This window comes from Schistocerca cancellata, chromosome 3 (genome assembly GCF_023864275.1).
Source record: "Schistocerca cancellata isolate TAMUIC-IGC-003103 chromosome 3, iqSchCanc2.1, whole genome shotgun sequence".
Lineage (NCBI taxonomy): Eukaryota > Metazoa > Arthropoda > Insecta > Orthoptera > Acrididae > Schistocerca > Schistocerca cancellata.
In genome coordinates this window covers 76,891,745-76,959,360 of record NC_064628.1, presented here as the reverse complement: position 1 = coordinate 76,959,360, position 67,616 = coordinate 76,891,745, and the positions used below count along the sequence as shown (strand labels likewise).

General features: G+C 44.0%; 1 protein-coding gene across 1 annotated transcript; it reads left to right on the top strand.

Moving 5' to 3' along the window:
• Positions 1 to 45,821: 45,821 nt before the first annotated feature.
• Positions 45,822 to 59,683, top strand: LOC126176121 (fibroin heavy chain-like). Its single transcript, XM_049923259.1, has 3 exons — positions 45,822 to 45,880; positions 47,834 to 48,125; positions 58,535 to 59,683. Exons 1-3 carry the CDS (start codon positions 45,822 to 45,824, stop codon positions 59,516 to 59,518), a joined length of 1,335 nt encoding a protein of 444 aa, XP_049779216.1. The 3' UTR covers positions 59,519 to 59,683.
• The last annotated feature ends 7,933 nt before the right edge of the window (positions 59,684 to 67,616 follow it).

Genomic DNA, 67,616 nt, shown 5'->3' with positions numbered 1-67,616 from the left:
GTGAAACACAGCGTAGTAAGCAGACACCGTCAATAATAATCAGTTAAATAATATGCGAAAACACTTACTTTAGTTTAGTTCATGTATTAAATTCCTTCTCATACAGAATCTCATCAAGATGGCGACTAGCTCAACAATACATACATATACATCTTCGTTCTTTCACGTCTAATCGGCAAGATCTGAATCATTCTTTTCATAAGAGAAAACATAGATAGCAGAGAAGCTATCCCGTGGAGTAAATGCACGCTCCAAGGAATAATAGGGCTTGAAACTACTTTGCATTGATAATCATCGTATACTAAAGTTTAGGAATCGGTCAGATTAGAAGAGATATTTCCAGATATGTACTGAGTTCTATAACTTATAAAATTTCTGAAAATATCGCGGAGAGACCGCTGCAAGAGACATTACAAAACGATCGCAACGATAAAATAAGGGAAATCAGAGCTTGTACGGAAAGATATAGGTGTTCATTCTTTCCGCGCGCTATACGAGAATGGAATAATAGAGAATTGTGAAGGTGGTTCTATGAACCCTCTGCCAGGCACGTAAATGTGATTTGCAGAGTATCCATGTAGATCTAGATGCAGATGTAGAAGAAACAAGCCTCGATGGTTGTGGCCCTTATATGGATGTTCTCACTCATTCACATGGTTTTAGTGGTTTCATTCAATACAAGTAAACTGCCTGACACAAAAAGTCTCTGTCCAATGCGGCAATTATACAGATAGATGTTTTCACTGACACGTCTGGTATACGTGGTTTCATTCACTGTGAGATACACTGAAACAAGTATCTATCGGTTACATCAGTTGTATTAATGTTTTCCTTCTGTCTCTGGCTTTGAGTGATTTCACTCCCATACTTTTCCGTCGTTTTTCGTGGGGACCGACTGACGGTTGCGATGGTGGTGGAGCGTGGCGCCGCCGCCATAGCTTCCACCTGCTGCTGCCAGTGCTAGGAGTGCAGCCGGCGCGAGAAGGTAGAGCGTTGGCTGCCGCGAGCTATTACAGCGCTAGCGCTGACTGGCCACCTCCTCGGTCCGGCTGCTCCCCTGGCCCTGTCAGCAGTACGACGCTGACGTGGAGCGTGCTTGACGATTTTATATATACCACTCCGGTCAAATAGTAGACATACCTTGCAAAAGGTGGGGTAGAAAAGTTTATTTTTTCAACTCGTTCATATGGTTGGAAAGATTAGAAAACCGAGTTTTGCCAACAAAATTTCGCTTGGGAAAACTTTCTGCAGTCAAAAAACTTCGAAAATTTCGGACTTTTTTCAGTTTTTTCAAAATATCTCAGTTTCATTTGCTCCTATCGCTTTGACGTCTACTTTCTTTTTTAAAGAGCACAAAATTCTCTACAAATTTGATTCTTACCATTTTTTTATACTCCCAATATCTAAGGCGCTACAGTGCCTAAAAAATTCCAATTTTTCAAATTTTGAGCATTGTGGCAAGATACCTAATTTTTGAAGACTATTTTTTCAGTTTCTGTATGTATAGTATAAATACATTATACATCATGTTATAAGTTGGAATTTACCACCTCACTTTCACGTATTCAATTTCTCTGTATGCAACATGAGGATTGCTGGGCACCCAACTATTGTGATTCTTACATCACTAACTGAAGTTCACTATGGGCCACCTCAGCCCTGGTATTTGTAAAACTATAAATATAAAAATACATCATAAAGCGACATAAACACACACACACACATACAAAATAAATTGTCTCAGGAAACTGAACTATTATTAGCTGCAATAGGCAACCTAATTCGGTAGGTAATTATTCTTGTGTATAAAAGCTACACAGCTGACATTAAAAATAAGTAGCTTTATTACAATTAAAAAAAATGTATGGTTCAAATGGCTCTGAGCACTATGCGACTTAACTTCTGAGGTCATCAGTCGCCTAGAACGTAGAACTAATTAAACCTAACTAACCTAAGGACATCACACACATCCATGCCCGAGGCAGGATTCGAACCTGCGACCGTAGCGGTCACGCGGTTCCAGACTGAAGCGCCTTTAACCGCACGGCCACACCGGCCGGCTATTACAATTAAAATGCATTCTCAGTTACTAAAAAATGTTGACAGTTCTGGGTGTGTAATACTTGTAATATTGCACTTGAGCGCACTTGGGACCGATATGAACATCACTTCCTACGTTTTGATGGGCCAGGTTCCTCAGTGTCACCAGAAATACCTTGAGTTACGGATTCAGGGTCTGTAAATAGAGTTGATCCCAGATTGACCTCGTCTTTAAACAGCGAGTCAGCCTCAGCAAGTTCGTTGGTTTCGTCAGCGGTTTCCTCAACAACCTCCATAACATCTTCTTCACTGTCTTCACATAAAAATTTTGGCACGTTTCCACAATTGAGCCTAATACATTTCTTGCAAATTGAAGAACATTTCAAACCCACTTTTCTGCAGGAGCACGCTCCGCCACAGTTCAGCTTGCATGAGCATGAAACAATGTGAAGAAGTGCTTCAGGTGCTGGATCTTGGCTCATTATAACGGGTATTGGACCGTGGTCACTGTGATTCCAGCCCCATTTCTCAGGAGGTTCCCAGTTTCCCATCCAACTTTGGACTTGTTGGTAAGTCCGCAACGAATGATGCTGTGCAGCATCTTGTGTAGGTGGCAACCGTGCAAGATTCAGTTTGTTTTTTGTGGCAGACTTGGCGAATAGCTGGTACCGCAAATGTTCTAGGGTGTGGGAACTGCTGACACCTCCACTATACAATGCGATAGTAACCTGTTCTCCTGCAGTTATTGTTTCTTCACGGGTAGCATGTGGTTTATTGAACGTGCAAAGCGCTGAGGTTAGGTGTTCATTTTTCGCAACAATATTGCAGCACTTAATTTTTCCTTGACCAAAAAAAAAAAGCAGATGTTTTATCACGTCAGCTAAAGGCGTGAGTGAACAGAATATATTCACTGTCAAACTTGTAAGATGCAGTGGAAAACCACTTGTCTTCTGCATTTCCTCTTCCTGGCTTTAAGAAAAATAAGTTTTCAATGTCTTGCCACAAACCGGTCATGAGCACAAGCAGGTCAACATCTTCTCCTACAATGACAACGCTTCCAAAATCTTTGGTTCTTCAAATGGCAGATGCTACAATTATAACGTCAGCATCTTCTTGTGCTTGGTGCACTTCAATGCCATACTCCAGAAATTCCATTTTAAGAAGAGTGATCAAACGCATCTTGTTTCGTTCGTTGTACAAGAACTTGTCCTGAGGGACTTGGTTCACCATCTCTGATTCAACCACAACGTCAACCGAAGAATGTTGTTTGGACCTACGATTCCTCTCAACATTCTTTGTGTTACATTTGTCTCCCTCACATGGATACCCATCAAATACAAAAGCAAATTGAGATCCAAAATGACGTTGCAGGTAAGAAACATAGCTTTGGGCTATTGACTCGAAGCAAACATTTCGAGTCCAAGTCATTTTGTGGATAAGGGACCCTCCATCAATGACAAAAAATTTACTCGGTCCACCTGACTTCACATCTTCCACTGGAACGAAGGCATTGTAGAATGAAGATTTTGTTCCTCTTCGCATGCCTTTTTCTGAGAATAGGGACATTGGGTAAGGAGCAAGTTCATATTTCAGAAAGGCTTTTAACTCTTCTTCACTTTGTTTCATTAAACAAATCCTTTGGGAAAGAGTTAAAGGATCAACAGGAGTAATTTTAATGCTCCCAGCTTTTACAGAATTGAACGCAGAAAGGAGAGCCACAACTTTATCTTTTCTACGGAACTTTACATCGTGGAAATTGTCACCAACTATTCTTTGCTCGAAATTGGAAAAATTGCTATTTTTTTGACGCGCTGTAGCGCCTTAGATACTGGGAGTAGAAAAAAATGGTAAGAATCAAATTTGTAGAGAATTTTGTGCTTTTTAAAAACGAAACTAGACGTCAAAGCGATAGGAGGGAATGAAACTGAGATATTTTGAAAAAACTGAAAAAAGTCCGAAATTTTCGAAGTTTTTTGACTGCATAAAGTTTTCCCAAGAGAAATTTTGTTGGCAAAACTTGGTTTTCTAACCTTTCCAACAATATGAACGAGTTAAAAAAATAAAATCTTCTACCCCACCTTTTGCAAGGTACAGGCTTTTTTTCTGACAGTTTCACTGGACTATAACAGGAGTGGGTTGGTTTTAGTTGAAAAACTAAACTCCTCCTGAACAGGCCGTGAACGCCCAACGGTACTGACCGGCCGCCGTGTCATCCTTAGATCAGAGGCGTCACTGGATGCGGATATGGCCAGTCAGTACGCAGAACACTACAGGATTGTGTCGACTGTTACATTTGGTTGCTCCCACATACTGCTTTCACTCAAAAGAAATGAATATACAGGGTGTATCAAAAAGAAATCATCCGATTTGGCACGCCCATATTTCTGAAACTAATAAACATATATAATAACTTTGCGTTCTGCCTTACGTCAGGTCTAGTCATGGGGAGGAGGGGGGGGGGGGGGTGGGAGCCTCGTCAGAGATGTCCACCGCATGAGCGTCTTGGGATGTGATTCCAGTGGTGGTTTCCCGCTGCCTTCCACTAATGAGGAAAACACGACATCCAGTCCCTGAGCGGAGAAAAGCGACGACCTAGACGGGAATCGCGCTGACCATTCAGCTATCGGGGCGGACCATAAACCTATATAATGAATTTTGTTTCTTCATGAACAGGAAACGCAAAAAGGTTTTTTTTTCGTACCTTTTCATAGGTGTTCAATATGCCCCCTTGAGATGCACGGCATATGTCAGTGCGGTATTCAAATTGTTCCCACAGTGCAGTGAGCATGTCTTCAGTAACAGCTTCCACATCTGCTGTTATGCAATGTCTCAGTTCATCCATTGTTGTTGGTAACGGAGGCACATAAACAGAGTCTTTTATAAACCCACACAAGAAACAATCACACACAGTCACGTCCGATGACCATGGGGGCCAGTAATGGAAGGCTGAATCACTTGGTCCAGTGCGATCGATCGATCGCTCACTAATCCCTTGATTTAAAAATTCCCGCAGTTCCAGATGCCAGCCAGTGTGGCGGTGCCCCATCCTGTTGGTAAATGAAGTCGTTCGAATCAGTCTCCAACTGTGGGAAAAGGAAGTTAGCAAGCATATCGAGATATGTGCTTCCAGTAACAGTGTTCTCGGCAAAGAAAAGTGGACCATACTCCTTTTCCCGTGAAACCGCGCAAGATACGTTATATTTTGGGTAGTCCCTCTCATGTTGCGCAACTTCATGTGGTTGTTCCGAACCCCATACTCTCACATTATGACGATTCACCTTTCCATTTAAATGGAATGTTGCCCCGTCACTTAAACACCAAGCTTGGTAGAAAACCGTCAGCCCCCATCTTACCAAGAACGAAATTACAGAACACACGTTATTGTTTATCACCTTCGCGATGAGCTTTTTATATGGTACTGAATGTTTTATGGTTTCTTGTATAAACGTCGACGAAACACACGCCAGAGGAACATTGGGGGCATGTTAAGCCGTCGAGCTACACGGCGAACGGATTTCTGCGGACTGTCAAACTATGCCGGATGCGTTCTACGTCTGTGTCAGACACTCGGGGACGGCCCAGCGATTTGCCATTACACAAACAACCTGTTTCTCGGAATTGTTCATTATATTTTGTCTAATATTCTGCACTGCAGGAGAATATACACCATACTTAGGAAGAAAGTCACGCAGAACAGTTAACACTCAACGTAGAACACAAAACGCCTACCACAATCCCGACACTATTTTTACTAGAACTGAAGTGGGCGCACACTGCTGCTACCTAGCGGGAACCATGTAAAACTCTAGAGTTTCGTCTTTACAACAGTGCGTTGTTCAAGCACGTATCTCAAATTAAATAGTAGTTATTACTTTTGTAAAAATCGGATGAGTCTTTTTGATATACCCTGTATAATAATCCAAGTGATACATAAAGCTACCTCCCGGCTGATTAGTTTGTTTCCACTTGGTTAATCCCATAGACCTGTATCATTCAAAAGAACGAATGAATAATTCAACCAACACGTAAAGCTACACCTGAATGAGTCGATTGTTTTCTAACAACCTACTGAATCAATTGTTTTCATTCAATTGTTCCCAACACTAAATGAATGGGACTGGTCCGGCAGGCTCTTGTGACATATCTAACGCCTCCTTAGTGAACAGCATCTAGCGTCTTTAAATAAGAAGGCCTAGATGGTGCACACATTATGCTACCATAGTCAGGTCGCCTGCAGACGAGGTTCTATAGAATGTGTGCAGAATAGATCTATCTGCTCCCCAGTTCTTACCGCAAAGACATTTTAAGATGTTTAGTGCCTTTAGATATCGACATCTACATTTCAGATCATGGAGGTACAGAAGCCACTTAAACCTCTGGTGAAAGATGAGGCCCAAGAACCGCATCGAGGTCTTCAAACCCCGTAATGGTATCCCTAACCGGAGTTCTGGGAAGGTGAAGAATTGACGGGGAAATTTTTTTTCTCTACAGAATTTAAAAGTAACTGTATCAGTCTAATCCTCCACTCTCATAAGGTATTCGCTGTATCTCGTAACGAATTTGGAAAAAGAGCAAAATACCGCAAAGTCACCCACAAATAAAGAATATTTGATTGCTCTTCTTATTGTGGAAGAGATACTATTTATTGCTATGATGAAAAGGGTTAGCTCAGAAAGCAACGCTGAGGAACACAATTGGTTCAAATGGCTCTGAGCACTGTGGGACTTAACATCTATGGTCATCAGTCCCCTAGAACTTAGAACTACTTAAACCTAACTAACCTAAGGACAGCACACAACACCCAGTCATCAGGGGGCAGAGAAAATCCCTGACCCCGCCGGGAATCGAACCCGGGAACCCGGGCGTGGGAAGCGAGAACGCTACCGCACGACCACGAGCTGCGGACAGGAACACAATTCCGTTGAAGGAGTTGGTTGGAGTGCGTAGCATAATGGCTCCAATTTGTTGAAGAAGTTACTTCAGAGACGCCATATCCAGCTAAAATCACTTATATCTCTTGGACCTATGAAACTGAAGAGATGTTGATTGCTGTGTTTCACTCACTGAACAGTACACATAGAAGTGGCGTGGTAGGCGAATTTTAATGGTACAGTGAGGGAAGATAACAGAAAATCCGACATTGTCCCTTTGGTTAGATCCATCGGTAGGGTGATAAGCGGGCAAGTCGTGGTGTGATAGGCTGGCAGAGTGTACGTCTAACTAGTAATATTGGCGAGCAGCCCGGTGAGCACGACTATAATCGTCTTGCAAGTTGACAGTTTCCATAGTCTCTATTCATGCAGGTGTAAAAGAAATGGCAACACGTGATAAATAAGAACGTTGACGGTAATCGGGCTGTGGGTTCAAGTCATGCGTATGAGAAACATCTCTCAGCATCAATGAATCACCTCCGCACTGAACTACACCCCACACGCACTGCATGTTAAACGCCTTTTTCGGAAGTCGGTACACTCGATGCCTTCTATCATTTAAGAAGGGGTAAGTAACGAGTGGTTAGATCACTCCATACGCGTCCAGGCAGGTGCCGAACGATATGATGCAGTGGCTAGCACATTGGACTCGGATTCGGGATGACGTTGGTTCAAAAAAATTGGTTCAAATGGCTCTGAGCACTATGGGACTTAACATCTGTGGTCATCAGTCCCCTAGAGCTTAGAACTACTTAAATCTAACTAACCTAAGGACAGCACACACATCCATGCCCGAGGCAGGATTCGAACCTGCGACCGTAGCGGTCTCCCGGTTCCAGACTGTAGCGCCTAGAACCGCACGGCCACACCGGCCGGCCGTTGGTTCAAATACGCGTTCGGTCATCTTGATAAAGCTCTTTCGCGATTTTGCTAAATCGCTTAAGGCAAAAGCCAGGAAGGTCCCTTTGAAAGGCACAGACAATTTTCTTCTTCATTCTTCTTAATCCGAACTTACACTCCGCCATAATAACCTCGTTGTCGGCGGGACACTAAGCGGTAACCTTCCTTCCTTTTTCAAGTCAGCTACCGCGCCGTTTCCGTCTTGTTCGGTTGCCTGAATTGACGACGTGTAGCTTTATGTGCGGATATTAGCCATGGCGTTTCGCGAGATAGCCGATTCCAAATATCCACTGAACGCGGTTCCCTTCTTTTCACGGGCACTAGTCTTAACGCTATGTTACATGGATGTGACGGTACACCATATTATGTACAGAGATAGCACAGTCCGCGTTGATACATCGACAAATTTGCAAACTTCTTTCACGACGTGGTTGTGGGCACATTCAGATACGATAGTTATCTTCTCTCACTCTGTCAGGTCTCCACGTCAACCCATCTTACTGCAGTGGTTCCCAACAATCGGTTGGCACATCCACAGTACTTCACTGTCATGACGTACGTCATCGATGACGGATGAGGTGACACAGCTCGCTGCCAGTTCTGCTCCGCCTACACCGCTGCGAGAAATGTGCTCCTTTTAAGAGGTGTGACAGATACTTCGGTCGGTGAACTTATACAGAAATGCCATTCTTCTGATTTCCATTATGCGATGTTCCCTTGGTTCTAATGCAGATCTATTTTAAATATTACGGAATCAGCACATTATCGCTTACATTGTGTTGGAACATGGTTGAAAACAAAAGAGTTGTACAATATTTTTGCTTGCCTTCGTGGTGAGAACACGAAGAACTCAATAAATGAGTGTTAACTACTTTTGATTATATCTCCTGCAAGATATAACCGCATAAAAATGACGCAACGCATGGACTGGGTGCCAATTCTAAGCCTTGTCAAGCGTATTTTCTGTGTTGTTGCTGCAGATTTTTGCAGTTTATAAATATGAAGTTTACTCACAGTTGTGAATACAAACAACCATCAGCTGTATAATGGAGATGACAATGAAAGGCGACCGGGGTGGCCGAGCGGTTCTAGGCGCTACAATCTGGAACCGCGCGACCGTTTCGAATCCTGCCTCGGGCATGGATGTGTGTGATGTCCTTAGGTTAGTTAGGTTTAAGTAGTTCTAAGTTCTAGGGGACTGATGACCACAGAAGTTAAGTCCTATAGTGCTCAGAGCGATCTGAACCATTTTTTGACAATGAAAATTTTTTACCGGACAGGGAGTCTAGCTCAGCGTCCATGTCCGAACATAGTACTTCTTAACAGCGAAGGCGTTGTAATATCATATTTTAAATTTAGTTTTTGCCGAATGCTGACGGAGGTACCTCAAACAGGTATTACTCATTACTTCCTTTACGCGATACCTTTGTTAACGGAAACTGTCGGTTAGCTTCCGTTACAAACATAGCATATTTCTTATGTGTAATATTATCTACCCATTCGACAGAGTCTATTTAAAGTTTCAGCCACGCGGTCTAAGGCGCCTTGTCATGGTTCATGTGGCTCCCCCCGTCGGAATTTCGTGTCCTCCCTCGGGCATGGGCGAGTGTGTTGTCCATAGCGTAAGTTTAAGTAAAGTGTAGGCTTAGGGACCGATGACCTAAGAAGTTTGGTCCCATAAGACCTGACCACAAATTTCGAAATTTTAAAGTTTCGGTTTTAGGTTGTGTCTTAACTGGAATAGTAAAACGTGAAAAACAATCTGTAGTCCAACAGCGACTGACTGGCGCTGCTCTATTCCGGTAAAGGAGAGTACAATGAGGGACAGCACTCGAGAAGGCGCAAGCCAACAAAGGAAGTGCCTGTTGTTGTCTTTGACAACCTTAGAGAGTAAGTGAGAGCAAACCACTTAGCCACAGAATTGACACAGAGCGGGACATCACGTTCAAGAAACTGTAAAGAATGGCCTGAGGTTCCATTTTCCATATCAAAAATTTGTAGAACTGTTTTCTCTTCATCCATATTCCAACAGAGTGGGAGCGATAATGTAAAACAGATCGTCTTATAACCAAGGTATCATTGCACAATCAAAATCAGAACGTAGACATTTCTATATAATGCAACTACTTGCGTCTCAAACTTCTAGGCTGTATGTATGCACACTGAAGCAGTATCGAACGGAACTGGAGTTCCTGCCTGAAACTCAAGCATAGGAGCTAAAGTCAAATGAAATTATGTGGTTCTAGCGAGCTTTTCAAGTCTCAAACATCTATGATGTCTACTGATGAGCCAAAACATTATGGCCGCCTGCTTTGACCGTCTTTGGAACGAAATATATAACTGATTCTGCGTATAATGAATCCAACAGTTTGTTTCTAGATTTGTGGAGGTATGTGGCATTCCATACATTACAGGTTGCGTAAGAGGCGTAAACAGCCGGCCGCTGATTTGGGTACGCGGTGATGGCTCCTGATAGCGACCCAGATGGGTTCCACAGGATTTACATCAGGAGAATTTGGTCTCCAAGACATCGACGTGAGTTCAGGTTCGCAGCAACCAGCGTGTCTTCGATTATTACGACAGGTCCCATGCAAGCGCAGGAGGCTGACACCCGCAGCTTAATGCTGCTCCTACCAGGCTGCACCTGTGGCGCGCTGCCCTTCTCTGGCCGCCATTCACCTCGACAACGGCGTTTGTGGAGACGACCAGCGTCCTAGTGTAGCAAAAATGTGATTTACTCGAAATGCCGATCCGTTTACGTTGATCGACGGTCGAATACAACGGTCTCTCGCCAGTGCAGTCGTAACTGACAATGTCGTTGGGTCAACATGTGAACATGTAGGAGTTGTCTCCTGTGGAGCTACATGTTCAACAATGTACGATGAATAGTGTGCTCCGAAACACTTATGCATACACCAGCATTGTGCTCTTTCGGCAGAGATGCCAAGGTCACCATCTATCCTCTTTTACAGAGCAGACACGCCACCGAATCCCACGTTCTGTGAAGAATCGTGGACGTCCAACTCTTTGCGCCTAGTGGTAGTTTCACTGTCCTTCTACATCTTTTCCCACGACAGTAGCACGTGAGCATTCGACCAGCTTCGCCGTTTACGAAAGATTAGTTCACAGGCTCTGCGTAATAATAACGTCTCCTTTGTCAAAGTCCCTTATTTCAATGGATATCCCCATTTTCAGCCCATACCTTTGCGAGGGTGATTCCCCGTCCGTGTCTGCTCCGCTAACATAGTTCTTTTACCTTGTCACTTGCCAACAACGCCAGCAGGCGGCATCCAACATTGCGGTGGGCAGCGATCCTAATGTTTTGGCTTATCAGTACGTATATGAAGACTAAAATTTGCCAAGGTAGGTTTTTGAGTGAGGGTCTCCTGCACACTCTTTTGTAGAATGGTTATGGAACTCGTGCGGTAACCGAAAAACGAGGATCGGGGTCAGCGTGAGCAGGGATTGCAACCTTAGGCGTTGGCACTATGTCCCTTCCCAACCTCAGAACTAAGAAGGGTGGAGAGTATAGCATCCAAGAGGGTCAAAATGCATCAAGGAAAAGTAGAAAAGATATTTTTGTATCTCCACCGACGTGTTGCAAAAGTTTGTGCTATGATGTACCTCATAATACCTATGGGAAAGTAAATGAAATCCGTTCGTCATTGGGTGCCAAAGAGGAAAAAAAAAGAGAAGTCTCGTTACGACGTGAGGACGTTCCATGGTGCTACTCGCTGCGGAATTATCGATGTATGTCATCTTGCAGCAATGCGAGGGGCGTAGGTAGTTCAATCCTAACAAAAAGGTGTCGTGGTTCAACTTGTCCTACCATGGATAATCCAGCTGCGAGGTGGGTTGTGGAACGCGCTCCAGAGAAAATTTGAGAAATATTGACATCTTGGGTTGTCTGGTGTTCTGCAGGATATCAGCGTCGAACTTGCACGATATTTCGGTAATGTAGCTCGTGACCTTCATCAAGGTCGACCTGTGACTGCTCCTCGAGTGGGCCTGGTCCAGTATATTGTTGGTACTTGGGGTCCATACGATCGCATAGTGTTGTTCGTTTAAGTAGAGCCAACAATCGAGGGCTGTGTTCTCCACCGTCACCAAACAAGTAGCGGACGACGTGGCCGCGTATCCGTATCACTGAATTAGTTTTTGATTTCGGAAAATACCTTTATCCAAGAAGAGGAGCGATCATGCGGTTATCCCACGGGAGTCACGCGAGGTGAGGAAAGGCAACATCTGGAGCCAAACGTCCTTAGCCGATCCGCAGACTAAGCGTTGGTCATCCGTATCCATCTCATTAGACAAATGCGCTACCTGATACGCCACCTTGACACGGTGTCTTTGCACAACTGCACGGAATGTTTCCCTCTTCGTTCCAAATTTCTGTTTTAGTTCAGGGGACTACCACGTGTGCTGAGGAGTAAACGGGAATTTGCATTGAGGAGCGAGGCGTGCTAGAGTAGTCATGCAGTGGTTCAGAAGCGCTGTGCAGGGTGGCATAGTGGTTAGCACATCTGCCTATTGAGCTGGGAACCTTGGTTCGAATCCCAGCATTGGTGCAAAATTTCATTCGTCGCTTAAGTCTGCATGTATAGTTTTCTATCTAAGCTTGCCGAACAAACCACCAGGCTCTATTACAAGAGAACATGGTTCGTTTCGGAGCGCTGTAGGTGGTGCAGAACCGTTAGCGTGGTTGCCATACGAACTGTCATCACTGATGCATGTCATGAAAGTGAAGTGTCGTTTATGTGTCAATGGACTGTATAGAATGACTGTAAGAAGATGGGCCGACTTGGAGACATGACAGAATAATCTTTTGGCTGTGATTACTTTCAATTTTTGTGTCGTCTGAGTGAATGAAGGAGTAACTACAGCATTTATGTGAAGAATGAAGCGTTGACACTGATAATTACTAAGTATGAGTGATTGTCGGAATCAGATTCCAAACGTGAAGTGAGTCATATACGTAGGGAGATATGATAATGGTAAAGTAGCCAGTAGCGAAACATGGAATTAATTTGATTTTATTTGCTTTTCAGAATGTTTTAGTTTATGTTTTCGCGTAAACCGATTTCGGAACTGTGATTGGTCAAAGGAAGGTAATACCGGCTTGTGTGAATTCCATCTGGAACGTGATTCGCTGTTGTGTTAGCTGACCACTCAGAGATGAGATCGTACCGGAACTTTGTATCGGTAGAGGAATTTCGCATATGATTCTTAATGAGCCCGCGGCGAGGTCTCATATTATGAGGCCATATAGCTTGCGACCGAACCGCTGAATCTTTCCATCAGTAAATGGGGTATGTTCTCCCCTGACTCGGTTGTTTTAACCCCCTCCACTGACGGAATGACCCACTTCCCAATTCCGTATGTATAAAACCAATACGGACTTGTAGCTGTCACGCCTTTGCGCTTACTGCTACGTATTTTAACTGTAAATAGCTCAGTCCCAATGGTAAGAGGCAGTAGTGAATTCACGTAGTTAATATTTGAATCCAGCACAGCTGCCACAAGCTCAGCTCACTTTTACTCCACTCCTACCCTCGCCATTGCACCACATTAACTAGGTGCTACGTGGACCTTGCTAAATTCACTTGCGTATACATTTTTGACCGTTACTCGCCAGTATTTACCTAATGATTAGTACACTCCTAACCGGACTATTTCCCTAAGAGCTGTGATGATTGAACGGGTTCGATCCATGGCCTACAGTGCCCCACAGTTCACACGGTAACACTGCCTACCTGACCCACTTAACTTGGTAGTGAGCTTATGTATCCAAACACCACTGCTAGCAGCAGTGGATAATCCTATCAGCACGACGAGAGCAGCAGACTTACCGTCGAATCCTCCTGAAAATACTTATAACTACGGTCGCCAGCTCTGAAGGAGCAAAAGAATAAATCAATTTTTGGGCTCGTTTCAAAGTGAAATGGCTTGAGTTGAATTTAAACTTAATTCTGAATATTACTATTTCTGATCATTCTAGATGATTCTACAAAGCAAATACTCTCTCAATTTCTGTGAGTTGGCTTGGTAATTACTACCAAGACAGGTTATGCAACTTGGGTTAACAAAATTCTATCCTTCAACTTATTTAATGATTTTGGATATTACTCTTTGGACCATTGATACAGAATTGGTTAAGTGACTTTACTTGTAAGGTTGCTCAGAAAAATTTAAGTAACTATAAATAGGCGACTCATTCTGGTGTGACCATTGCTCTTTTCAACATTCTTATACGCTAAAGTATTCTACAACGAAAAGAATTGTAAATGAAAGAGGCGATGGTGGCCTCAGTCTGATTTCACTATACTATGTTTGAGGTTACTACACTTTACAATGAACAACATGCGTCGTAATTTTACTCATTACTATATTCTGTCCTCTGCACTTGCATAAAAGAAAACTGGTATTCTCGTTTTACATGTATACAAAGTTCGACTTAACAATTGCAAGCAGTCTTGCCTTGGGTAGATGTGTCGGTGCTGGTGGTGAGATGCATGTGGCTAACGCAGCTCTTCACGCCTCATGCCCTTAATGGCGGCTGGAACTATGAGCTGTAGCACTCGTATAAGCCACTGCACGTCCGCCATAAAATCTGGGCACAGGAACTCTAACAATCAGCCCCAGTGGCATAAAGGCGGCTTCAACAACCATTCGTCGCGTTTTACTCCAAAAACGGCGACGATATTCGCCTCTTCGCTGTTGCACAATCACTTTTGCGTGAGCACAGTTACGCACGTCCGATCACGTCAACACTCCCCAGGCCATTTCATTGTTCAGTCCCTGTGTCTCCAGCTACCCCTAGCTACGCTTGTATCACCAAGAGTGGGGGCGTTCCCCTACCACCTTTTTACCGAAATCATTTAGTATTTAAGAATATTTATATTTACTACCCTGGAGTCCATACCAGTCATAATAATTTACTACTAGCGCTTTACAACATTAAATTACACAGTAATAACTTATAATTACCAAGAATGACTCCGAGCTTAGTGCATTGTCTGACAGGCAGCGCTAATTCCCAGTTTCACCAACAGATGGCATCAGGGTGCACTCCCTGGCAGTCTCACACAAGCGCGCCCGTTTCCGACGCACGGGCTCCAAATTACTGTCAGCCCACCATCATTTCAGTTCCGTTACAAGCTCGGAGATAAAGGTGAAGAGAGTGCAGTAATTTTTTATGAAAAATTGGATTAATATCGAAAAGTTTATGATCAATTGACGATGACGTCTGCTGAAACGTTTTGTTGAAAATTGAGAATTTTTTGCGAAGGGTATTAAATTCCGCGTTGTGTACTGTACTGTCGTAATGGGAAACTTGGAATCGTCCTACATGGATGAAGCGCATGTTATTTGAGGGAGCATTCAGAATCATTAAACACATTTTCTTTTTTCACAAACTACTTATTAATTGGTAAAAAGTACGGTTCTTTCAATAACAGGACGTAAGTTCTAATTTTAAGCTGGCAACTAGAGAGTGAGACTGTTCTGTACTCGTAAAACTGAAAAGGATTAGTGAAAACTCTGCTTTTTTGATAATTTCATTACTGGAACTCTGTGCTCGGACGCAGTTGACAGTAAAATTAGTGCAGTGTACTCAAAGTGACAATACGGGATTGTTATGCAAGGATAGTTCTTCATTTAGTAGTTACAGCCAGACATCATAAAATTAACTCACAGTGAAGTAACTCTCTCCACCCTTTTTAAAAGAGTAAACCGCCATATGACTGTGTATTACTAAATTTACCTCTGTACTGTCTGGATTTCGGATTTTATGCCATTATCAAGTACAATGCTAAAAGTTGTCATCGTATCTGTTGAAACGTCCCCTTAGAAAAATTATACATGTCTGTGCTTAAACTGACACACAACATTTTTAGCGCAACGCAATCTGACTTTCAAAAATCCCTACTAAAGAATGGCCTGACTAACATTAACCTATACCTTTCACAAATCACTTACCTTACCAAAAATCTTCGTTACTCGAACTACTGCAATACAGCGAGCGCCACTACTGCCAGCTAAATAAAAGATTCAAACTACAGAAGGCACTAACTACTAATAGGCATAGTTAGCAAATGAAAGATTTTGATAGAGAACAAACAATGTATTTACCTCAATAGTGTTCAAAAGTCATAATGTATATAGCAGTTCATGACATCCAGTCTTACAAATTTCAAAACTCCGCCATCTCTCTCCCCACATCCACCACTGCTGGCGGCTCACTTCCAACTGCGCAACGCTACGCGCTGTTAACATCCAGCTGTCCAACACTACAATGGCAGACAACAATGCAAACTAGCCACAGACTGCACACAGCACAGCCAGTGATTTTCATACAGAGCGCTACGTAACGTTACCAATAAGAAAACATAAACAGCCTACTTACACTGTTAGGGCAGTCCAAAGCAGGTAAACAACACTAACACATATCTTTAAGATCTTATGCTTATACTAATAGTCTAACAACTTTTAGCATTGTACTTGATTGCTGTATGAAAGCCGAAATCCAGTTAGTACAGAAGGTACATATAGTAATACACATTCAAATGACGGTCTGTTTTTTTCAAAAAGTATTGTATGACTGCGGTTGAACACCATCGAAAACTTTTTATCTCTCCACTCTGTTTATACGAGCAGCTATATGTCCACAGCTTTTCGTAGCTGAGAAACATTATGCACTATTTGATCGAAAGTATCCGGATACCCCTACTTTATGCGGAATTAAGCAGCAGATGTCAGGCGAGGCGGACCTGCCCGTGTAAAAGGAAGTGGGGAATATTGTGTTATCAATAGAGATGCAGTAGCAGCAAGTGGATCGGCAAGCGGAAGGCCCTAAGATTCTTTGTCTCAATGCTCACTGTCCCCCCTCCCCACTCACCCCTTCGCTTCTGAGAAAACTGCCCCTGAAGTCCACAACATGGAAACGACTCAGAAATGACAGAAGCTTCTTTTATTGCTAATAACTAGACACCAGTGCCTACGAGCACGCTAAAGCACTGAAGATGATCATTATGCGATCGAAAATCGATTTGGCTGTTAATAAATCATCAAAATTACGGCCAATCCTGACCTTCCTTCTTAGTTTATTTACATTTTAATTTTTTGCGTATCGAAATTGGTACAAATAGCAGGGTTATAAGGTAATTAAATCAATAAGGAATAATATCAAAGTAGTAAAATAAATTTCTCTAATGACTTGAATTAGTAAAGAATTAATATATAAAGCCTTGATATTAAGCCTTATTGCGTGGTAACAATTACGAGTAAGACTGCTGCGAATTCCTCAGGTGGGACCACAGACAGCAGACACAGCGAAGTTTGTTTGCTGCGAGGTGCGGGACAGAATGCACGCAGGGGCAATTGTGTTATTCTCGTTGCCTGTTCGTCAGATCGTAGTTTTGAACTTCGGAGAGTAAGGGTTTCGATCAGTAACCTGAGGTATGTCAGTCGGAAAGTGATGTTCTCCATCGTTACTTTGTTGCTACCCTCTAGCGTGGTTGTAGTGGACTTATATCGTATATCCACAGAATAAATAACATTTCTGATATAATACTGTGATCATCGTAGTATATGACTTGTAAGGCATGTAATTTGTAGTAAATCGCTTTTTTGTTTATTCAGTAATACCTACTTGTTCGTTTTAAAATTGCTTAGTAGCACAGTCTTAATAATCGAGAAGGTACATCCTTCGAACAGCGTTGAAATAAATATTTGGGAATTCATGAGCCTCCACGATGATGCAGAAAAAATGGTTCTGTAAATTACTTTTATTAAAACTATTAGTCGTAATTCTGTCGACTGTGCAGTGAGGAAACAGTCCTTTATTTACGGTGACTAGTGTCGAAATGTCCGAAACTAGTCACCATAAATAAAGATTTTTGCTCGCCACAATTTCAACGGAAGTACAAACAATAGTTTAAAAAATTTGGGAGCCTTCACAGACGACAGCAAGTGGGAAGTAAGCGACGCTGTACTTCGATTCGCGCAACTGCTGCAAGACAGGTGTTACCAGTTCGCAGTCCTACTTCTCAGAGTCTCAAATTGTTAGCATGACTTTGGAAGTGAAGGACGAAAAGATTTGTGATTCAAAGAACTGTATAAAAATGGTTAAAATGTCTCTGAGCACTATGGGGCTTAACATCTGAGGTCATCACTCCCCTAGAACTTAGAACTACTCAAACCTAACTAACCTAAGGACATCACACACATCCATGCCCGAGGCAGGATTCGAACCTGCGACCGTAGCGGTCACGCGGTTCCAGCTGAAGCGCCTAGAACCGCACGCCACACCGGCCGGCTCAAGAGGTTTAGTAAAACTATGTTAGTCTTTCGTTTAGGTTGTAGACAGACGACCTGCCCAATAATAGTCGATTTCGTTGGCCACCCCTGAGATGGTTCAAATGGCTCTAAGCACTATGGGACTTAACATCTGAGGTCATCAGTCCCCTAGACTTAGAACTAATTAAACCTAACTAACCTAAGGACACCACACACATCCATGCCCGAGGCAAGATTCGAACCTGCGACCGTAGTGGTCGCGCGGTTCCAGACTGTAGCGCCTAGAACCGCTCGGCCACATTGGCCGGCCCTGAGATGTTCCCCTTACGATTAGCAATTCTATCAGAGACGTTTCAACCCTTCTGAGGCTGCTTAAGGCGGTCGTTGGTGATGTGATCGTAAAGCGGAAACCGGAAGGACAGCCACACCTAAACTACAACCGGGCAGAACTGGACCGTCGAGCTTTGCGGATAGTAGTTCAAAAAAGACTCATGAAACCAGCGGAAGGGATTACTCACGAGTTCCAAACTGCTACCTGCAGTTCAGCTAACACAGAATGGGTTCCACTGGTCCAGCAGCTCCACATAAGCCACACTGTGACTCCTGTTGTATCCTATGGAAATCTGATGGAAGTGTTTGTGTTTGGCGACTGTCTAACGAACGTGAAGTACGGTGGAGGTCATGTTACGATATGAGGGTGCTTCTCGTGGTTTGGGTACGTATCCCTTATTGGGTTTAAGGAAAGGTGCTGCTTTATGACAGGGTTCACTGTAACGTTGATAAAAACAACTGTCGACTCGGAATTGTTCCTCTACTTCAGGCAGAACACAATACTGTAAAAAGTGTTCATATCTTTCCACGTTAATCTACTTCTTATAGTTTTTGAGTGATTAAATAAAAACTAATTTTGTAACTAAAATGTTCCTAAGTGTTGTAAATTAAGTTCTTGAAATTTTAATGATAGAGTATTTTGGTTGAACCAGATGATCAAATAGATCAAATAATAGAGCTACACCAAGTTTAAGACTTGTAACATAAAAAGCAACTGATATAAGTCTTAGCAAAGGTATGGTTCAGAGGTAACAATCTACCATTAGTTCCACTAAATAAATTCTGTTAAGAAAAGTTTTCGTTCTAGCGAGCTGAAACTTTCTACGAGCTTTCAATCTGCTTATCTGCATACCAGCAAAAATTAAGAAGTTTCTGAAGTAATTGGTAATTATTAAAGTTTATGTGCCCGAGATAGTGGTCGTTTGTAGACTGCCGCCGTATGCAAATAGACAGAGACAACAGATGTTTTCTCGGCAGTCCGCACCGAAACCTTATAAATACAGCCCCCGAAGCAGTAGGAAAGTTCAATTCGCTCCCAGACACTCTGAGGACCACGCCAGTTAAACGTCTGGTCGTGCTCTGCCTCGGATGACGTCAGAACCGAGCTGTGACAAGCGCGTATTTGGCAGTGAAAACGGATAGTGAACTCGCGAGGACTGTACACCATCCTGGATCGTTTAGAATTCGTTAAAATAACTGTTAGTGTGCCGTCCGTGTGAAATTCAATTCCGTGTGGTAGGTGATGAATTTATTTCCACTTTTATGGCGAGCATTAATTTTTGAACATTTGTTGCGAACTTTCAATTGAGTGATGTTAGTCAGGGCGAAAAACAATCTTGTAGGAACTGCTAAAGGTGCTGTTACATTAGAAAGACATGTTTCCAATTGAACATAACGCAATTTTAAGTGTTGTTTGTGAGAAACTTCAATTAAATTAAATCTTGATTCGAACTTTTAACTTTTACTGAAGTCATAGTCCTCATCCCGTAAAGAAATGGGAAATAGACACTTTTCTTTCAGTGGGCTGGACCGGAATGTGGCTGTGCAGACTGGACACTATGGTCAGTATGTTTCCCTTCGCCTTCTGGCTGACCACCAAATTAGTTGCCAGGCTCACGTGATTAAAGACGGCATCAAAACTTTAAACCAGTGAAGTAACGTACTCGCCGCCCCACAATGTTTATATAAATGTGACCGAAACCGGTCACCTACGTTATTGAGACATAAGTGTTGTGATCAAGACTGAAATTTAGTTAAAATATAATATTCTATTGAACACTGTTTCCAAAAATGTTTACCAAAATTGTACTCCGTATATTCATACCTAATGTAGTGGGACGTGAAATTGAAGCGTCCCCCATCCACCAGTGTCAGCCCAGTTTGCAGGTGAATATAAGTTTAATTTTCTGTTTTGTTTATGTATTTTTGTAATATTTGTAATAGCTGTGAATTATCTAAAGTTTTGTATTTATTTTTTATTCTTCATGTACGGAAAGGGCGGCGCAACGAACGGAGACAGCATCTTCGCTGCCGGGACCAGAGAGAAAATTGCTGGCCACTATACGTCGCGGGTCGACAGCCAAAGAGCCACAGAAGATCCTGAAACCGAGTTGTTGCGTCGTGCTTCTAAAAACTGAAAAATTGAGAATTTGTAATGTTTGTACAACAATGACGTCATAGAAAGTTTAGTCATGTTGTAAATATCAGTCCTATCTTGTCAAGGCTCAGGTTCACGTCTATATGTAAGAAGGTAATAAACTAGAGGATACTGCTAAAGTTGAAATACGTGTTCCGAGAATTTATTTATGAAGAATTATGTGAATGAATTATTAATTTATTTGAGAAGATTATTAATTGTGACAACGTTCATCGCGAGTTTGAATCTGGAAAGTTTATTCAATGTGGTTCTAATATTTGTTAAGTCAGATAACTTGCATTAATATAATTTCTGAGAAGAAACAAACGACATCTAAATCGGAAAAAGTTTGCGCAAACAAATTGGACTGAGTGACGTAATTATGCGCATACGACTCACATGATGATGTTTTACAGTTTCGTTCAAGAACCATTCAGAGACAATTTAAAAAGAATTTTGAAGTGGGTTGTAACTGACGTAGGTGACGAAGTCTGCACATGGTCATATGTCAAAAGAAAATCATTTATAAAAAAATTTGCGTCGTTACACTACACCGTGGCGACCTTCGGAACAGGACTTGTGTGCAACTAAGGACATACAGGTACGAAGCAAAACATCAAGAGTCCTTCGGAAGTCAACGCGAGTCTTCGTGGTGCCTTCACCAACCAGCGGCGACTTCGCGGGTGTGGGCAGCTGACGGAGCGCAGCCAAGCAGTACGGTCACGCAGTTATTCCACGAGAAGGCGCATCTGTTGGGCAGCAGCTGAACGCTGCAAACCCCGACAACCTTTTTCTCCTAAACTAACAGGCCCAGTGCGTCAGCTGGGGGGTGTTCCTCCGGCTGGTATTAGAGGTGTTGCTGAGGGCTTCGCGCGTCTACGGTGGGGCCGGACGTGGTTGCAGCCAGTGACGTTTCCGGTGTTCGACTCGGCGTCCTGCCGGTTGCGGAAGCGGGGTCGCAGCATCTCAGCGGCTGCATCTACGGCTGTTACTTCTGCAGCCCATAGCAGCACACTGATCACCGAGAACTACAAATTACAATATTAGTGTCCGGTGAGTCTGTTTTAAGTTTGAAGTGGAGTGTTGTACATAGGGAGTGTGCTTTAATAGGATTGTTGATTATCTTACAATAATGTCGGGAAGTGAAATGTCAGACTAAGAGCAATCTGTGTCCGATAGAAGCATGAGATCCCTTTTTAGGGCGATCGCTAAATTAAAACAATCTAACGGGGATTTTTTAGCTGAATTAAAACAGTCTGACGAAGAATCTACTGCTAGATTAAAAGAGGAACTAAAACAGGAATTAAAACAGTCTAACGAAGAATCTACTGCTAGATTAAAACAGTCTAACGAAGAATCTACGGCTAGATTAAACGAGGAACTTAAAGGGGAGCTAACAAAATCGACAGACAGGTTACAGGAACATCTTAATGAAACCACTCGAGAATTAAGTGATAAAATAGAGGCTTCTAAAGTTGAAATGCAGGAAAAACTAGTAGGACTTAGTAATAAGATTGCTGATAATTGTAAAAGGTTAGAAGAACATATCCAGGAATCGCGTGAGGAAAAAGCTCGCATGCGAAATGATATTACTGACTTAACCAAGAGAGTAGATAATGTCAAACAACAAAAGAAAATCATTTATACAAAACTTGCGTCGTTACACTACACTACTAATACCTGTACGTATACTTTTGATCAGTATACGTTGATTCACGCCAAGCTGTAATTCCGAAGAACTTACCACGATAAGTGCTGTTGATGTTAGCAACGTTCTCTCTCTGAATTCTAGTCAATGTGTTAATGCTGTGTTGGAAAACACTATGTCCACCGAGTGCTATTAAAGCGCGCTACTGAAGCAGCGGTGCTTGTGTGAACTGCCCGATGAAAGATAAGGCGCCCAGACTGAATTGAAAGTCGTGCTGTGCACCTGCTTATTGGACTGCGCTGGTGCCACTGCGTGCGGAAGTCACGGTAGGCGTCAGCAGATAAATGTCTACAACAGACGTGGTCTGCTTCTAAGCGTTCGGCACTTGCGTCTGCACTGCATTCATTACTGACCGTGAAAGACGTAAGGTTGAGAGGAAACGTCAAAGCTCTGAAGATTCGGGTTTCTGTTTAAAACGAACAGTCTTCTGAGATAAGATCATATTGACACAACAAATAGGTTGCCTCCTTGAAGCATGGAAGTTGTTACAGCACTTCAGTGATGAAAGGTAACACAGTTGTTTGTATCAGACGTACATATTCTTCTCAATCTCAGTTATTCGGTACTTCTATGGTTCCATGGAAAAGACTACGATGTTTCATTTGTTTCAAAACTCTGTCTGAGACCTTACTTTCAAAGATGATAATGAAAAAACAAAACACAGTCGGAACAGGCCTCGAAGGCCCAACGGTGTCGAAGGTACCGACCAGCCGCCGTGTCATCCTACTTCTCAACCAATTAGCCCTTCAGTTGGCCTCACAAGGCTGAGTGCACTTCGATTGCCAACAACACTCGGCAGACCCGGATGGTGACCCATCGAAGCCCGACAGCGCTTAACTTCGGTCATCCGACGGAGACCGGTATTATCACTGCGGCAAGGCCGTTGGCCAAAGATGATAATAATTATAATAAAACAATAATAGTAATAATTCCGCTAAGAGGATTTATGGTGTTTGCACTGTGCCTTTTCATCTTCTACTACGTAACCACTGGACGGCAGTATAGAGAGCATAAAATTAGCACATTTCTCTTTCATCTGTTAAGGCTTACAGCAAACCAGAACTGCTAGTTCACGTTCAAATAGGTCGTCAGTTGCACTGATGGTAGTGAGCGTATCCCGTTAAAGAAGTTTCATCAAATATTTTTTTTTGCATAATATCGAAACGATTCTCGAGCCTTCTCTTGACAATCAGATGCGCTGACTGCTCAGCTACAGACGAGAACATATCCACCTATAATTAACACTACAAAAACAAAACAAATTAAAGTGGTTTTAGAGTGATGTTTGGTGACACTTGACTTGAAATGTTTAGAAAGAAGTGGGTTAGTAAGAGTTATTCCAGTTGCTCTTTCACCCACCTCCACCCACAATTTCTCTTCTCTCTCTCTCTCTCTCTCTCTCTCTCTCTCTCCGTCTCCCCCTCTCCCTATCAACAAGGGGCAGTCAGATAAAAGAGAGACTGAAAAAAAATAAGCAGGCTGTTTATTGTTTCAAATGTAATCATCATAGTTGTTAATCCATTTAGTGAGATAAGACAGTCAATGCCGCCACTGAGAAATATTTGCGGTTGACTAAGAGAATATGATTGTAAACAGGCATTCACCCCTTCAAACGAAGAAAATGGACGACTACGAATGTCTTTCTTCACTCTCCATCTTCAGGCCACAAGTGGCCTACCGGGACAATCCGACCACCGTGTCATCCTCAGTGGAGGATGCCGATAGGAGGGTCGTGGGGTCAGCACACCGCTCTCCCGGTCGTTATGATGGTATTCTTTACCGAAGCCGCTATTATTCGGTCGAGTAGCTCCTCAATTGGCATCACGAGGCTGAGAGCACCCCGAAAAATGGCAACAGCGCGTGGCGGCCTGAGTGGTTACCCATGCAAGATCCGACCACACCCGACAGCGCTTAACTTCGGTGATCTCACGGGACCCGGTGAATCCACTGCGGCAAGGCCGTTGCCCATGTCTTTCTTCAGGGCTCCAAAAATAAGGAGAGAATGTGACTGTATCGAGGACTGCTGGCAAGGTTTTCACTAGTAGGCTAGAACAGTTTCAGCGGTAATCCTCCGTACAATCTCGGCCTCTCCCCATGCGATTTCCATATTTTTGGAGCCCTGAAGAAAGACGTTCGTGGCCGTCGATTTGCTTTGGACGAAGAGGCGCATGCCTGGATACAATCATGGTTCTGTAGCCAAGTATGAACGTATGTCTATGAAGGAACTGACCGTCTTGTCTTAAAGGGGGAGAAATGGATTAATAATTATGTCGATTACTTTTCGAATAATAAAAAGTTTAAACAGTTTACTTACTTCTTTCACCCGTCTCATTTTCGTCTGACTACTCCGTTTTATATATATGTATACATAATAGTGTTTTTAGGAAGTCAGTCTTCAACATTACGTAAGTAAACATGTAAAGAGTCGAAATGGAAAACATTCCAAGTGTTAGTTTCTTTACAAAATGTGTTTTCAGTTTTCACCGTTCTTGGTACTCTGTTCCCCTAGACTTTTTCCGAGTGTCACATCATGGAGAAATTTTTTCAAATATTCATTACTGGGTGGCGCATCATCTTTGTGTCAAGCAATGCTTCCCAGTAGAGATCCAAGTGCCACGCGTCAAGGTCTCTTCCATTCAGCGTAGGATGATTCAAAGAGGTAACAAACACGTCTTTGGTGAGTGCTCACAGCTTTGTGAATTGTGACAGTGCTTTTGCAATTATAGAGAAACGAAGAAAGATAGACAAAGCCTCTGTTCTGTAAGATTTATGGAGGACTATTGAGTCAGCTAAGGTATGAACCAGTTCTATGTAATTCCAGTGTAAACAGCTGACTTTTTTGATTGGTGAAATATTGTTGTCAATGAAGGCGTTTAAGATCTTCAAACGCAGTATGACCAACAAGTTGCAGATTAATCCATCGCAAATAGCTGCATAGCTGCTGAAGGTGTAAGCGATAACTGTTTATGACGTACCGCAGCGGTGCTGAGGAAACGAGACAAACAATTTGGTGACGGACACTTATCGTCCATCAAGTTGGGAAGTACGAACTGGCCTACAAAAACCATCTAAGCTACAGTGCACACAGTTGGCCGAGGGTTTCAGTATGCTCTCACTCTCTGTACGAAAACTATTGATTACAGATAATAAATAAATTTAGTTTAATTTTGTACTGCGGTATGTTTTCGCAAGAGGTCGTGGTTTTCGAGTTTTTGAAGAAAAACTTGCAGAAATGAGATTGAAAAGCACCCCTATCCCCACAGCAACCCCTACCCTCCCCTCAGACCCAGTCAGAAATTTTAGTAGACTGTTCATGACACACCCTTCTAACACTGTGTTGAAAGTTAGCGATTGCAGGACTTATTTCCCACATTAGACCTTCCTTGGTCTTCATTGACAGGGATATTATCAACCGATTTAGTCTCCTGTTTCGTTACTCCTATGAAGGTACTGCAAGACAGCTGAATTCTGTAGACTTTAGGTGTGGACAAATTACTTTTGGAATTCGATCTCAACCCCAACAAGCTCAGTAAAATAGTGCACAACTGAGCCGGTGGCGTAATAATAGCACACAATGGTGATAAAATGTCAAGTGTGCGAAATAATGTGCGTAGTCGCCAATTTTTCGGCAGTAGTAGGAGAGAGTACAATCAACAACATGCTAAAAGTAGATATAGGTGGGCAGTGAGTACAAGGGTGGGGCTGCGTGCGTTTGAAGGTCACTTTTGTGCATTTTCTTCAATAACTTGAAAAGCTCGGCCTCTAGCGAAAACGTACCCTAGCACAAAATCAAAGTACAAAAAATTTCCTAAGGACCTACTTATTTTTCTCTAGGACCAAGAGATTCCGCGCAGAGAACGAGAGAATAGAGGAAAGCGTCTGCACTGAACATACCCTGTAGCCTAGCTTGTTTTCGTACGCTGTGATAGTTTCCCTATTTAATGGACTGCAAATGCCTACATCAAAATATTTGTCTCGACTTCCTCTACACCACTGTGGTATATTGTATAAAACTACCAGTTATACCCTGTATAAACATTATTACTTCTAAACAGAAGAATGGAAAAAGGTTAATGTACTAGTTTCTATTAGCGCTTGGAGCTCTGGTACGTTCCCAACACAGCTACTATTTACAGCTGTGATGCCGATGGTTCCTAGATATACGTTCTTCCTGGTTTGACCTGCACCCTGCCCCTGAGGCCCTCCAATTAAGAAGCTGCCCAGACCACTCCACACAGCCCTCGAAGCGCCGCTACCCGCGTAGCCGCTTTCTGCGTGTCATGTTCTCCTAACCTGTTTAGCGGAACCTGAAACCTCAACACACTATGGCGCAAGTCGAGGAATCTGCAGCCCGCACGGTGGCATAACCACCTGAGCCTCTGATTCAGACCTTCCTCTCGGCTCTGTAGCATAGGTCCGCAATCGGTCCTGTCGGCTACGCTGCAAAAGATGAGCTCTGCATTCACCACCCAAGCAAGACTGGCAGCCTTTACCACTTCTGAGAATCTCTTCTGATCCAAAGTGGCACTCATCATTGGTACCGACATGGGCACCACCTGCAGCTGGCTGGAGCCTGTGCTCTTCATGGCATCCGGGAGGACCCGTTCACGTCTGGAACAACTCCACCAGGTATGCACACGGAGTGCACATTGTCTTTCTTCCCTCCTTGGCACCCACGTCCCTAAGGGGCACCATAAGGCGCCTAACACTGGAGCTTCCAGCTACCAATAATCCCCACACTGGCCGGCCGCTGTGGCCGAGCGATTGTAGGCGCTTGAGTCCGGAACCGCGCTGCTGCTACAGTCGCAGGTTCGAATCCTGCCTCGGGCTTGGATGTGTGTGATGTCCATAGGTTAGTTAGGTTCAAGTAGTTCTAAGTCTAGGGGACTGATGACCTCAGATGTTAAGTCCCTTAGTGCTTAGAGCCATTTTTGAATCCCCATCGTGGTACTGCCTGGATCTTGCAGGCTGAGAGGTTTCCTCTGAAACAGGACAGGCGACTGCATCTGGCTGAAGGACATTGTCTGCCACAGATAGCACCTGGTTATTGTTGTTCAAACTAACAGACTGACATTTGGCCCCAGGGAAGTCTGTCGTACCTCGAATCTACCTCCATCTCGACCACGGGTGTGGGTTCAGCGTCAGTGAGAGCAGTAACTGGGCTGGAGATCGCTACGGACCGATCGGCGGACTCGTGGGTCGTACTGGACGTCCGTTGGATCCCCACGGCCGGTCCGCAACAGTGACAGCCATCCACTGCTACCTCGGAATGTGTACGTGAGGCCTGGATCTGAGAGCGAAGTGTCACCTTCTCAGTTCTTATTCTCATACAGCAATCTTCGTTAAGAGCAAACAGATTTTTAGAGAAAATTTTACAACCAGTCACCCGAGGAACGGGGGTTGTCTGAGAAATTTTTGTATTCTCTTGGAAAAAACTTCAAAGCAATAAGAAATTTATTTTTGTTTGCTACAACTATCTAAAATGGTACAGCTGTAGTTCTGTACTTGTAATATCACAGATAAAACGTACCATCTCCGTATTAAAGGCACTTGAAACAAAAACGTTTTTATTGGCACTTAGCAGCAGTTAGCTTCCTTATGACACTAGAATATTCTTAATAAATTATTAATTATCTACACTGACGAGCCGAATTAAGCTGGTACACCTGCCTAATATAGTGTATGGCCACCGCGAGCATGCAGAAGTGCCACAACACGACGTGGAATGGACTCGACTAATGTCTGAAGTAGCGCTGTAGGGACTTGTCACCATGAATCCTGCAGGACTGTCCATAAATCCGTGGAGTTCTGAACAACACCTTACAAGGCATCCCAGATATGCTCAATAACGTTTATGTCTGTGGAGTCTGGTGGCCAGCAGAAGTGTTTAAACTCAGTAGAGTGTTCCTGGAGACACTCTGTAGCTATTCTGGACGTGTGGGGTATCGCATTGTCCTGCTGGAACTTCCCAAGTCCGTCGGAATGCTCAATGGACATGATCAGACAGGATGCTTACGTACGTATCGCCTGTCAGGGTCGTATCTAGACGTATCAGGGATCCCATGTCACTCCAACTGCACACGCCCACACCATTACAGAGTCTCCACCAACTTGAACAGTCCCATGCTGACGTCCAGGGTCCACGGTTGGTTGGTAGGTTTGGGTAAAGGGACTAAACAGCTGGGTCATCTGTCCACTCGGATTAAGGAAGGATTGGGACGGAAGTCGGCCCTGCCCTTTCAAAGGAATCATCCCGGCATTTGCCTGCAGCGATTTAGGGCAATCACGGAAACCTTAAATCAGGATGGCCAGACGCGGCACTGAACCGTTGACCTTCCGAACGTGAGTTCAGTGTGCTAACCACTGCGCCACCTCGTTCCGCCAGGTTGTCTCCACACCCACACACGTCCATCCGCTCGATACAATTCGAAACGAGACTCGTCCGACCAGGCAACTTGTTTCCAGGCATCAACAGTCCAATGTCAGTGTCGACGGGTCCAGGCGAGGCGTAAAGCTTTGTGTCGTGCAGTCATAATGGGTACACGAGTAGGCCATCGGCTCCGAAAGCCCATATCGATGTGTTTCGTTGACACTTGTTGATGGCTCAGCATTGATATCTGCAGCAATTTGCGGAATGGTTGCACTTCTCTCACGCTGAACGATTCTCTTCAGTTGGCGTAGGTCTCATTCTTTGCAGAATCTTTTTCCGTCCACAGCGATGTCAGAGATTTGATGTTTCACAGGATTCCTGACACTAATGAAATGGTCGTACGGGAAAATCCCCACTTCATCGCTACCTCGGAGATGCTGTGTCCCATCACTCATGCGCCGAGTATAACACCACGTTCAAACCACTTAAACCTTTATAATCTGCCATTTTAGCTGCAGTAACGGATTTACCAACTGCACCAGACACTTGTTGTCTTATATAGGCGTTACCGACCACAGCGCCTTAGTCTGCCTGTATACGTGTCCCTGTACTTGAAAAGGCATGCCTATACCAGTTTCTTTGGCTCTTCGGATGTATAAACAACGAGATGGGAGCATATGCAGGACCTTTTGGTATTGACGACTTGCGCGAACAGTGTTAAGGTCAAGCATTAGCACATCTTTCTCATTTGAATGGTCATGTCCAATTCCACTAATAATTTGACCCCCGACCAAATTTGAGACTAGTTAATCTGCAGCTGTGAGACAAAAAATAGAAATAAACACGAATAACTCAAAAACTGCTATTCTCATCACAAGTTGAATATACTGTATAACTAAAGTCTCATTTCAGATTTCAGATTTGTTGTGAATGTTTAGAGGATCTCAATTTCAAACACCGATGAAATGCTCATAACTCTCCAACTGTTGCTCACAAGAGAATGTATTTCTGGCCCTTGAGGTGTTTATACAACGTGAACACAAATCCTTCATCGAAATGATGGCTCATCAGCTTCAGTAACTGGAATATTTCCAACAATGGGGTCATGAGTAGCTGCTAGCTGCTCGGAGGTGGCTGCCAGACAGTCGGTACTAATGGTCAAAATAATCTCATATCCCCACAAGCAGCTGGACTATATGGGGTGGCTGGAAATAGCTGGGGCATGTATTTACTTCTACCTACATGTGGCGTAGTAGTGTAGTGCTCTATAACACCTCTCCTAGCTTTCTGAAAAATTTGCTATGTGCGAAACTGTCCATATAATTTTCACTCCGGTTTCTTGTCTCTTTAATCGAATTATTTGACAGCACCTTTCACTGCAGTTGAATGATCAACCCTCAACCTGGATAATTAATTACAATTCTAAGAATGAATTGATATTACATCTATTGTCAGTTTCCATAGTAATCTAGAATGGACTTGGAGTTAACTGAAAATAAGGGTATGTTTTGGAAGCGCACTGGACGACACGGGTGTAGAGCCAATCTTGCCAACAGTCAGGGACCCTGCTGAGTCCATCTTAGAAGGCCAGTGAGTGGAGGTGGTCGTTGCCACAGTCTGGTCTAGCACACACTTTGTGACACCTCACAGCAACGCTGTCCAGATGGTCAGCAGTTAGGATATCCTGTAGCGATCACTCACTCGAATATTTTATGAGGTGGTGGAGTGATTAGGAATTTTTAGCAAAAGGCGCTTTTGTGAGCCAAATACAGAAAGCCGACTTCTGCTGGAGACTGCTGTCCATAACCTAGCCCTCTTAAAAGCATAGGATGCCATCGAGCACATAGCTATTATAAAAATCTTTCTTAAGGACGTAAGACCTACAGGAATTGGTTCATCTAAACTTTTTATAGAGTAACAGAGAGGGACGACGTTGCCTGTGGGAAACTGTCACATTGGCTGAGGAGAGAGATAAGACTCACCAGGACTGACTTTTTTCAGAGGAGAATGGTAGAAAGGAAATTTTTCGTTAACCAAGTAAAACATAGCCTGAAGAAAGGGATCCGCACTCTCTGAAGAGCATTTTGATCGGTCAGAGCTCGGAAGATTCAGAGCCAAACCACTCAAATGCATGTATCGAGAAAGACGACAAAGCGAGGCTTCCTTTTTCGTGTCCGCCGCTCGTGGTCTCGCGGTAGTGTTCTCGCTTCCCGAGAACGGGGTCCCGGGTTCGATTCCCGGCGGGGTCAGGGATTTTCACCTGCCTCGAGATGACTGGGTGTTTGTGTTGTCCTCATCATTTCATCATCATTCAGGAAAGTGGCGAAATTGGACTAAGCAAAGATTGGGTAATTGTACGGGCGCTGATAACCACGCAGTTGAGCGCCCCACAAACCAAACATCATCATCATCCTTTTTCGTATGCTCTCACACTGGAATCGCATCCCCTTGTAAGTCAGTTCTTAGCTTCAGATCTTGTCATCTCACCTCTCATCGTAAGGCACTGTTGCCACTCCGCAATCTTCATCACCTTCAGTCACCGGCTGATCTGATGCGTTTGGTGGACCCAGAAAATTTTCAGGCCATCCAACACTTAACCACAGTTGGCACGGCCACAGATTGAGGTTTCAGTACATCAGTTACCGCCAGCTACACTCTGGTGACACAGAGCCGCTACGCCACGACACGTAGGGAATTTCAAATCAAGTGATAATTTTACAATCTCAGCGCTTCACTCTGAAGATCTACCTTGCAAAGTCGTTAACAGTTTGCTTCCATCGACATCAGGTGTGATGTATTACTCAATAATACTCTGTATTACCTTCAGTAGTTGTACTTATAACATTTAGTAGGTCATTTATATTTTAACCAGTAACACGACAATCAGTCAGTACTTGCACGATTTACTCTCAATTTTCTCCATGATCCTCATGTTCGACTCATGAGATTTGTGTCCACACAGGTTGCCAAATTACATGTTATTAAGAAGTTATCACAGGTTCCCATTATTATGCATGAAGAATTAAATATCAGTGGGAGTACTGAATATCGTGTTGACTTAATTGTTAATTGTCTAACTCTTTATCTGCAGATAAATGCAAGTAATTAAAATATGCGTATCAATTAACATATTTGTTGTTTCCCAACAAGGACCTTACAAGAGTGCCTTTTACTTTCTCTGATGTCTGCAGACTCCATTGTTTTCCATGTCCTTTCTGAGCCGTCGTAGAAACTGCTGTTTCGAAGAGCGCGCCGTAGTCCGTAGTGTGAAGCAGTCGCCCTCCGTTTCTGGCGATAGCGCCGCTGTGGCAATCGCAGCTTTGGTGTCTCCCTCTGGTGGGAAAGGGGAAAGATTGCCTGTTCACGTGCATTTAAGGGGCGCTATGAGCTCGCCAGTCAGTCAGTCTGGGTCAGTCTCTCATCCACAGCTTGCTAGTCTGTCTCTCGTCCGCATTTGTTAGGCAGTTAGTGTCTCTGTCGTTCGGAGTGCTAGTATGTCTGTCATTCGGATCAACCTTTAAAGCCTACAGAATGAGAGTCTTTCCACTCCGCCAGTAAGAGAACTCAGCGAGTGGTCGCCCGGTCGGGGCTTTGTTCCTGCATCTGAGTCTGCGCATTAGGCCGCCAGTCTGTTCGAGTTTGCTCAGACAATGGTCATTGGCTGTTGGATCTATCGGTTGGTCGGTCGCGCACTGAGACACAAGATGACTTGTCCGTCTTGAACGTCGGCGCATGTGCGGTCGCCACGTGAGTCCAGTGGGCCGCGGCGTATAGCGAGGGGTAGTGACTTCGCGGTCGACACGAGAGCAGCAGGAGTCAACCCATGACATCAGTCTGGCCGGTGCGAGATGCGACGCGTGAGACGGGAGATCGGCGCGCCTTCCTGCGTCCGTTGAAGGGGCTGGCAGTGGACGGTTCGGGAGAGCGATTTGGGGGTCTGCGCCAGGTCTTCTCGAGAAATCGCAATTTATTAGAAGTTGAGTGATTGGTGATATGTTGTTTGATTTACTCTTGTTAAATTCTACTTGTTTTCTTGGTGAGGTCACCAGTCGCTTTGCTTTGGGGTCGTCCCACCATTCTTCTCCGTTTACCCACCCGTGGGAAGGTGGTTGTTTATAAATCGGGTGGTCCGTTTTTCCCTTGTGGAGTAGGGGCGGGTTAGAACAACCTGCGGTTCGAGTTGTTCGGTAATCTCCCTATCAATCTACTGTACGTTAGTAGCTGCCTTTGTCATGTTTGTCAGATTTGGTGTGTTAACGAATTTATTGCTTGGAGTGTGAAGGCCTAATAACTGAAGTATGTTTTGATCTTTGGAAACTTTGATATTATTGCCTACGATCTTGAGAGGCGGTATCTACACTCCTGGATATGGAAAAAAGAACACATTGACACCGGTGTGTCAGACCCACCATACTTGCTCCGGACACTGCGAGAGGGCTGTACAAGCAATGATCACACGCACGGCACAGCGGACACACCAGGAACCGCGGTGTTGGCCGTCGAATGGCGCTAGCTGCGCAGCATTTGTGCACCGCCGCCGTCAGTGTCAGCCAGTTTGCCGTGGCATACGGAGCTCCATCGCAGTCTTTAACACTGGTAGCATGCCGCGACAGCGTGGACGTGAACCGTATGTGCAGTTGACGGACTTTGAGCGAGGGCGTATAGTGGGCATGCGGGAGGCCGGGTGGACGTACTGCCGAATCGCTCAACACGTGGGGCGTGAGGTCTCCACAGTACATCGATGTTGTCGCCAGTGGTCGGCGGAAGGTGCACGTACCCGTCGACCTGGGACCGGACCGCAGCGACGCACGGATGCACGCCAAGACCGTAGGATCGTACGCAGTGCCGTAGGGGACCGCACCGCCACTTCCCAGCAAATTAGGGACACTGTTGCTCCTGGGGTATCGGCGAGGACCGTTTGCAACCGTCTCCATGAAGCTGGGCTACGGTCTCGCATACCGTTAGGCCGTCTTCCGCTCACGCCCCAACATCGTGCAGCCCGCCTCCAGTGGTGTCGCGACAGGCGTGAATGGAGGGACGAATGGAGACGTGTCGTCTTCAGCGATGAGAGTCGCTTCTGCCTTGGTGCCAATGATGGTCGTATGCGTGTTTGGCACCGTGCAGGTGAGCGCCACAATCAGGACTGCATACGACCGAGGCACTCAGGGCCAACACCCGGCATCATGGTGTGGGGAGCGATCTCCTACACTGGCCGTACACCACTGGTGATCGTCGAGGGGACACTGAATAGTGCACGGTACATCCAAACCGTCATCGAACCCATCGTTCTACCATTCCTAGACCGGCAAGGGAACTTGCTGTTCCAACAGGACAATGCACGTCCGCATGTATCCCGTGCCACCCAACGTGCTCTAGAAGGTGCAAGTCAACTACCCTGGCCAGCAAGATTTCCGGATCTGTCCCCCATTGAGCATGTTTGGGACTGGATGAAGCGTCGTCTCACGCGGTCTGCACGTCCAGCACGAACGCTGGTCCAACTGAGGCGCCAGGTGGAAATGGCATGGCAAGCCGTTCCACAGGACTACATCCAGCATCTCTACGATCGTCTCCATGGGAGAACAGCAGCCTGCATTGCTGCGAAAGGTGGATATACACTGTACTAGTGCCGACATTGTGCATGCTCTGTTGCCTGTGTCTATGTGCCTGTGGTTCTGTCAGTGTGATCATGTGATGTATCTGACCCCAGGAATGTGTCAATAAAGTTTCCCCTTCCAGGGACGATGAATTCACGGTGTTCTTATTTCAATTTCCAGGAGTGTATGTACTGTAGAGCATCTTAACTATTGTTTGGCCAATTGTGTAGAATTTTATATAAGATTTTATTTCATGTGCTTTTATTTAAACGACCATTTTAGTATATAAATTTGCCACCCTTCCACCGTAACACTTTTCTTAGAAGTTAAAATCAAGAGGCACCTTCGGTGGAAAGGTTAATATTTTAATTGTTAGTGTTTTGTTCCATTTCCGTCCCTCCTACGGGGGGTGCATAGTTTGTGTGCTTGTGTAAATTCTTAAAACTCTTAGTTTAAAGCTATCTGGTGTTTTGCGGATTTGCACCAGTTTAGTCTTTCAGAGGCTGTTGTGAGCGGTCGTAACTACAGCCGTGTCAAAAGGGAGCGGGAAGGTTCTCTGCCCGAAAGCTTATACAGTCAAAACTTGTTTCTTTCTGCTTCTGAATATATTGTAACTTTGACATTTAGATGGTGCTTCCTGATTATAATTTTAAATCTGTTTCTTTTAAAAAATGCTTTTAGGCACTATTAAAGTGAATAAAATTTCCATTTGTTAAAAGGAACTTGGTTATGATTTCATCAGTTACTCCCTGGCAACTACTTCCATGCTTACATAGTGTGATTAAATGTGTTAACTCTTAAGAATATTCTTTGAAAATAAATCACGGTTCACTTTCAATAGTCTACAGTGATGGACTGTAACCTCTTAACCTTCAGACAACAACACGCTGTAGATAACCACACCTTCCATCCTACACGCAAGAACTGGGGACGAATGACGAGAGTTCCTACATGCGGCATTATACAGGAACTTTCTATTTCTTTCTGTCTGTTGCTCCAGGTAGTTTAGTGACCCTTGAAAAAAATGTTACAACCTGTAATTATTGTAACTGTAATTCATTGCAGTCTTCCAACGTAGAATATATGAGAGCACAATACACCGTAAAGGGCAATTACTTTTTTTTCCATCTCCGCTCGGTTATTGCTGTCAGGAATTTTCAGCTGCTAGACAACGATAGCGACACAGAAGTGGAAGCTGTAGCCGCTCACTTGATGATGTCATCAGTACATCAACGCAGTGACAAAAAGTGTCGGCCGTGGCTTGTGACGGAGGTCACGCCACTAGAGTAGTCGAGCAGATAACTCTGTGGCCTCATTTTGATGCTACACTAATTACGCCATGCACCGAATCTCGTTTTGACGCACTATACTTAACATGAGTTTATTTTTTGACCTCTTCTGGCTACTCCGTCGTTCGCTGTTGACGTCTGTTCACTGCTGCACTGGACTAATTATCGCTACCTCTCCCTTCCGTGAAGTATAGCAGAGTTTACACACGCAAGTATATAATAGCGTAAGCTGCTGTGTAAATGATTCTTTATTAAGGGATCGGTTTTGGTCAACAACTGTTATCCAGAACCAGTTCAACAATTATCATGAGTCCAGAAAATTTTCAGATGATAAGGAGAGTTCAAAACTTTAGTAAAAATACAACAATGCTGGCAGTTCGTGACCACAGCAAGAGATACATAGACAGGGGGTGTTTCAACGTCTTTGCGGATAACTTATGGGGGTGATGGATCACGTCATGGGAAACAACTTCTCTTAGAGGAAAAATGTTCTCTGATGCTTCCCAGGGGCTCTAGAAGTCCTTTAGTATTCACCCCCTAAGACGATGAGATTTCACAGAACTATTAAGTTTTACTAACAACGTGCTTAGCGTACTACCTATGCGCGCAGTAAACTGACAGGGTGATTTCCAACAAGAAAACAACAAGAATGATTGTCTCTAAGCGGAGAAAAATATTTTAGAAGCGACTCAGTTTTGCTGGGCCTGCTGTCTTTCACGCAGAGCAGATGACTGGATGGTGGGCAACACGTATTGCAGATGAACACTGCAGAGTGCCTACATCTTCCCATCTCTCAGGGGCATAACGAGTCTTAAACGAGAGAATTTTCAGCGATCATTATATCTCTAACAAAAGTTGTTTGCAATGAGATGATGCATCACTCTTAGAAGTTTGTCGCAAAGACTTTCAGATGGTCTTTATACGTAGTAAAAATAACTTTTTATGCATTGTTTTTAGCCATGTAGAGGTATATGCATGGAGTGCCAACCATCCAAGAAACACATATTACTGAAGGTGAAAGAAAAATGAACAGACGTTAGCTTAAAACAGTAACTTGTAGTGCTGTAGATCCAGTTTCAATCAACTGAACCTCATGGATAACATTACCTCTGTAACAGTATAGCCTGAAAATTTTCAATGTATTTTTTAGTTCAGTTTGTTTATGTAGAATATAATTTAGTTCTTTATAATATTGTAAAAAAATTTCACCTCTTCCAAGAAGTCCATATATTTTCCTTTCTGTGCCTAACGTAAAACAGTAACACTATTTTCAGTTCCTTCCACTACATGCTTTTCACTTTGTGAATGCGTATAAAAAATCAACATTTTGCCTCCTTTGGTGTGACAGTGTTCTTTGTACCGTTTTCTTATTTCTCTACCGAGTAGTTCAATGCAATATTCATCGCTATCATTGTTCTGCACTTTATATGTGAACGGTTGGTGGTAGTATGCAGTATATAGGACTAAATTGTATTTTCAGTTCGAAAAGAAATTTTTATTCATGTTTTATGAAATATGTAGCTAATCTTGTCGGATATTTGCCCAGTATGTTGTAAGAAGGAACATTTTAGTTCCTTTATTTCTTTTAGTTTATTTACGTTATTTATCTTTTAATTATCTTACATTCTTATGTTTCTTAACTCCATAGATCTCACTATTTCGGGATTGTATCCACCTTCCTTGGTTATTTCTCTTAATGTATTCAGTTCTATTTCCGTGTTCTTACCGTGCAGTGATAATAGGCTTCACTTACATGTCATGGCACGGAAGAAGGACTTTTCATGTATCGCCGTATGACATAAGGTATTGTGAATTACACCATCAGACGTAATAGGGATTCAGGGAAACATAAAACACGACAGTTCCATTCTAATTACGGATGGCAACGTCTTTATACTCTCTCTTGTTCGTAGCATTCCTATCCGAACTTTGGAAATTAAGTTCCTTCTGTATTTTTACTGTGTAAACTGACTATTTGGGTTCAATAAGCAGCTATGCAGTTACAGAATTAACAACAAAGTAATTTTATACGGAGATGTATAGATATTTGACAACGGTTGAATAATTGTTTTTGAGACATTTCGGTTTCATATAAGATACCCAATGGTTTCCTCAGTTTTTCTTCCGTAAACCAAACTCTATGCTGACCATCCGAGGATCAACGTCGCTAAGAAGAGTCAAAAAAGGCTCCAACACGAACAAGATTCTCCAGACTGCGAGCACAACAAGAATCTGGAGAGAAGCCGGTTCCTCTCATTGGCTCTATGGAATTATTACGTAATAGGATTGGCAAATTCTCTTCACAAGGACAGGTGTCAGCAAGTAATGGAGGTCGACTAAACTGTACGAAATGTGAGTGCGTCACCGACGACTTATAAAAAAGATGGGGTCAGTGAGGGGACGATCCTTTAAAACCGGTATGCGCTGCATCCAGGGCAGGCTGTAGTAAAAATCCACTACAGCTAACGGCCGCCGAGCGACATCCAAAGTAAATCACCGGCCTACCTACCGTGGTCGTACTTATCTCTTATTAAATTCAAGGCTAACAGAAACATTTCTCCTTCAAGGCGAGAGTAATGTAGATCAGTGCTCGGCACAACGGAAAATTTTCCCCTGTACGTCGTGATGTATGAAACACAGTGCGAGGTTCTCGTCCTTCATATTAACGGTCTAGTAACGTATGCATTTTACCGTTAGGGAACTTCAAAGCAAACTGACAATCTCCGTTAAACTCACATTGTGGGTTTCTGACTATATGCTACTATTATCCGTAGCGAACTGATAGAAATAACTAGTGTTCCTGGTATGTAACATTCCCAATGAAACAGGCGACAATTCTGCTGGTTGGTGTAGGAACGGTCGAATAGACTTTTGTTTTCACAGATAAACAGTCAAACTGTAATTGCTTAAAAATAACTAAAGTTCGTGATTTTCCTATTTCCTTGTATTTTATTGACACTCTCTTGTAAAAAAGGGCAAAGTATTAACTGAAGGCGAAGAAAAGGAAAGCGCGAGTATTAAGCAATGTTCTGGTAACCGTTACAATTGTTTATTGGGAACAATGAACGGATAAGCTGTCTGGTTGTTGGCACTATAGCACACAATTATAATTATATTAATACCTTCAGCTGCTAACGGGCGTTGATTTATATCAACGGGGACAGATGAAAATGTGTACCCCGACCGGGACTCGAACCCGGGATCTCCTGCTTACATGGCAGACGCTCTATCCATTATTTTTTTCGTTGTGTTTGGTCGTTGCGGACATCACATGACATCCGTTCAAGTTCGTTGTTGATCCTGTCACTCAGGTTTTTATTACAGAGGCCAACCAGCTCTCTCACCGAACACGCTGAGCTATCATGCCGGTATCCATCTGAGCCACCAAGGGCACAGAGGATAGTGCGACTGCAGGGAGTATCTCGCGCACGCCTCCCGCGAGACCCACATTCTCACTTTGTATATCCACACACTACATTCGTAGTGTCCCACCCCAACACATTCTTTACTCGTGGAAGACAGACATTCTTACCAAGTCCCGTAAGAGTTCGGGGAATATGTGTGCATCCGCACAGAAGAAGAAGGTCATGGCCGGTGTTGCCAGAGCTATATACTTATATGGATATAATACCTACAATACACAATGTCGTGCTCATCAGCGTCCTGTGAACATAGAAGTAAAATCATCTTTTTCGACAGGCTGTAAGAAATGGAAGAGTTACCGTAGTAGTAACCGCGCGTTATTTCTTGTTTACATCGAATAGACAAACTGTTTTATGAAATGAAAGCTTATTACTGGATTTTAAGTTTTAATATTTAATTCTATTTTGCCTTGGATAAAGTATCTGTCCCATAGTTCACAGCGCTAAATTGTTACGGAAAAATGTTTAATACTGATGACAAGCCTTTACAGATTACAGTTATAAAGTAGTAGTACACTTTTAGCCTAGCTGTATGTAATGACGTTGCAATATTAAAAACATTTACTCTGATGTGAAGCCTAATGATCCGACCAACTTTAGCTACAGGACATATGTCCATTTAATTAAACCATAGCGGTGTTCCAGAGAGCAAGTGACCGCAGATACCAACAGCTTACACAATTGTTGAGTCAGTAACTCTTACAAGAAATGCACAGAATATTGTCAAGCAGTAGGTTCATAGGCCGCATGATGCATGAAGTTTTAATCACTACTAAGACATTCCTCCAGTCAAGTCAACTTAAGGCAACCCACCTGGCACCGCTGTCGACAGCTTTGAACTACGAACTGCAAACGGCTATAAGCTAATGGTTCATTTATACTCACTCTGAATAGTCCATATCTGTAGTAAAAATGTAATTGTATAAATATATATTATAACTGAAGCGTCAAAGAAACTGCTACAGACACGCGTACTCAAATACATAGAGATATAAACGGGCAGAACACAGCGCTGCGATCGGCAACGCCCATATGAGACAACAAGTGTCGGGGGCAAATTGTTAGATCGATTACTGCTGGTACAATGTCACGTTATCAAGATTTCAGCGAGTTTGAACGTGGTGGCATAGTTGGCGCACGAGCGATGGGACATTGCATCTCAGAGGTAGCGATGAAGTGGGGATTTTCCCGTAGAACCATTTCACGAGTGTACCGTGAATATCAGGAATCCGGTAAAACATCAAATCTTCGACATCGTTGAGGCCGGAAAAAGACCCGGGATGGACGGGACCAACGACGACTGAAGAGAATCGTTCAGTGTGACATAAGTGCAAACTTTCCGCAAATTGCTGCAGATTTATATTCTGGGCCATCAACAAGCGTCAGCGTGCGAACCATTCAACGAAACATCATCGATACGGCTTTCAGAGCCGAATGCCCACTCGTGTACCCTTGATGACTGTATGACAGAAAGCATTTCGCCCCGTCTGGTCCCGTCAACATCGTCATTGGACTGTTGATGGCTGGAAACATGTTGCGTGGTCGGACGAGTCTCGTTTCAAATTGCGGATGGACGTGTACGTATGGAGACAACCTCATGAATCCATGGACCCTTCATGTCAGCAGGGAACTGTTCAAGCTGGTGGAGGCTCTGTAATGCTGTGGGGCGTGTGCAGTTGTAGTGATATGGGACCCCATAGTTCGAGATATGACTCTGACAGATGACGCATACGTAAAGCGTCATGTCTGACCACCTGCATCCTTTCATGTCCATTGTACATTCCGAGAGACTTAGGCAATTCCAGCAGGACAATGTGACAGAATGACTCCAGGAACAATCTTCTGAGTTTAAACACTTCTGCTGGCAACCACACCCCCATCCATGAGCATTATTGATCATATCTGGGGTGCCTTGCAACGTGCTGTTCAGAAGAGATCTCCACCCCTCGTACTCTTACAGATTTATGGACGGCCCTGCATGATTCGTGGTGTCAATGCCTTCCAGCAGTCCCAGACATTAGTCGAGTCCATGCCACGTCGTGCTGCGGCACTTCTTCGTGTTTATTGGGGCCCTACACGATATTAGGCAGGTGTACCAGTTTTCTTGGGTCTTCGGTGTAATAAAGGTGTAACACCATAGCTCTAATGCTGTACTGATTTATTTTGCTTTTGTTTCATTGAATGTTACATTGCTGTGCTTCTGTAAATGTGTTTGTTTGAATAGATAACACAAAACTGTATACTCCTTTCTTTGTAAAAACTTTGAGTCATGGTCTGATTCTATGCAATGTAGTATATCTGTCATTTAAATGCTTTGTCCCATTTGGAGGGAACAAAACTTACTGTATATGATTGTAATTTTGTGTGAATAATTTTTGGTAGAAATGTCACTATGTGAAAATGTTCTGTTTTATTTAATGTGTTTGGTTGCTGTTATGTAAACTGCTGATCCTCACTTAGGGTTCTTAGTGAGTTTGTATGTAAAAGGTCCAGTGGTTCCCCTCGGGAACGGAACTGTGCAGCGTGCGCAAGTTGTGGTTGGCCTACGTAGAAAAGGTGGAACTGATAGTCAGTCGGGGACAAGCTACGAGTCGGGGACGATCTAAGAGTCGGGGAAGAGCTACGAGTCGGGGACAAGCTACGAGTCTGTGCACTGCCATGTAAATGTTGCATATTGTGCTGGTTCCGAGAGAGGCTTTTCCTGCCGCTTTCCAAATGCCTCGGAAGAATGGATAAATAGCTGAAAAAATTCTGGGATTGGTATCAATCATCGCCACCAAGAAATGACAGAGTCCAGCAGTTCTACCTGCAACCTACCTAACAACATGCAGTTGCCACCACATTGCGCAATAATTACATCGGAATACTACAATGATGTACAGTGAAGGATCAGCTTAATGGATGTGTTAGTGTGTTCAAATATAAGGTAATTTATATCTGAATTTATGTACCTACCTTGATTTTTCTCCTCATCATAACACCTCTCAGGTTCCTCTCCGTTTGAGCTAAAGTGATATCCGAGTGTCCTTACTAAAAGAACATTAAAGCCCAGTATTTTGCTCATTAATGCCTCTTCTACATAGTAAAAAGAAAGTTAGAGTTAATGTGGCAAGAGAGTGAGTTAAAGTAAATGTTGTTTGCTGAAAATATTCCTATTAAAACTGCTTATTAAAGTGCTGTTGCCAACTTCAAAATTAAAAGTTCTTAAGACTGAGGCTTATAAAGTAAATGATCATATTGTTGTCTGTAGTAAATTCTAAAAGGTGAGTCAGTTTCTTGCAATTTTGTCAACATTGTGTTTCGCTGTAGTAAAAGTGGGAAACTCAATAGTAGAAAATTATATGTTCATGATTGCTAAGTGTTTGTCTCTCTTGTGTATTGGAAGTGCATATTAATAGTATAACAAGATCCACAGTTTGTCTATTGTGTTACTGCTCAGTATCAAATAACAGGAAGATCACTAATTATGAAAAACCATAATTTCTTTATTCAAATGATAGTGAGAAGCAACCTGTTGGTGGATTCCAATTAACTTCCATTTCAAATAGTAAAGTAATTAACTGAGAGAGACTTAACCTATGTCCAATTTATAATCCTGGAGGGAATGTTAATAGTAATGTTATAAAGACCATTCAGTTTGTGTAAGCCCTGAAAGTAATAGTGTGTGTCGGTATCTGTTATATTTTTGCAAATAGTTTGTGCTGCTCCAGTTGTTAGTTTCAATCTTAAAACATATGTATGTGTCAGAGTTCATTGCACTCGCCTGTGGCCAAGTCTAGGTTGTGTTTGTCCGTTACTTATACCTACTTTCTCAAACGAGAATGTTAATCATTCTCTTGCCTAGTTAGGCTGGCGACCGTTTTCTTTATCAGTTAAACAGTGCAGATAGGCAAAATATTGTTCGTACTGTTCAAATATTTACGTAGTTCTGACTTTCATTTCCGATAAGCCACCTCCGTTAGGTACAACACGGTCAAGATAACAAAATTCCTCCCAGAGGGTAACACTGCCCTGTTGCTTTATACCATTATTACTCTAACAAAATAATTCTGTTTCGCAAACTGCGTCCAGTTTCGAGGTTATGGTATAGCAGTAGCAGACAGGAGTGTTATAAAGGCAAACACTTACCTCGGCAAAAATTTTTCATTTATTAACTAATTTTATGAATAGACTGAACCACAGCCTAGAACGAAGACCCGCCGCGTTCGACGGGTCGCGCCGAGAAGGGGCGGGGAAGGCGGAAGTCGGAGCGATTGCCGCGGAAGACGATTGGCGATCAGCGTCTGGCGGCACACACTTAGTGAGTGACTCCTGTCGCAAAGAGCGCGGGCCGCCCGTCGTTGTCTTGGTGTCCGATAACTCTGTTCCAGTGGCGGTGTCATGTACTGTGTGTCTCGTATACAGGGTTTCCCAAAGACCTGTGCGTGTTTTGTAAACTAGACTCCATCTTGTGATCACAGAAGTGGGACAGCGATTGGTCAGTGAAATTTAATAATACCGTACCAACAGCCATTATTTTGATATTGCTGTCACATGTGTGAAGAGCACATATGCTCGTGAAGTTGGGATATCTACGGAACAAGATATGAATATTGGTGCCTTGTCTTTTACATGCACGTGTGATACTTGGTGTCATTCACGCCATAGGCCTGAAGATGACGTGATTGGAACGTCGACACTGGTTGCCTAATAAAACAATATCAAAATAACGGCCATTGGTACATATGAGGGTTGGTACTTTAATAGTGGCAACTATTTATTTACAGCTCGTACAAAATAGACACGTGTTTCAAAGTTTTACTGACCTTCAAAGTAGTCACCAGCATTGTGTATAACCCGTTGCCAGCGATGTGGAAGTCGTGGGATAGTCTTAGCAGTGCCAGTTACGTTGACAGTTCGAGAGGCGCGGTCTATTGGCAGACGAATTTGTATCAGTTCTGAAGCGAATGCCTTGAAGTGTATCCTTAAATTTAAAAATCGAATTGAACTCATGAGGGCTCAAGTCAGGGGAGTGCAGTAGGTGGTATAGCACTTAACAGCCCCATCAGTCAAACAAATCAGTAACAGCTTGCACTGTACGTGCTTGAGCATTGTCCTGCAAAATGATTGTCCGCTCCTGCAGAAAGTGTCATCACTTCTGTCTCTGTGCTGTTCATTTTTGGAACACAACCTACCACCGGCTTAGAGGGTACGTGTCTTGATATAGTCGTGCTGCCTCTCGACCTTTTCCATGAGCTTGGCCGTACGCAAACACCATCGTGGCTTGTGCCCGACGTGAATGCCGGACCATTCTGCTGCTTACAGTACTCTGATAGAATTGCATCTAACAATAAATATAGGGAAAAATATATCCAGTGTACAGAACATGAGATGTGACGTGACGAATTATGCAGCACAAGGCCAAATAACGTTTACATATATACACTAATATAGGCTAATATAGGACGTTTTGTTAAATTTTTAGTTATATTACTATTTCAGAGTGTAAACCGGTCTTAGATGTGTAATAATGGTTTTCAGAATCATTGTTTGACTTTTCTATTATCAATACAACTGTTTCCAATGAATAATTTACTTTTTCCCATCTAAATATCCAACGACAACCAACCACAACGTCTGCGCAACCACAACGGCAGGTTGTAACGATACTATATTTAATAAAAGTGTGCTCCGACAGAACATTTTTTCCTGTAGAACCAAATGCTAGTAAGGCTTCAATGTTTGAGGAAAATATAACCAAGGCTATATATTACGAGATACACCCGTGATACAAACGTAAATGGTAAACCTCTTCAAAATTTAAAAATTCTACGAGTGTTTCAACTTTATCAGTGGAAACTATTTATTTATAACTTATAAAAAATAATTAAATGTTTCGAAGTCTTACTGCTCTTCAGAATAATCACTAGCCTTGTGTATGTCAGCGATGTGAAAATCGTAGGTATCCGTAGCAGCGAAAGTGATAATTCGAGCGACGCGATATTTTGCTGGACGAATCTCTATAACAGTTCTGAAGCGACTGCCATGAAGTTCCTCCGTCACCTTAGGAATCAAGCTGAAGGCACAAGGGCTTAAAGGCGGGAAGTTCAACTTGCGCCATTAGCACCCAAGCGTTGTCCTATAAAATGATGGACGGGTCCTGCACACTGTGACGCCGCTTTATTCCCTAAACTGGTCTCAGGCTTTTCTCCGAAAATGAACAGTTTGGAGAAAGAAGCAGCGACGCTTTGTGCAGGATCCGCCAAGCATTTATCAAGACAGTGCTCGGGTGCATAAGACGCAGGTTGTGATTGATTTGTTCCATCGATGCGGCTGGAAGGTGCTGTACCACGCACCTCACTCCACGGTCTCAACCCCTTGAGACTTCAATTTGATTCCTAAACTTAAGGAAGCCAGTCACGGCATTCGCTTCAGACCTTGTGAGGTGTACATGTCATCTTGGCTATTATAGAAGTGTTAACTTCCGTCTTTCATACATCGAAATGCACATATCGGAGGGCAAGCCATGTTGACACACTGTTTTTGGTTGCGTTGTTCTTCCGTTTCTGCCTGAGGGCGCTCAGAAGGAAGAAAAGAGAGAGAGAAATAGAGACAGAGAGAGAGAGAGAGAGAGAGAGAGAGAGAGAGAGAGAGAGACAGAGACAGAGAGAGCTAGATTCAGACAGAGACAGAGGGAGAGATTAGTATTAGTCGAGGAGTCGAGGTTTGCTGGGAAGCAGACATGGAACGGAATAGTGAGCAAATTTGTATCTGGAATTGAGCTGCTAAATATTAAGAACAGATTTGTTGGAAATAGTTGACTAAATGACGATGCGAGTATTCATGGATTTTGAAAAGAGTATTGTGAAGAATTATGATTCAAGGTAAATCTACAGCGTTGCATACTTGCGTAGTAGCGAAATTTCTGTGAAGCATTTATCTCATCGAGTGCCCACATCTAGAGGATTTAGTTCTCCTTCCCCATATAAACATTCTTTTTTCTAAAAACAGAGATCATGTTGAGTAGATTAATCTTTTGTGATAAATAAATTTTTGGACAGTATGTCAGAGTTGTTTCTAAATCCACTTTTTTATTATATGGAGTCAATATTGTTCACGATTTTGAAAGTGAGGTTGTAAAGTAATTCTTTGCTATAAAATTGTTTTAGAAAAATCATTTGCAGAATATTAGTACCCAAACTTATTCATATACAAGAAATTGTATGTTGCTTGTGTTCGCACTGCACGTGGTAGTACATACGCTTTTGAATGTCATTTTTAGCTTACCATTTTAATTTAGCTTTCCTGCGGCGCTGTTTGATGTGATCCACTTTCGAGAGAAAATTTTTACTGTACCGAGGTAAGTGCAACAGTAGTTCAGGGTCATAGTCATACAGTTGCCCTATATGTACGGAACAGTGTCATTTTATAGTTAATTAGTGATTAGGTCAGATGGCATACATTCACTTTGGCAGTTGTTTTCTTGTTATACAAAGTACATTTCAGTGAACAGTGTGATATATCTGTGTGCGAAACAGTTTTTGTATTCTGTGTTTGGTTTCGCAAGTTAGCTACGTAAATCAGCCGAGGAATTTTATTAAAATACTTTAGATAACACATTCAGACTTTCACTCTGCAGCGGAGTTGGCGCTGATGAGAGACTTCCTGGCAAATTAAAACTGTGTGCCAGACCGAGACTCGAACTCGGGACCTTTGTTTTTCACGGGGAAGTGCTCTACCAACTGAGCTACCCAAGCGCGACTCACGCCCCCTCCTCACAGCTTTACATCTGCCAGTACCTCGTCTCTTACCTTCCAAACTTTACAGAGGCTCTCCTGCGAACCTTGCAGAACTAGCACTAGTTTCACATCAGCGCACACTCCGCTACAGAGTGAAAATCTCATTCTGGAAACATCCCCCAGGCTGTGGCTAAGCCATGTCTCCGCAATATCCTTTCTTTCAGAATTGCTACTTCTGCAAGGTTCGCAGGAGAGCTTCTGTAAAGTTTGGAAGGTAGGAGACGAGGTACTGGCAGAAGTAAAGCTGTGAGGACGGGGCGTGAGTCGTGCTTGCGTAGCTCAGTTGGTAGAGCACTTGCCCGCGAAAGGCAAAGGTCCGGAGTTCGAGTCTCGGTCCGTCACACAGTTATAATCTGCCAGGAAGTTTCACATTCAGACATAATTTAGTAGTTCATTCGATTTGTGATTTTTATTAGTTTTATTTTGGCGTATTTTGGGATGTTGAAAAATATCCACTACGACGTCAGGCAACACACCAAATACACCACTGTTCAGTCGACAGCACAATAGAGGGCTTAAGTAATCACATTTATCAGTAATTAGTTTCGTGCACTTACACTCTACACTACACAGAAACGCGCGCACACACACACACTCTCACACACACACACACACACACACACACACACACACACACAGAGAGAGAGAGAGAGAGAGAGAGAGAGAGAGAGAGACAGACAGACAGAGAATTACGATGAAGAAAAGTTGCTAACTGTTACAGAAATTCGTCGGGGAACAGACGGCTCCAGTCGTGTTAACACAACTGGCACTGCTAACAGTATCCTACGACGCCCACATCTCTGGAAACAGGTTATACACAACACCATTTTTAAAGTTCCAACCCTCATACATTGCAACAAATTTCCACATCTCCGTCACTTACTAGCCATCAAATGCTAAAGAAAACAATTAAATCTAAGCTCACATTTTCCTTTAAACTATGACTTACCTGACGGTTGGGTCTTTTTTCCTATCGACCCTTCCATTTCTTGGAAACGATGCAGAAAATGCCTATACAGTACGCAGTCTACTTTGCAGAGAATCTGGATCTAAGCTGCCTTTACGAGTGAGTGTGGACAGAGCCGCACCTGCTGCCGGCGACGGCAGAGGAGGCGGTCTTCACGCATCCAGGAGCCCCTTCGCCCCCGCCTCCGCCGCCGTTGCATCACCACAGTCACCGCCAGCGATGGTCGAGGCCGCCGGGGAAGACGTGCAGAAGGACGCGCTGACCAGTCCATCCGCGTCCCATCCCGCCTATATAAGCCGGCAGCTGCTCCACCAGGGCAGGCAGACGCCAGAGCAGCAGACCAGCGCCGACATGAAGTTCCTGGTGAGTACCGCCGCTTCTGCTCCGGATGCGCTCCCGCCTCCACTGTCTCGCTCTGCGTTTCTACTTGTCCACTACAGTTTCAAAGTTCTACTTTGCTGTCAGCATGTATTTTGAACTATAGTGGCTAGACAATCTCTAAGGTAGAAGTGGCTGAGGTCCTGAAACTGTGCTACATGTACGAGAGCTATTTGGAAAGTAAGGTCGCGAAGTGGAAACGACAGTGAAAATCTGGTGAAGCTTTGCGCAGAAGTGTTGGGCAGTGTCTCTAGTATACCTGTCGATCGCGTCACGTCGCTCTTTTCAACGCTGAACGCACAGTGAGCAGCTACAGACGCCTAGATCAACATTGCTTTCTGCCAAGTAGGAGGGCTTGGTCTGAGGTTTCGCCTGATTTCAGGCAACCCCACATAACGTACCTGTCATGCATTTCCTTCCTCATGACAGTTCTCGGCACCACGCTGCAGGGGCAACGAGGACGCCCCGGCAGCGTTTTTCGTGAGAAGTCATGATCATCCACCATACAATCAGAACTTGGCTCCGCCTGATATTCATCTCTGTTGATAAGAACCGCTGGCTATGAATACAACATTTTGGCACATACAACGGGCTGCAGGCCAACGTAGAGAAGTGGCGGACAGCACAGGCGGTTGGCTGCCATCTATGACCAGAGTATACGGTACGAGAAATGGCAAAGTCGGAGCGGCGAGTATCTAGAGAAGTAGCTGGTAGGTGTAAAGACTATCGTAAATAAAGCATTTTTCATTTTCACTGTAGTTTCAATTTAGCTACCGGATATGACATTACTTTCCGAATAACCCTCGTATTTAATTCATCATCTTTCGAATGTGCATACTGGACAAAATTTTCTCATTTTTCGACGTGTAACATTCGCCACACTGACAAGTAATTTCGTACATAGCTGTTTTTCGTAAAAGCACATCATCTGTCACAGATACCATCGGCCGAGACGATGACTCATCCAGGGTCTGTGAACTGTGATGTGCTTTTACAAAAGGAGCGTATTTTTGAAATTCCTTGTCACTGTAGCAAATTTACGCAGGAAAAACGGTGCACTGAACAACAGCGATACATCCACCTTCTACAGTGAAACAAATCAACAATGGCTGAACATTGTATTTCCGCTGATCATGCCATGGAATAGTGGACAGTCAAGATTATTGCCACATCGTTATTCTACTGCGATTAAGCTGTCAAGGAACCTATGGGAACACAATTACCAGACCAACTGCACAACTGAGACGCGGGCTTCCAGATCTTCAGATCATAGAAACAGCTCATTTCATGTCTATGCTCTTGTATGCGTACGTAAAGATTTGAAGTGGAATGATCATATAAAATTAATTGTTGGTAAGGTAGGTGCAAGGTTAAGATTCATTGGGAGAATCCTTAGAAAATGTAGTCCATCAACAAAGGAGGTGGCTTACAAAACACTCGTTCGACCTATACTTGAGTATTGCTCATCAGTGTGGGATCCGTACCAGGTCGGGTTGACAGAGGAGATTGAGGAGATCCAAAGAAGAGCGGCGCGTTTTGTCACAGGGCTATTTGGTAAGCGTTGATAGCGTTACGGAGATGTTTAGCAAACTCAACTGGCAGACTCTGCAAGAGAGGCGCTCTGCATCGCGGTGTAGCTTGCTGTCCAGGTTTCGAGAGGGTGCGTTTCTGTATGAGGTATCGAATATATTGCTTCCCCCTACTTGTACCTCCCGAGGAGATCACGAATGTAAAATTAGAGAGATTAGAGCGCGCACGGAGGCTTTCCGGCAGTCGTTCTTCCCGCGAACCATACGCGACTGGAACAGGAGAGGGAGGTAACGACAGTGGCACGTAAAGTGCCCTCCGCTACACACTGTTGAGTGGCTTGTGGAGTATCAATGTAGATGTAGACGATTTGTTACTCCGATCTTCGCTGCCTACCATTCCAACACACATCCGACATTTTAACAGGTACCCCCTAACGTTAGCACTGTGGATTTACTGACTCCAAGTTTTCAATGTTTTATTCTTAGACGTGCAAACTTTTCGCTGTGACTGCCGCTATCGTGCCGGTCGTCTTACCTCTGCATCACACACATTTACGCCACAACATAACTGCGTCGAGAAACACGTGCGCTTCAGGTATTAGGTTCATCGAAGGGCTCTTGAATGTTTTCCTGAACATAATATGTTTTAGGAAGTACTTGCACACACCATACAAGGGGCCCACAATCTGATGTTCCTTATGTAGGAACCTATGATAATTCAGGAACATCTCGCGTGGGACTATCACATTCCAGAAAATCCTACAAGGGAATTTCTTTGATATAACAGAATTAGACTTTTCAGCTCCTGATCGCCTAGCCACTGTTTACTATGCCTCTGGTTTGGCGAAGCGTGTCAGACGCAATACATCTCTTTTCAGATTCAGCCGCTTTTCTATAGGTCCCACTACCTTTTTTGCTTGAAGATTCTAGGAATGATTGCGGCAAATCAAACGTGCTTCTATAGTTAACTGTACCACTCCCTTAAATGTGGCCAGTAGGCTCCTTGTGACTTTACTGTTACACGGTTACAAGAATCAGTGGATTTTTGCTATACGACTCAAGTCGCTGAGATGCTACATGTCCATCAATGTGAAACTTCATGTAATATCTTAGCCCACCTAACAGGGCCCAGAACCGCTTCGAAGTGTGATCGTTAATTTACTCTCCGCCCACTGATGTATTAAGTCTTCAAATTTCAGTTTAAAGTGGAACAATCTATATTCAGAATTAAACATATTAGTTTAGTTTTAACGCTCAACTGTCAAGGTGCATCACAAATAATTTTCCTAGGTTATAGGCAGAATCCTGACACCAAAACAAGATACTCTTTGCTGAACTGTGTTTCCATAGCAGGTGATCATCAGATGATCGATACCCGAAACTGAATCATTAACACATTTTGCGATCCAGGTTTTGAAACCTTTAGAATACTAAATGTAGACGTCGGGTGCAGGCTGGATTACCGCGTTTAAGTTCCACAATATGGTCGCCCTTTTAGTTTTTCAACTGGGTGCCGGTTTCGTTTTGAAGTTCCATCATCAGATTATACCGTCGCGCGCAGTCGTCGAACTCGCTTATCCTAGTAGACGTGTCCTCACGCTACTGCCACATTTAAAGCGTATTTGGTGTGCATTTACAAGATCACGAGCATCTGGTAATCTAAAAACCCAAAAGAATCTAAAAGAAATTCTGTGCTGTGTAATAATCAGTATGTTGGCTTCATAAGAGATAGTGTCAGCTGAAGGTAATTTCAGGGCTTTCATAATAATTTTTCTTATTTATTCAGTCGTTAAATAAGAGTACTTTTACTGGACGTTGGAGCGAGAAATAAGAGCGGTTTTACAGCTGACTGCAAGATTGGAAGTTATAAATTATATGAGATACCTGCTAACCAGATCCTCATAGGGACCGGTATGATTCGTTTCTCGAATGTATGCAAGCGGCCATCGGATTATCGCAGCTGGCCTCGCTCCAATAACCACTGAGGAATGATGACAGGTTCAGGGTGCCTTGAACTCTTAGTGGTAGCGTTAGCGAACAGGCAAAGTGCCTCCCTCTTGGCAGTGCAGCCAAGTTCCATAAATGTTACATTCCAGTTGCTGAGAGAAATTAATTTACTCTTCACATAAGTTAATGCATTCTTGTTATCGCTTTTCATTCCATTTTGGCTACTTAAGTCATCTCTGCTATTTATTGCACCTTAGATCTACGAAAGAATACTAGACTTAACCAAACCAATACTAAACATTATTGTGTGTGTTTTCACTCTATGTCGGACAAGACAGTAGTTGTTTAATATCGCAAATCAGTGTTCAAACCGAATGACTTACAGTGGTACTACCGTATGTTTCGTTGTTGGATTAGTGCATTTCCTAAACTGTAGAGAAATACTGAAGCTCTAACACAAAAAAACGTACAGGTGACGAACGATACAAATATGGGGCAAACAAGCTGCTGACATGTATCAGCTGTCCACTATTTTTCTATCAACTCACAGCTTCAGAATTTTTATGGAAAAGATTGTGGTAACATTTACTTACAGCAGGCTTTTATCAAGAAATTATAGGTAATCAGCCTAGTGGAGATTCTTAGTTTCTTACAGAACCTGGACAGATTTTTAAACTAATTTACCTATGACAGTCAGAGCTATTCATGTCTTTTGCTCTGCTGTGAATGGATATTGAAGAAAGGACAGCCCATTTACTGCGGTTATTTTAAAAGAAACCTTCATGAGCTGACTTGCCTGTCTACTAGAGATACCTATGCTGTCATATTCCGGCAATGACTGGCGATTAGTTCAAGGTCTAACCACGAGGTATTTAGAGCTGTATCAGTAGCTCAGATAGTTAGGGACGCTGGGATGAATTCGCCATCACTTTAACTGCTCCGTAATTCTCCTAGGTGCCTTACAGATAGCTATGAAAATCTAGCCCGTAAACCACATAGAAGATGAGAACCCTATTCCTCCTATATGCAAATCCATGTCGTCACCACAACTGCAGTGAGTTCGCTTTTGGTCTGAAACGGAGCGCATAATCGCTCACGGGTGTCGTACCTTGTCGTTCATTCGGAGGGTCTAGTGACGTCCAGCAAACGTAAACCAAGCGAATAGCAGAGAAAGTAAAGCGTAGGCCATTCCTGTAGCTTCAACGGTGGTGCCACTGGACCTACTCTATGGATGTGGTCGACATTAGTTAGTCAAAGAAGAGAACAAAATGTTTTTTCGGTATGGAATACATTTCTGAGTCCGCTATCTGCTAACTGCCACTCACTGGAAAATGCTACTCACTATACCAGTGGAGATGACTAATGTCTCCTATTCTCCAGCGGTGAGCCGGCCGAGGTGGCCGAACGGTTCTAGGCGCTACAGTCTGGAACAGCGCGACCGCCAGGGTCGCAGGTTCGAATCCTGACTCGGGCATGGACGTGTGTGATGTCCTTAGGTTAGTTTGGCTTAAGTAGTTCTAAGTTCTAGGGGACTAATGACCTCAGAAGTTAAGTCCCATAGTGCTCAGAGCCATTTGAACAATTTTTCTCCTGCGGTGAATGCGGCAGGGAGACAATTCGAAAATTTTATGCGAATGAAAGACATGCCTCGTGAAATTTTATCAAGTATTCTGACTTATAGGTCGATTCGTAATTGTACAGAGAGAAACCAAAAAATGTCTGAAACTTCTAAAGTATGTTAACCTCTTTTATGCCTACGAAAGAGATTGCAGATTGAGAATAACAGCGTAAATTTAACTTCGATGTCCACGGACAGTAACTCGAAAACGACCCAATAAGATGGTTTTAATCCTTTACAAATGTATTTGACGTAGCCTATAAACAGACTGACGTACATCTTCTGCAAGTTTCTAATACGTGATTAATAAATGGGGATAAATTCCAACAACGTAGGAGCCTCTTGATACACGCAGAGAGATTAAAGTTCCCATTAGAGTAACAAATTGACTCATTATTGGTTGACTAAGAAATATCCTCTTGCTTTGTATAGAACAAGACAGAAAACTGAATGAGAAATTCGTTCCAGTCTGCCGCTATGTATCAATCTAATCGCCAAGTCACGGTCAGATGCCGAGTTGCCGTGCCGTTGTTGTTCCACACACGAGAGAGGGCCAAGGTCAAGATCACCTTGTGCAAAACGTGACTCATAATATGAGTGGTTTTGTGGCATGCAGCGAGAAAGAGTGCCAAGATCGTTAACTAGCAGACTTGGGATTGCGGGAGAAACAAAAAGCAGTCCCTTTCATAACGAGCTGCTCTTTAGAATGACATTTCTCATGTGTACACCTAAGGCCAATACACGTTAACACCTACTCTTATTTTCCGAGCAGAGACACACTACCTGCTTAATTTCATACAAATTAACATTCTGGCACCGTTTACCATTCCGTTAGGTACCCTCGGAAGAAAACTGAAAATATTACGCAAAGCTCGTGAGGAAGAGCCATTTGGAACGTTTCATACCGATACCTTATCTCCAAGAACCGTCAGCAAGTCATATGTGCGGAAAGATTGACATACTAAACTGTTTCTGTGCTCAAGTACATGTTATCCTGAATCGTCACTGTAAGCTAAATGTTATTGTAGTGAGCAGTAGCAAAACATAAGGCAAACCATTTCGCTAAGTACAGTAACAGTTGATTTAGCACCAGAACGCTATGTAGATATGCGCAACGTATATGGCATTGTGTGTTGATTTAAGTCCACCACTTCGCGCTGTGTCAGTTTTGTGAAGCAATTATTATAGGGTCCGATCATGACATTTTAGTATGTAGGTAATCAAGTTACTCATTAAATATAATGCAGCTTGTCATCATAGCAGGCGGCAGGTAATACTATGGTCGGCCCCTCTCTTACGTTTGTCTTCAGATGATGTCCTTGTTGTAGAACTACTCTAGTTTTCATGCTGTAGCAGCAGTCGTGGCTGCAGAACAGGTTTTGGTAATTATTTTCCATCTGTTTATGTGAACCAAATAATCTTCTTATACTACTTTTCTTGCCCCAATCATGTGGCATATTTGTGCCACCGTCAGCAGGGTCTTATTTTATTGCAGTCTCAATTCCTACTTAGTTAGCCTCCCAAGTATTTTTGTTAACTGGCTGGAGAGCCTCTCATAATGTGTTTCGATGTTCTTGCCATCGTCCACATGTCTCTTCGTACTCTTCAATACAAACATTGTCTTTTGAATTTCAGTGGTTTAAGTTGCGGCTGCTGTTACGAAAAATAACACGTGCAGTTTATTTGCGCTTACATGGGCAAGGGATACCCCGCTGCTAGTGGCACAGACGTTTAGAAACGTGTTTGTAAAGAAATGTTATGAAAGAAGATTTTGATATTTGTGTAAACAGATATAAGCTAATTCCCATGAGTAGAACTATACTAATTTCTTTCACTCTTTTAAACTGAGACACTGTTCGCATCAAATTTCATTCTAGAACGAAATATGTTGCCCTTCATTTTCATACAGATGATAATTATAAATTCTGTAATGTCTTGTACTACGTATGGATTACGTCACTAAGCGCAAAATCATTATTTTCGAGGATCAGTTGACCATTATTTATACATACGTACTTATAGATTCACTTTACCAACTACTGGTAATTAAATTAGTATTCTAAATGGAAGCATCTCGTTCATGTGACTGCACTCTGTTAATATAAGCATTCAGTGGACAGTACGTGATTAGAAGCGTTGCGCTGAACTGTACCACTTGTAACTGTCCTCCAAATTGCAGGTTCCCTTAATGTTTCAAAGGAGAATATGACATATATATGTCACTCCGTACACATTTCCTCATTAATTTGTACTTTGATGCAGCGATGTGGTCACAGCTAAATATGAAACAAGAAGGAACGTTAGCACTAACAGTATATAACTCAACACAAAAATTGCACGTCTAGAAGTGTACTGGGATTCTTTATTTCTGTTGTTATGTGACTTATGCAGCTGAGTTTGTTGTTCTACGTCGAAGAGTGATTGCGACGGAATGGATCTAGGTATGAAGACACAGACCTTAATATTAAAAATCTTACAAGAAATGATTCATATGAAAGAGTATGATAATTTCTACATGTGTCATACTTTTCAGTAGGTAGAAAGAAAGATAATGTGTTTCACTAAACACTCCAATGCATCATCAGAAGTGGAAATGACTGACAGAAAATGGAAAAAGGAAAATTGACAGCTGTGTAATGTACTATAATGGAGCTCTGCTTACTGCTTTATTAGATTGTGTACGTTTATTAAATTTCTCATTTCAGTGAGGACGGTTAGTGAAGATAACAGTTGAACATCAAAACCTAAATTTGAACAGGGCAACTGTACTGTATTTTCGGAAAAAATTTGGCATGTTCGTGAAAACGGAATTGGGTCTTTGTTAAGACCATTTAACTTCGTTTAAGGCAACGTCACGTCCATTCCTCAACACATTAAAGCATTGAAGTGAAATCTTCTGTGTTGTTAGGAATCATGTTTCTCTTCTAATTTGTTCCTCACATTTGACGTTTGAACCCCTCTGGCGGGACCTTCTTCATGTGGCCTGGTTAACTGAACACTGGTGGACGCCAGTGCTCTGTTTACAAATGAAACGAAGAGTCCCGCCCTTATTCTGAAGAAGTGTGAGGAGATAGTGCTGTTATTGAGTGAATGTTTTTGGCTAGTGTTGGTGGGCCATTGTCATTGGATTAGTAACGATAATCGGTAGATAAAGAGAGGGGGGTAGTTTTAACATAGAGATGGCTTCCTCGTAGTTGTTATTCCTCGCGCACAGTGGCTGGGTATTCACATGTACTTCGTTGTGGTGGGAAACCATGAACCTGGAAGCTTAGGGCTGTCATCGCTATTGGTACTACCTTATTTATTAGATAACTGCTTCTCGCATCGCGCTTCGTAGCTTCCCAATATGCAATAAATAAATATCCAGGCCTGGTACTCAAGGAATACAAACGACGACCAGGAAGGTACTTACGCAGTACGGTGGTGATATTTTGGTACATACTCTGTTTTCCTGCCTGTTATCACTGCCTATTCAACGATGATGGCCAACTGTTAGTATCGAACCCTATCCAATAACCCTACTTCTACAGCGCAAGTGCTAAAAAACTCCCTTTCAAAAGTGAAATGGTTCAAATGGGTCTGAGCACTATGGGACTTAACATTTGAGGTCGGTAGTCCCCTAGAACTACGTAAACCTAACTAACCCAAGGACATCACACACATCCATGCCCAAGACAGGTTTCGAAGCTGCGACCGTAGCGGTTGCGCGGTTTCAGACTGAAGCGCCTAGAACCGCTCAACCACAGTGGCCGCCTTTCACAAGTGAACACGACACTGTTCTGACGGTATACAGTTAACTAGGGACACGTGAAGGTCCTAAAGGATCTTCAGCAATCCAACAGGGGGTCGAAACGTCGATTATGAAGAAGATTTTGGAAGAGGAATGTGACACAGAAGATTTTACCTTCACTGCCAACAGCCATGAATGCTTGCTGACATACACTACTGGCCATTAAAAATGCTACACCAAAAAGAAATGCAGATGATAAACGGGTATTCATTGGACACATATAATATACTAGAACTGACATGTGATTACATTTTGAGGCAATTTGGGTGCACAAATCCTGATACATCAGTACCCAGAACAACCACCTCTGGCCGTAATAACGGCCTTTATACGCCTGGGCATTGAGTCGAACAGAGCTTCGATGGCGTGTACAGGTACAGCTGCCCATGTAGCTTCAACACGATACCACAGTTCATCAAGAGTAGTGACTGGCGTCTTGTGACAGGCCAGTTGCTCGGCCACCATTGACCAGGCGTTTTCAGTTGGTGAGAGATCTGGAGAATGTGCTGGCCAGGACAGCAGTCGAACATTTTCTGTATCCAAAAAGGTCTGTACACGACCTACAACATGCGGTCGTGCGTTATCCTGCTGAAATGGTTTCGCAGGGATCGAATGAAGGGTAGAGCCACGGGTCGTAACACATCTGAAATGTAACGCCCACTGTTCAAAGTGCCGTCAATGCGAACAAGAGGTGACCGAGACGTGTAACAAATGGCACCCCATACCATCACGCTGGGTGATACGTCAGTATGGCGATGACGAACACACGCTACCAATGTGCGTTCTCGGCGATGTCTTGAAACACAGATGCGACCAGAACCTGGATTCATCCGAAAAAATGACGTTTTGCCATTCATGCGCCCAGGTTCGCCGCTGAGTACTCCATTGCAGGCGCTCCTGTCTGTGATGCAGCGTCGAGGGTAACCGCAGCCATTGTCTCCAAGCTGATAGTCCATGCTGCTGCAAACGTCGTCGAACTGATCCTGCAGATGGTTGTTGTCTTGCAAACGTCCCCATCTGTTGACTCAGGGATCGAGACATGGCTACACGATCCGTTACAGCCACGCGGATAAGATGCCTGTCATCTCGACTGCTAGTGATACGAGGCCGTTGTTATCGAGCATGGCATTCCGTATACCCTCCTGAACCCACAAATTCCATATTCTGGTAACAGTCTTGGGATCTTGACCAACGCGAGCAACAATGTCGCGATACGATAAACCGCAATGGCGATAGGCTACAATCCGACCTTTATCAAAGTCGGAAACGTGATGGTACGCATTTCTCCTCCTTACAGGAGGTATCACAACAACGTTCCACCAGGCGAGGCCGGTGAACTGCTGTTTGTGTATGAGAAATCGGTTGGAAACTTTCCTCATGTCAGGAGTTAAAGTTCGCGTCTGTAGCACGTCATCTTCGTGGTGTAGCAATTTTAATGGCCAATAGTGTATATGTTAAACCAATCGATGATAGGGTTGCCCTGGTTCATTCGTTTGCTTTTGTTTGACAGGTGGTACTGAGCGCTGTGGTGGCGACGGCACTGGCTCGTCCCGGATACCTGGGAGCCGCGGGCATTGCTGGTCTTCTGGGCAATGGCATCGGCGCCTCAGCACCAGGTCTCGGGACAGCGGGTATTATCGGAGCTGGAAGAGCTACCTATCTGGGAGCTGGTACAAACTATCTGGGAGCAGGCGGTGCCCCTGTAGGAGGTCCAGCCAACATCGTCGTCGGTCCTGACGGAGTGCCTGCAGACACACCTGAGGTGGCTGCTGCCAAGGCTGGCCACGCGAAGGCCGTCGCTGAGACACAGGCGCGTGACGCCGCTCAGGCCGCCGCCGATGCTGCAGCGGGCGTCTACGGTGGAGTCGGCGCCGGTGTCGGTGCTGGACTTGGTGCTGGGTACGGCGCCGGGGCCGGACTTGGTGCCGGATACGGGGCTGGACTTGGTGCTGGACTTGGTGCTGGATATGGCGCCGGTGCTGGACTTGGTGCTGGATATGGCGCCGGTGCTGGACTTGGTGCTGGACTTGGTGCTGGGTATGGGGCCGGTGTGGGAGCAGGATTGGGCGCTGGAGCCGGCGCTCCAGGCGCAGGTCTGGCTCTTTACGGCCCAGCCAACATCGTGATCGGCCCCGACGGCGTGCCACAGGACACCCCCGAAGTGGCGAACGCCAAGGCAGCCCACGCTAGTGTCGTGGCCCAGACGCAGGCCCGCGACGCCGCCCAGGCGGCCGCCGACGCCGCTGCTGGAGGTGCGGCAGGAGCTTACGCTACTGGAGGTGTGGCAGGAGCTTACGCCGGCATCGGCTACGGGGGGTTGGGCCTGGGAGCGGCCGCGGCTCCGTCTCAGGGGCTGGCGCGCTACGGCCCGGCCAACATCCAGATCGGGCCCGGCGGAGTGCCCCTGGACACCCCTGAGGTGGCTGCGGGCAAGGTTGCCGACGCCGTCGCCCACCTGCACGCCAAGGCCCGCCTGGGTCTCATCGCTGGATGAAGTCTTCGCGAAATTCCGGTCTTACTCTGACGACACGACTGACTACTTCCTGCCCACTGCTCAAGACAACTGGACAAGCTACTCTTGTTGTATATAATAATTTATTAAGTTTCAAAAAAATGATGTAGATGTCTTCTTGCAATAAACAGAGAATACTCTGGGAAACAGCAAATATTACTTGATGTGGATTACCAACACAGGGATAGCGTACAAATAGGGGCAAGAAAGGAGACATGAAGGGCGCCAAAACAGAAATAACAATCATCCATTTATTGCACCATTACACAAGCACATCATTATATATGAGACATTATAATTGTCATACTCAAATCTATGACACACAATACGTATCAGGAAGGGAATACACAATGGAGTTTAAGAAATTACAATGGCACATCAACTGCGCTATGACAAACAGCGTGCATAATGAAGGCCGCACAATTTTACCAATCTAAGAAATTAAAATAATACTAGCATAAAATTAACTAAAATGTCATGAAGGAAATGTTTATGAGAAGAACACGATGGCGCCGCAAGGGTGGAGGCAACACAATACTTAACTCAGGTGCACCAAAACAAACAAAGGACACCAGGCCACGCCAACAACGGACACGTAAGGCACGCAACTACTCTCTCCGTTGGTGTTCCGCGCGTCCCGCCCAAGTAATAGCTACCTGAAACATTTTAATACTTGGAACAGTACACCAGTGATCATCAAATTAAAAAAAAAACAGTAACATGACATAAAAATACATTAATTTAAGAAAATCACATCATATGACTATGAGATTAAGGTCTTTCGGTGATTAACAGATTACGAAACAGGTAAAGGGCCATGTTCCACTATTAAATATTGTGTAATTACACTACTAAAATTCTCAGTACCGAAGTTGCAATTAACGCAACAAGAATTAAATCATTTAAGTGATAATGTTACTTTAAAATAATAATAAAATTATTTCATACTAAAGAGGACCAAGAATGGCCCTATCCTACTCCCCAGTTTAGCAGTTCACACAAACGGTACTCCACGGCTCCGAGCACACAGCCCCACACAAAATGCAACACAACCACAGCGACCTGGCGTAATACCAGAACCACCAGGCAGTAAACCAAAATCGTACTAAGCCAAAAGAAGGACCGACTTTTAAAATAACGAGACCTAGCCCGGGCCGGATAACAGACAAAATGCCGGGAAATCCATAAGAAACCTCAGCCAACTTAATACCAAAACAACAATATACGAACAATATGCAAAACACAAGAACTCTCAGTCCAAAGGCTTCCGTTTAGTCGCGAAGGTCGGTCCGACCCGCCTGCTGACGTGCCAAGCGTCGTACGGAGTGCCGAATCAAGCTTAACCTTCGTTGACGGAAAGCGGAAGCACCACAAGACCAAATAAACACCAATCTAACTGCGCAAGGGACACTCTAAGGAGTGCCACTCGAAGCCTATGCACTTGAAGATCAAACATAAAACACCCAGACTAACGTGCCGCTGAACGACGCACTTCCATCACCAGCGTCTAGTAGAGTTCGGAGAGCAGCGTAGACCATCGATATACACTCCTGGAAATGGACAAAAGAACACATTGACACCGGTGTGTCAGGCCCACCATACTTGCTCCGGACACTGCGAGAGGGCTGTACAAGCAATGATCACACGCACGGCACAGCGGACACACCAGGAACCGCGGTGTTGGCCGTCGAATGGCGCTAGCTGCGCAGCATTTGTGCACCGCCGCCGTCAGTGTCAGCCAGTTTGCCGTGGCATACGGAGCTCCATCGCAGTCTTTTACACTGGTAGCATGCCGCGACAGCGTGGACGTGAACCGTATGTGCAGTTGACGGACTTTGAGCGAGGGTGTATAGTGGGCATGCGGGAGGCCGGGTGGACGTACCGCCGAATTGCTCAACACGTGGGGCGTGAAGTCTCCACAGTACATCAATGTTGTCGCCAGTGGTCGGCGGAAGGTGCACGTGCCCATCGACCTGGGACCGGACCGCAGCGACGCACGGATGCACGCCAAGACCGTAGGATCCTACGCAGTGCCGTAGGGGACCGCACCGCCACTTCCCAGCACATTAGGGACACTGTTGCTCCTGGGGTATCGGCGAGGACCATTCGCAACCGTCTCCATGAAGCTGGGCTACGGTCCCGCACACCGTTAGGCCGTCTTCCGCTCACGCCCCAACATCGTGCAGCCCGCCTCCAGTGGTGTCGCGACAGGCGTGAATGGAAGGACGAATGGAGACGTGTCGTCTTCAGCGATGAGAGTCGCTTCTGCCTTGGTGCCAATGATGGTCGTATGCGTGTTTGGCGCCGTGCAGGTGAGCGCCACAATCAGGACTGCATACGACCGAGGCACACAGGGCCAACACCCGGCATCATGGTGTGGGGAGCGATCTCCTACACTGGCCGTACACCACTGGTGATCGTCGAGGGGACACTGAATAGTGCACGGTACATCCAAACAGTCATCGAACCCATCGTTCCAACAGGACAATGCACGTCCGCATGTATCCCGTGCCACCCAACGTGCTCTAGAAGGTGTAAGTCAACTACCCTGGCCAGCAAGATCTCCGGATCTGTCCCCCATTGAGCATGTTTGGGACTGGATGAAGCGTCGTCTCACGCGGTCTGCACGTCCAGCACGAACGCTGGTCCAACTGAGGCGCCAGGTGGAAATGGCATGGCAAGCCGTTCCACAGGACTACATCCAGCATCTCTACGATCGTCTTCATGGGAGAATAGCAGCCTGCATTGCTGCGAAAGGTGGATATACACTGTACTAGTGCCGACATTGTGCATGCTCTGTTGCCTGTGTCTATGTGCCTGTGGTTCTGTCAGTGTGATCATGTGATGTATCTGACCCCAGGAATGTGTCAATAAAGTCTCCCCTTCCTGGGACAATGAATTCACGGTGTTGTTATTTCAATTTCCAGGAGTGTACATCCGTGGGACGGTAAACGAGGATAGCAATCCCAGCGACGGAGAGACGGGGGGACGAAATGACATCTCGCCGCACATAGAAGGAATTTCAAACTCAAGCTCGACGAACTACAACAGGCGAGATTCTGTTTCCCTTGCGAATCAAGTTAAACGGCACACCACGCCGCTGTCCACACTATTAACCGTAAAACCACGGTCCGGTCTTCCCATCGGGCCCCACTGGGCGGCGAGACGCAAACAACCCCAGCCGAGCCGAACTGTCTCCACGCCAAGGCAGCCACCTCTTCCTTCCTCACACGCCTCCAGCTAAGCTCCGGCCAGCGATCACACACGGAAACAACCGCCTAACGCCAAAGCGCCATCTGAGTGAAAACTCAGCACTAGGATCGATACGGACGTGGAAGTAAGCGAGCACCGTAACGTTACTCATCAGAGCCTATAAGATTAACTTAGCGTTCCTTCTTTCTATGACTGAAGTAACAGAACTACACTCTTATAGCTAATTCCTTGCAGACAAACTCCTATCTACATTTATGGAGCTGTTTAGCGGAACACTGAACCTTCATAAATAAAGATTGTTTAGTAGCCGCAATATGAGGTTACAACATCTGTGTTGATAACCTAGCTTACTGACCATGGTACCACAGGTCAGGAGGGGCTCTTGAAATTTGTATCCAAGGTACTCTATTTTGGTTTGTACAGCCAGTAAGTTAATCAAACATATCAACCAGCACACAGCCGCTCATATCTGCTGCTTTTTTTGCTGATATCGCTGTTCATCTGAGAGAAATAGCAAGAGAGAGAGAGAGAGAGAGAGAGAGAGAGAGAGTACACCACATTTTTACTATCATCATACAATGAAGGCGAATTGTTCTTTCTCCCTAATGATTTGATATGGCTACATTTCGATTAACTTCAGCCACAATAGCGTGTGTTTCTGACCTTGGATGAGAAGGTGTTTATGCTTAATAGTGCCATGCTCTGGCCTTTTTTCATCAACGTAGGTCTCAACATACATTTAACTAAATTGCTAGGCCACAAGCAGTAGTGCAGTAGTGTCATTTCCGTTTTCTTTAAAGGCAATATCATCGTCCAGGTTGTTAAGTACAATATCTAATTCTTATCATCAATTTCGTGTTCCAGTTGCCTTTAGGTTTGTTACCTGCTTGTGTCTTTTTGCAATGAATGAAAAGTCATTTCTCTTGCACTTTTCGGCGGAGTGTACACTTCCTTGAAAATTACTAACATATTAAAAAAGCTTAACCATTACGGATGTTTGAGAACGCAAAATAATTTATCCAATATAAATACAGAACCCTGCGATAACAGGTAGCCGGCCGGTGTGGCCGAGCGGTTCTAGGCGCTACAGTCTGGAACCGCGTGACCGCTACAGCCGCAGGTTCGAATCCTGCCTCGGGCATGGATGTGTGTGATGTCCTTAGGTTAGCTAGGTTTAAGCAGTTCTAAGTTGAAAGGGACTGATGACCTCAGAAGTTAAGTCCCATAATGCTTAGAGCCATTTGAACGATTTTTGATAACAGGTAATTTAATCCATACTATAAAATTAAATTAACCAATTGCTGTACAACGACCCACAGGCAAGAAGACCACATTTGTAAGCATGAATTTCCTAGGGAAAATTGCTCGCCAAAATGCCAACCTCTTCTAGACATATGACAACGAAGCTTCTTCACCAACTACAAAACACAGTATAAAATCATACACCGTACGAAAACCACTACACAACTGTATCAAAAGTCAAGTGTATACGTACTCATTTGCAACTTATGTCTAAGCTTCTACTTCGGACAAACTGGTAGAAGCTTCACAATAAGATTTCAAGGGCACTGAGTGCAACTAAGGGATTGGACAAGCGCGTCCCATCTTACCCACTTTTTGTCTATGTATATCAAAGATGTAACCCGAAACTTGTTACAGACAGTAAAACATTTTATAATTAACTCTGTGGATCTTAGTAAATTACTTGTTGCTGACGACTAATTAATTATGATCCAGAATGAAAATGACTTACAAGAAGCGTCTTTAATTTCCGTAAATACCCAGAGAATACAATCTGAATGTCTCCATGACTAAGACAAAAAATCAGTGGTACTTTTAGGAAACCAGCCCGTGTGATTTAAGACTGAAATTAACAGGCAGATAATAGAGCAAGGTAACACCTTGAACATTTAGGGCACATTTTTACATACAGGGCAAACAATGATATACAATATAAGTCAGACGTATTTAACGGTTTCTGTGGAACTTTACGCAGACAACTGGGAAAGAAAGCCCAGTTCTAGAAGGTTGTGGCCATAACAGCACTGCTCTGCGGATGCGAAAACTGGACTCTTAAGAAAAGAGATGAAAAAAGAGAATAGAAGCATGTGAGATGAATTGCCTTAGATAAGTGGCTGGACATATTCTGATGGATAAAAAGAGAAATGATGACATCCGAGGTGAACTGAAAATGCAAAACGAAACTGACATAAGAAAACTGTATCAGCTAAGATGGAAAGAGCATATAGATTGTATGCCAAATGCAAGAATCACAAAAAACCATAAAAGAATATAAACCAAGGTCTTTAGGATCGACCACTTTTCCAAATTCGGAACGGACAAGAAGGTCCAGTTCTTGATATAAATGTATATGCCTACTTTACATCGACAAAATGGATGTACCATAGTACTAGTATTGTCAGTAGATAATTGATGCAGTTTTACTGTTTTCTTTATTAATTTATGTTTGCGTGCAACATAGCCGTGGGAAATACTGAAAGCACCAAGAGGCAACGCGCAGGGACACGTACCGGTCGAAGCCGTAAGAGAGTTTCACGTCAGGGACAAGTACTTGGAATGGCCACGTGGAGTGGTCCGATGGGTCACTGGCCACCATACAGAGGCCGCTGCCGTGCAGAACCGCTGCAGGAAGCCCAGCCATCGTATAGAAGGGCAGAGAACCTTCCCATAGAGAGAGGTCGCATGAAAATGTTTGGCCCTCAGCTTTCGCTAACGACGAGGGAAAAGTCGTGTACTTTAGGACATATAAAAAAGAGAAATAAACACCAATCACACTGAGGAAGCTATGAGCATAGAAGGAGACGCATTCAGAGTGAACATTCTTAAATGCAGTTAGCGTACGAGCGAAAAATTCATTATCAATTGCTAACCCGTGAAGGCCTACTTCCCAAAATTTCAAGAAACAGCTGTAATACACTGCCTGACAATTCCTACGGAACAACTGACACCTGCTAAGGAACAACTGCCAATTGCTACGGAACAACCGAGAATTGTTACGGAGAACCCGACCAATGACAGTAAAAGGAAATGTAGAGGGAGGGACATGTTAATTGCAGCGAAGCCTGTGCACGAACGCTCTGTATGCAGTACGGTGTTTGACGAAGATTCTTCAAATGGTTCAAATGGCTCTGAGCACTATGGGACTTAACATCTGACATCATCATTCCCCTAGAACTTAGAACTACTTAAACCCACCTAACCTTAGGACATCACACACATCCATGCCCGAGGCAGGATTCGAACCTGCGACCGGAGCGGCCGCGCGGTTCCAGACTGAAGCGCCTAGAACCGCTCGGCCACACCGGCCGGCCGAATATTCTTGTGAAACCGATTAGTGCGACATTCTGTGTGGTATGGTAAGACATGATCTGAGTGCTTACGATCGTGGACGAGCAATTGGACGGCCCGAAACCGGCCAGAATGTCACTACTGAGGACACAGTAATGGGAGTGTCTAAAAGTGTCATTTCCTGATTAAAAAAGGCCACTGAAGGTGGAAATGCTATGCGAAAGCACACAGGTTGTCATAGACGGCCCAATACACCGCAAGAGGATCGGTAAGTAGCCCCAGTAGGGAAAATGAACAGGCAGATCGCTGCAAACCTTGCAACCGCTGCCGGTGCCTGCCAGAACCACTTCGTGGCAGTTAAATAAGGCTGATTGTACGCTTGGAAGCCTGTTAAGTTGAACCACCCCATCGCCGAGAAAGAGTTCTTTGGTGCAGGAGCATGTTGACTGGGTGCGGCAACAGTGGTCCAGAGTGATGTTCCCTGACGAATTCGGTTTCACTGTGGCCAGTTCGTGTGGAGAGAGATGGGAGTGCATTACACACCATAAGATGCTCATGAACGTTATTGTTATGGCCTAGACGTTATTGTTTGGGCAGACATATGCACAATGGTAGAACACCGCTGCATGTCTTTGCAGGAGGCACCGTAACAGCACAGCGGTACTGCAGGGAGATTGTTCCAGATCGTGTCAGACTATTTAGGGGTGCGGTAGATACCAGCTTTCAATTCACAAAGGACGATGCCCAGTCACACAGTACCACTTATGTGTCGGACACACCAGAAAGTGAAGATGTTGAACATATGGAATGGCCTGTGTACTCCCTGAACGTAAGCCCTACGGAGCAAGCCTGGATAGCTCTTTGCAGACGTGTTCCTCAACGAAAACCCTGTGCCCGATCCATGCAATAAATGAAAATCGCCTCGGGAAAGGAGTTGGAATATCCCCTGAGGACACCTCAACAGTTTGGCAGCCAGCATGAAGAACAGGTGCAAAATGTCCGTTAGTGGCCGAGGAGGGCATATTCCTTACTGAGAATCCGACATCGACCTTTATGTTCAGAGTCTGACCCATGCCGAAGATACACGTTATTTACATCTGATATCCTGCTTTCCTGTGCGGTTAAGTCTGTACCATATCACTCGATCACTGTTACGTATGTACTACGTTTCACGTCGTTCACCATTGCCTGTGATTATTCCTGTCCACCAATGTCTCTGTTCCTTAGTAATTGTCAAGCAGTGCACACTCGAGAGTATTGCATAGCAGAGATATCATCCACGGATAGGAAAAACATGATGGCATCACGCCCCGCGGGAACCTTGCAAGACAAGAATGTGGATTATCTTCCTCGTTAACATGATCACTCATGAGTAAAACAATTTCGCGACTCATAACTGTAAGATTAATGTAGGTTGATTCTTACAAAGAAGAAGACAGCGACCATCCACTATTAAACTGCTATTTATTTAAGTAAATAGCGTCGTAACCGGTTTCGAACTGACATGTTCATCATCAGACGGCTGTCCACAAGATGCACTATACTGCAAAATATGTGC

Coding starts and splice junctions, on each gene's coding strand:
- LOC126176121 (XM_049923259.1), top strand. CDS start 45,822: ATGACGATGCGAGTATTCATGGATTTTGAAAAGAGTATTGTGAAGAAT. Junction 45,881..47,833: donor GTGAAGAATTATGATTCAAG/GTAAATCTACAG, acceptor TCTACTTTGCAG/AGAATCTGGATCTAAGCTGC. Junction 48,126..58,534: donor GCGCCGACATGAAGTTCCTG/GTGAGTACCGCC, acceptor TTTGTTTGACAG/GTGGTACTGAGCGCTGTGGT.